This window comes from Brassica napus, chromosome C2, assembly GCF_020379485.1.
Source record: "Brassica napus cultivar Da-Ae chromosome C2, Da-Ae, whole genome shotgun sequence".
Lineage (NCBI taxonomy): Eukaryota > Viridiplantae > Streptophyta > Magnoliopsida > Brassicales > Brassicaceae > Brassica > Brassica napus.
In genome coordinates, this window is record NC_063445.1 from 47,485,237 (window position 1) to 47,546,184 (window position 60,948).

General features: G+C 40.1%; 5 protein-coding genes across 7 annotated transcripts; 3 read left to right on the forward strand and 2 right to left on the reverse strand.

Annotated features, from left to right (window-relative positions):
- Window positions 1-30,690: 30,690 nt before the first annotated feature.
- Window positions 30,691-32,054, reverse strand: LOC106413507. Its single transcript, XM_013854272.1, has 3 exons — window positions 31,870-32,054; window positions 31,659-31,767; window positions 30,691-31,551 (listed from the first exon to the last, which is right to left on the reverse strand). Exons 1-3 carry the CDS (start codon window positions 32,052-32,054, stop codon window positions 30,691-30,693), a joined length of 1,155 nt encoding a protein of 384 aa, XP_013709726.1.
- Window positions 32,055-33,284: 1,230 nt separating this feature from the next.
- On the reverse strand, window positions 33,285-36,018 carry LOC111212508 (glutamate decarboxylase 4). Its single transcript, XM_022714064.2, has 6 exons — window positions 35,811-36,018; window positions 35,020-35,425; window positions 34,574-34,788; window positions 34,233-34,486; window positions 34,044-34,096; window positions 33,285-33,940 (listed from the first exon to the last, which is right to left on the reverse strand). Exons 1-6 carry the CDS (start codon window positions 35,894-35,896, stop codon window positions 33,473-33,475), a joined length of 1,482 nt encoding a protein of 493 aa, XP_022569785.1. The 5' UTR covers window positions 35,897-36,018; the 3' UTR covers window positions 33,285-33,472.
- Window positions 36,019-37,098: 1,080 nt separating this feature from the next.
- On the forward strand, window positions 37,099-40,105 carry LOC111212507. Its single transcript, XM_022714063.2, has 4 exons — window positions 37,099-37,349; window positions 37,710-39,403; window positions 39,833-40,032; window positions 40,100-40,105. Exons 1-4 carry the CDS (start codon window positions 37,099-37,101, stop codon window positions 40,103-40,105), a joined length of 2,151 nt encoding a protein of 716 aa, XP_022569784.2.
- Window positions 40,106-53,140: 13,035 nt separating this feature from the next.
- LOC106399299 lies at window positions 53,141-54,521 on the forward strand. 3 transcript variants are annotated; one of them, XM_048747950.1, is made up of 4 exons: window positions 53,141-53,316; window positions 53,508-53,575; window positions 53,656-53,853; window positions 54,002-54,521. In XM_048747950.1, the coding sequence occupies exon 4, from the start codon at window positions 54,019-54,021 to the stop codon at window positions 54,328-54,330; it is 312 nt and encodes a 103-aa protein (XP_048603907.1). In that variant the 5' UTR covers window positions 53,141-53,316; window positions 53,508-53,575; window positions 53,656-53,853; window positions 54,002-54,018; the 3' UTR covers window positions 54,331-54,521. The 3 variants fall into 3 exon arrangements, with proteins under 3 accessions (XP_048603907.1, XP_048603906.1, XP_013695224.1); XM_048747949.1 differs by having other exon boundaries at window positions 53,180-53,356; window positions 53,656-54,521; XM_013839770.3 differs by having other exon boundaries at window positions 53,195-53,438; window positions 53,656-54,521.
- A 649-nt stretch (window positions 54,522-55,170) lies between these two features.
- Window positions 55,171-57,724, forward strand: LOC106397613 (protein NRT1/ PTR FAMILY 8.4-like). The gene is made up of 4 exons (XM_013838232.3): window positions 55,171-55,320; window positions 55,406-55,508; window positions 55,589-55,806; window positions 56,281-57,724. The coding sequence occupies exons 1-4, from the start codon at window positions 55,264-55,266 to the stop codon at window positions 57,574-57,576; spliced, it is 1,674 nt and encodes a 557-aa protein (XP_013693686.2). The 5' UTR covers window positions 55,171-55,263; the 3' UTR covers window positions 57,577-57,724.
- The last annotated feature ends 3,224 nt before the right edge of the window (window positions 57,725-60,948 follow it).

Sequence of the window (60,948 nt, forward strand, 5' to 3'; positions counted from 1 at the left end):
GAACTACTTCAGGCCACGAGCCCTCTTAAACCTGGTGTTGGGGTCAAAAACAGTTACGACGAAGTTAACGTTCAAAACGTCCGAAGAAGAAAAAGAAAAACATTCTTCGACAAATACTTTTTCGAAATAGATTCTTTCTTACGAAAAGCTTTGCGGAGGAAACACGAGACATCGGACAAGAGCTCGAAAAGGGTCGCTACGCAGCGACCGAACGCGTGTTCCGCTCGATCGCTACGTAGCGACCGAGCTCGAGCCAAAGCTCGGTCGCTACGTAGCGACCGAGCTCGAGCCGAAGCTCGGTCGCTACATAGTGACCGAGCGTTCGTTCCGCTCGGTCGCTAAGCTCGGTCGCTACGTAGCGACCGAGCTCGCGCCGAAGCTCGGTCGCTACGTAGCGACCGAACGTTTGTTCCGCTCGGTCGCTACGAAGCGACCGAGCTCTTCTGAAAATTCAATACAACATTAGTCCATGCATTCTCGTCTACCCTTCGATGCTATCTCCCGAAGACCGTAGCGAACCCATATCACGTTTCTCGCCATTCTAAGTCATCGATCAAACTTTACCGTAAAAACCACGGAAAGTTCTTCTTTATCGAAAGAAGCCGTAATAAACGCTTCGAGTCAGAAGACGGCCCATAGGGACCTAAGACATGAGTCGAGGCCCAACTTACGATTTCTTAACCAACAGCCCGTAAGCCACATGACGGTTTACGCTTGGTTCGCAAGGAAAGATAAATGTCAAATTTCCGCGGATAAATACGAAATTTTGAAGATAATTACTAAGATCGGAAAAATGGAATATCTCCATTTTTACGCTATGACGGTTTAAGGACAGAAGAGAAAAAGCGCAAACCGACCTAGGAGCCAGTATATAAGGAGTCCTAGGCGAGAAGCATGAAAAAGACTTTTCTCAGAGCAAACTTAGCACTTAGAGCAATTAGACATATTTCCGTTTTTGTTATTCGAGCTGCGACTCAACTAGGTTATTGCCATCTTAGGGTTTTAGAACTAGGAATCTCGCCGACAGCTCTCGTAGCCCAGGCTCTTACCTTGTTGTAACGCCCAAACGCGAATTCGGAATAAGATCTACTTTGCTCTCTTTTCGATTTCTTATACTTTATCGTTGTTATTCTTGTGTTCTGATTGCTTGGCGTGTGGTATTAGCAGATATCCGGGACCTCTAGGAAATGAGGGCTTTCCTAGTTTCCTTATTTAAACGGAAATCAACAGTGCCAATTTCGTTTCCCACAGTTTGGCGCTAGAAGGAGGGGGATCTACGCAAAAGCCACTCAACGATCATGAGCGATATGCAAGATTCGACGTGCGCGAACGTCATCTCGTTCAAGGGGGGAGCAACGGTCGATCGAGCCAAACCTCGAAATGATCTCCTTGTTATCGAACTGACGATCCGAGATGTCGACGTCGCTAGGGTACTAATCGACACCAGAAGTTCGGCCGATATCATCTTCAAAGATACTCTCGAGAAAATGGGGATCGATCAATCCAAAATCGTGAAATACCCTAGCACACTACTGGGACTTTTGGGAGAAACGACCCTGGCCTACGGGTCGATTAATCTCGCAGTCAAAGCCGGAACCGTGACAAGAGTCACAGAGTTTCTAGTCGTTGACCGTCCCGCATCTTACAACGTTATCATGGGAACGCCATGGTTGAACACCATGCGTGCCATCCCATCAACGTACCATCTTTGCCTCAAGTTTCCAACCCCTAACGGAGTCGAGGTAATATGGGGAAACCCAAGAGTATCACAGGTGTGTTACACCGCAGAACAAAAATGAAAAAGACCAGACCACTCGTAGAAAAATGGAGAAAAAGATCTCCAACAAGGATTCGCGAAGTCAAGATTTGGCGGAACTCTTCTGGCAGTCTCGTAACATTACGGCCCTAGAAGAAAAACGCGAACCAACTTGCAAACCTGTGGTCACAGTCTGTCTCGACGAAGCATCTCCGGAACGATGCATCGAGATCGGAGCCAATCTCCGCGAGCCTTTGAGGACAGAGCTCATAACCTGTCTAAAAAAGAACCTCAGTACTTTCACATGGGCTGCGAAAGATATGCCAGGGATAGACATTAACGTAACGTGTCACGAATTAAATATCGATCCGACCTTCAAACCCGTCAAACAAAAAAGGCGGAAGCTAGGACCTGAACGGGCTTCCGCGGTAAACGACGAGGTCGAAAAATTGCTTAAAGTCGGGCCAATAACGGAAGTGAGGAAGTCAAAAAGAAAAACGGAAAATAGCGAGTTTGCGTGGATTTTACCGACCTAAACAAGGCCTGTCCAAAGGATAGTTTCCTTCTGCCACATATCGATCGATTAGTAGAAGCAACGGCGGGTAACGAACTTCTGTCTTTCATGGACGCCTTCTCAGGTTACAATCAAATTATGATGAACCTTGACGATCGCGAGAAGACTGCGTTCATTACCGATCGCGGAACCTATTGCTACAAGGTAATGCCCTTCGGCCTCAAAAACGCTTGCGCAACTTTCCAACGACTCGTGAACCGTATGTTCTTCAAACAACTCGGTAAAACGATGGAGGTTTATGTCGACTACATGCTCGTCAAATCCCTCTAAGCAAAGGATCACGTTTCACATCTCGAGGAATGTTTCGCGCAGCTAAATTCCCATGCTCAACCCGACAAAATGCAGGTTTACCGTTGCATCAGGGGAATTCCTCGGCTACCTAGTCACATTCCACGGCATCGAAGCTAATCCAAAACAGATCAATGCACTGATCGAGATGGCTTCACCGAAGAATAAGCGGAAAGTCCAAAGGCTGACCGGTAGAGTCGCGGCACTTAACCGGTTTATTTCACGATCAACGGACAAATGCCTGCCCTTCTACGATGTCTTACGCGGAGATAAAAAATTCGAATGGTCGGAAGAATGCGAAAACGCTTTCCAACAGCTTAAGCGGTATTTAGCTTCCCCTCCAGTCCTCGTAAAACCCGTGGAGGGGGAACCTTTGTTCTTGTACATCGCTGTATCGGCAACAGCTGTGAGCGGCGTGCTGATCAGGGAAGAACGCGGCGAACAGAAACCTATTTTCTATATAAGCAAAACCTTGCTGGATGCCGAATCTAGATACCCGCTAATGAAAAAATTAGCATGCGCAGTCGTAACATCAGCCCGAAAACTAAGACCATATTTCCAATCCCACACGATCGTCGTACTCACGACTTTTCCCCTACAGACGATTCTGCATAGCCCGAGTCAATCGGGCCGGTTGGCCAAATGGGTGGTCGAATTGAGCGAGTACGATATCGAGTACCGACCGAGAACAAGCGCAAAATCACAAGTTCCACTTGCCTCCTGCACGTCGACGGATCCTCGTCCAAGCAGGGATCAGGCATCGGAATTCGCCTCACATCTCCGACGAGCAAGATCTTGGAGCAATCATTCAGGCTGGAATTCCACGCCTCAAATAACGAGGTCGAATACGAAACACTCATCGCAGGGCAGCGTTCGGATCATGGCTTGAAGATACGAAACATCCACGCTTACTGCGACTCCCAGTTAGTGGCAAGTCAGTTCAGCGGAGAGTATGAAACCAGGGACGAACGGATGGACGCGTACCTCAAACTGGTCCAAAAACTAGCTCAAAAGTTTGACTGTTTTGCCGTCACACGAATTCCCCGTTCCGAAAACGTCCAGGCAGGTGCTCTCGCGGCCTAAGCATCAAGTTCTGACCCAGGACTTAAAAGGGTAATTCCGGTCAAGTTCATCGAACATACGAGCATCGGACCACCAATCGTCGCCAACCACATAGAAGGTCAAGATGACGAAGAAGAAAAAGTTACGATACAACTGCAATCGGAGCAATCTGATTACGGCTGCGATACCCCATGGCTGCAGACAATTCGAGACTACATTATCAACGGACACCTGCCAACCGAGAAATGGGCATCCCGCAAAGTCCGAACACAGGCAGCGAGCTACGTAACAGTGGACGGTGAAATTTACAAATGAAGATTCTCCGGACCACTCATGATGTGCCTGGAAGGGGAAAAAGCAAGAAAAGTGATGGAAGAAGTACATTCTGGGTCCTGTGGCAACCATTCCAGCGGAAGATCGTTGGCAGTGAAGATCAAACGCCATGGATACTAATGGCCAACGATGATCGGAGATTGCGGGAAGTTCGCACGAAAATGCGAAAAATACCAAAGGCATGCTCCAACCATCCGACAACCAGCCGAAGTTCTCTCCTCCATCACATAGCCGTATCCTTTTATGCGCTGGGCCATGGACATCGTCGGTCCTATTCATAATTCAAAGCAAAAGTGTTTCCTTTTAGTCCTCCCGATTTCTTTTCAAAATGGGTAGAGGCAGATTCGTACGCGAGTATAAAATATGTCGAAAGTTTCGTATGGAGAAACATCATCTGTAGGCATGGAGTTCCTTACAAAATCGTAACGGATAACGGTTCTCAGTTTATCTCCACCCGGTTCGAGGCGTTCTGCAAAAAATGGAAGATACGACTTAACAAGTCGACGCCCAGGTATCTGCAGTGTAACGGACAAGCTGAAACGATTAATAAAACCATTTTCGACGGACTGAAGAAACGCTTAGAGGCCAAAAAAGGCAGGTGGGCCGACGAACTCGAGGGAGTCCTCTGGTCCTACCATACCACCCCGAGGCGAGCAACCGGAGAAACCCCTTTCGCTAAGGTGTACGGAACGGAATGCATGATTCCTGCAGAATTAGAGTTCCCCGGTGTTCGAAGAAGATTACTTCCCGAACGAGAGGAGCTCAACAACGCATTGCTCCTCGATGATCTCGATCTCATTAACGAGCGCCGAGATCGAGCACTCATCCGAATCCAAAATTACCAACATGCAGCCGCAAAGTACTACAATTCCAACGTACGGAATCGCAGATTTAATCAAGGAGATCTGGTCCTTCGCAAAGTCTTCCAAAACACCGCTGAACGAAACGCGGGAAAACTCGGAGATAAACTGGGAAGGACCCTATAAAATCGAAAAAGTCGTCCGACCGGGCTCCTACAAAATAACCAACATGCAAGGCGTAAAAATTCCAAGGACCTGGAACGCGATGCATCTCAAAAAATACTATCATTAAACAAACCAACTCACAATGACCGAACTACGAGATGGCTTGATCTCCATAAGGAGTACGTAGGCAGTTTGTCGAAAGACAAATTCAGCCGTCCCCCCTCATTAAAAAGGGGGGGGGGGAGTGGATACGTATACTCGTATACTCTCAAACTCGAAAACATCCGACCACGCCTTCGATGTTTCTGACATATCTTAACCAAGCAAATTATTTTTTATCCGCAAAACATTTTCGATATTCGAAAATAAATTAGCCATTAGGGAGAAGCAGCCTTTGGCATCGCGAGACATCGCGAGAGATGCCTCGAGGGTTACTTCTTCCGAACGACGAAAACGGACACTCCGTCAAAAAAATGATGAACATTTTAATACATATCTTGCGTAAAAATTCTAAACGACCGCATTTGCCGCCAAGTCCGGTGCTGATCACATCGAACTCTTGAACGTCCTAAACACACATAGCCATCTCACAAAGATGACTCTCGTACATCCGACACAAGGATAATAGCGCTATAAAAGAAACCCGAAATTTTGGTCCAGCACTTCCGGTTGGCTTAAAAATTGTCTCCAGAGAGATGCTCGATTCATATCTAACAAGTCATATAAGCCAAGAACCTATCGCGGACTTTAAATCGGTACGAATCAGGTTAAAATCGTGACAGATAAATCGATAGCCGGCTAGTCACCGCATAAAATCTTAAAACCGAAAGTAAACCTAGGTCTTGCCTTAAACCCAGCGCATGGTCTCTAACATCTCAAGGCATGATATCCAAAAGATACGAGATCCCAAAACCATGTCTCTATGTTTATATCCGACATCTTCAGATATCCCGCGAAGTCGATATCTCGCGGAAAAACTCTCGAAACAGATCTCGAACAAAACATTTCATATCGAAGAAGGATATGAGACGACAACTCATCACCCTTCTTCCACGCCATACGTAAGCTTATGAAAAATGCAACTCAACCATCTTGTCATAAAAAGAAAGCCGCAGAGCGGCAGGGATTGAAGCCACATACGGCCAGTCCCGAAACACGAAATGAGGCCCTTTAAGGCCGAAACATCAAATATTAAAAAAAAAAAAATCTCCCGCAAGAGATCTAACCAAAGTCATCCTCAGAGCTCACGCTCCCTCTTCACCCGTCGCTTCGTCCAAGCCTGGAGCCGCATCACCTCTGCCTTCTCCGAGCACCGGATCTTTCCCCTCTAGGCCTTCTGAACACGTCGGAAGAAAGCACGCGGATTTCAGGTCAGCTAGGATGAGATCGAAATCTCCATCCACGACTGCCAAATCTCCCTTGCAGCCTGACAGTCGGGCCTCTTCGGCCTCTAAGGTCGGAGGAGTCTCACTCTGGAATGACTGAACCATGGCCATCCCGCCCTCAATCATCGCAGAGGCTAAATCCCTGTTCCGGATGCTGAAGACGACGCACCTCCGAAGATTTGGCCTTCCTGGCTTTCTTCTCCTTAAGCAATGAACTCGCCGTCTTCCCGAGGTCCCTCTCGAGCTCCCCTATCGTGACCTCAAGTTTCGACACTTTCACGGAGTGAGAATCCTTGACAGCCGTCAGCATGGCCTCGGTTTCAGACCATCTACCCTGAAGCTCCAACAACTCCCCGACGAGACGACTGGTCTCAGAACCGCACTCGCTGATCATCCCATCGATCAACGACATGAACTGTAAAACGAGAAGAAAGTTAGGGATTCTTTGTCTTTCAGAGAAATATGTAACAATCAAGAAAGTAAGTGAGCAACAAACCTTTCCGCGAAGCCCCGACGCTATGCTTGAGTCTCCTTGCTGCGAAGATTCCCCGTCACCGCCCTTGGTAAACTTCCTCTTCCGGCCCTTAGGCTGAGCAACCGGAACAACACTAGGAGCGCGCAGCGCTAGAACGATCTCTTTCCTGGCCGGAGGAGGAGGCATAGAGTCAGCAGCCCTCTCCTTATCCTCGACGAGAATCGGAGTCGTGGACGATCCAGCAGGTAAAGCCGAAGCATCCGGAATGACCGAGCCTGCGAGAGTTCCCGTATCTCGCGGAGTTACGACCTCGGTCCCATGACCCGGAGCAATGGCCAGTGCAGAAGAGGACGGGAACTCGGCGCCGGCTCGAACCTGTTCCTTCTCGGCTTGATGACGAACTAGTTTCTCTCGAAAGGAGAGATGGTCGGCAATGCAAGCCGGCGCTTCGACAGGAGAAGTCAGAATCGGAGCCGGAGAGGTGGCCTCGCCCATCTCAACATCGGAACTTCTCTTGTCACCATGGGAAGAAGACATGTTAAAGGCAAAAGATTTGGAGCTAGAGAGGTTTTGGAGGTTTGAAGAAGGGAAGGTGTGAAGCAAATGAATGACAAGAGCTCACTATTTATAGAAGTATGGGCTCGGAATTTTATATTTATTTTAATATACACTTTCTCGAGAATTCTCTTCCGCGGAGTTTGAAGTAAACTTTGTTCAATAAGCCTAACTTTTCCAAAATCGTCAAACCGCGCGCTAGAGTCTCGACTCTAACGAGCTGGGGGGCTAACTGTTGGGGTCAAAAACGGTTACGACGAAGTTAACGTTCAAAACGTCCGAAGAAGAAAACGAAAAACCTTCTTCGACAAATACTTTTTCGAAATAGATTCTTCCTTACGAAAAACTTTGTGGAGGAAACATGAGACATCGGACAAGAGCTCGAAAAGGGTCGCTACACAGCGACCGAACGCGTGTTCCGATCGATCGCTACGTAACGACCGAGCTCGAGCCAAAGCTCGGTCGCTACGTAGCGACCGAGCGTCCGTTCCTCTCGGTCGCTACATAGCGACCGAGCTCGAACCAAGCTCGGTCGCTACGTGGTGACCGAGCGTTAGCTCGAGCCGAAGCTCGGTCGCTACGTGGTGACCGAGCGTTAGCTCGAGCCGAAGCTCGCTCGCTACGTAGCGACCGATCGTCTGTTCCGCTCGATCGCTACGCAGCGACCGAGCTCTTCCGAAACATCGATACAACATTAGTCCATGCATTCTCGTCTACCCTTCGATGCTATCTCCCGAAGACCGTAGCGAACCCATTTCACGTTTCCCGCCATTCTAAGTCATCGATGAAACTTTACCGTAAAAACCGCGGAAAGTTCGTTCTTTATCGAAAAAAGCCGTAATAAACGCTTCGAGTCAGAAGACGGCCCAAAGGGACCTAGGACATGACTCGAGGTCCAACATATGATTTCTTAACCAACAGCCCGTAAGCCACATGACGGTTTACGCTTGGTTCACAAGGAAAGATAAATGTCAAGTTTCCGCGGATAAATACGAAATTTTGAAGATAATTACGAAGATCGGAAAAAAATAGAATATCTCCATTTTTACTCTATGAAGGCTTAAGGGCAGAAGAGGAAAAGCGCAAACTGACCTAGGAGCCAGTATATAAGGAGTCCTAGGCGAGAAGCATGAAAAAGACTTTTCTCAGAGCAAACTTAGCACTTAGAGCAATTAGGCGTATTTCCGTTTTTGTTATTCGAGCTGCGACTCAACTAGGTTATTGCCGTCTTAGGGTTTTAGAACTAGGAATCTCGCCGACAGCTCTCGTAGCTCAGGTTCTTACCTTGTTGTAACGCCCAAACGCGAATTCGCAATAAGATCTACTTTGCTCTCTTTTCGATTTCTTATACTTTATCGTTGTTATTCTTGTGTTCTGATTGCTTGGCGTGTGGTATTAGCAGATATCCGGGACCTCTGGGAAATTAGAGTTTTCCTAGTTTCCTTATTTAAACAGAAATCGGCAGTGCGAATTTCGGTTCCCACACCCGGAAACATCTACTAGACCCCGGTCTGTCCCGGGGAAATTTATTCTCCTCCAGGTTCGAACACGGTACAGACGTAAGAAGAACCTGGGAAAGAAGAATTACTGGAGTGATGTCCTGTCCAGGGGAAGCCTGCTGAGAATGAGCAACTCCGGTTTACTTGAGTGCACAGGTTATTCCCCGAGTTCGAGGACGAAATCGAGAAATAAGGGGAAAACTGGTTGGGAAAAATCATCCAGGCCTCGGGCAGGACACCGGCCTCCAGGTTTCTGTGGAGAGAAGCTCCGGCTCCGGCCCCTGCATCCATCCCTGCCTCCAGATCAATAAAATGGATTACTAGATTCTATGATCTTGCGCATAAGTGGAAACCCACACATATGACGCATGGAAAATATTTGACAATCATAGGAATGGGCTAACACAAGCCATAGTATGCGGTCAAATATAGTACTCCTGCTCAAGAGCCTACTCCCATGAGGGATACAGAGTACGTATAATGCAAAGGTACTGCCTGAGAAGCTTACACGCTCACTCTCAGGCAGAGAGCATATTACATATAATGCAAGGTACTGCTTGAGGAGCTTACACGCTTACTCTTAGGCAGGGACCATATTAAATACAAACGCAAAAGTACTGTATTCAAACTCAGAGTTTGTACATGGAGCAATAATGGGTATGATACATAAAACAGGAATGAGTCTGCGCAAGCCTGAGTATATTGTCAAAACTACCTAAAACCCCTGTGCAGCTTAAGGCGCATCGGGGTCCCTAGAGTACCAATGTGAAAAGTACCTGTATTAAAATGCTACGAACTACACAATACAAGGAACACATGGTATATATTCATTGCAAAAGTACTGTGAAATACAGGGAGCAATCTAAATCCTGCTTCTCCAGACGTGGAAAGCAGCGTAAGCCTGGAACTTGGGTCATAACACCCACACCAGCACCCTCTAAGCCTGTCAGTGACTTCCTGCAGAAGTAGAACACAGCATAGGAACTCGATAGTGGCCAGCTTCCGAGCGGCAGAATGCGAAATCCAAACAGGTACCGGGAGTAGTCTTACCTAGGAAGGCAGAGTACGGTCCCTACAAAACCAAATATTCTGGGTTCTTACGAACCCCGGGTCTAAAGATAACCTCAGGGTTATTAGATAAGAACCCCCGGGGTATTTAGAACCTTCGGGTCCCCATGCAGTCTCCGGGTCCTGAAAAGATCTCAGGGCCTGGAAAAGGTAAACCTCCAGGTTCTTATATAACCACGGGTTCAAAACGACCTCTGGGTCCAGAAGGAACCTCCGGGTTCCCAAACGACCTCCGGGTCCAGAGCAACCTCCGGGTTCAAAATGACCTACGGGTCCAAAAGAAACCTCCGGGTTAAAAACGACCTCCGGGTCTAGAGCAACCTCCGGGTTCGAAACGACCTCCGGGTCCAAAAGAAACCTCCGGGTTCAAAACGACCTCCGGGTCTAGAGGAACCTCCGGGTCCAGAGCAACCTCCGGGTTCAAAACGACCTCCGGGTCTAAAGCAACCTCCGGGTTCGAAACGACCTCCGGGTCTAAAAGAAACCTCCGGGTTCAAAACAATCTCCGGGTCCTAAATACGACCTCAGGGTCTGAAGGAACCTCCGGGTTCCAAAACGACCTCCGGGTCCTTACTCAACCTCTGGGTTCCAAATAAGATCTCTGGATCTAAAGGAGAACCTCCGGGTTTCCACATGACCTCCGGGTCCAGATACGATCTCAGAATCGAAAGGAGAACCTCCGGGTTCCCACATGACCTCCGGGTCCTAAATACGACCTCAGGGTCCTAAATACGACCTCAGGGTCTGAAGGAACCTCCGAATTCCCAAATGACCTCTGGGTCCTTATTCGACCTCTGGGTCCTAAATACGACCTCAGGGTCTGAAGGAACCTCTGGGTTCCCAAACGGCCTCCGGACCAGGAACGAAGGTCCATGGATCCTTCTTAGGGGAATTAATATCGATAGAAACCTACCTAAGGGAGGTGGAATACGATACCCGTCTGAAAGTTTACGAACTTATAAACAGATGTTGATAGTGGCCTACTTACGAGTGGCAGAATGCAACATCTAAAAAAGCGACATTGATAGTGGCCTACTTACGGAGGCAGAGTGCAATGTCGCACACGATTAAGAGCAGCTTACTCTTAGGGGCATAGCTCGATATAACACCTTAGGACCTCCGGGTCCAAAAGGGCTAAATCCTAAAACCTCCGGGTTTGAAGAAGGGATTCACCTACAGCCTCCGGGTTCCAGGACGAGAGTCCATCCAGCCTTCGGGTTCCAGGACGAAAGTCCATCCAGTCTCCAGGTTCCTGGACGAAAGTCCATACAACCTCCGATTTATGAAGAATCGCACCCACGAGCCATGAGTTTTAGAAGGATTTATCTCTAAATCTTCAGATTCTGGGAAAACATGCCCAGGATCCTCCAAGAAAGCACGACGCAAGGCCATCATAGCATTGCTTGTAGCCTACCTCTGGGGGAAGATTGCAATATTACATAGTTGAGAGTGACCAAGAATCAATGGAAGAGTTCAACTAGTGGTTCCAATTTCTCCATTCGGCATGGACACTACCGCTCACCGCAAACAACATGTCCAAGAATTCTACTCTGGTACCAAGAGTCAACTAGGTTATCTCCGAGTACCAAGACGAACATGTTGAACGTCCCCCCTCCCAAAAGTCAAGGTACAATCCCGAGACGAGGCAAGAAGCTACAACTACAACATCAAAACCTCAAGCAGCATCAAGTATGCTAAACGTAATAAGGAGACTGGCACGAAGACCTGAATGAAAGTCCATTACAGCTTTTACAAGCTCAAGAGGCGCAAGCAAGGCTAGTAGAATCCAGCATGAGGATCCTCAGTTTCGGCCTCCGGGTCTTATTAAACCTCCTCATCCCCCTAATCCTTAGCCTCGCCAAAATTCTCCCTCTTATAATTCTTGGGTCCTGACCCATACACTCCTCCACACGATTCATGGAACCAGAGAGCCTCCATAAATGCAAACTGAATTCATGCCTGAACTAAGGCCGAGTATAGCTACAGGAGCAGCATAAGCATCTGGGGTATGAGCAGGAGGATCACCCTTTATGCAGACGCTCCCGGCTTCTCCATCAAACCTTCGGCCAACTCCGACCAATCCCCACCATGGGGGCAACATCTCATCCTTATAAAGGAGAAGAAGAAAGTGTTACAGGGTCAACTTGATCCTACGCGACAGTGATGTCCGCCTTTAGAGCATTTACTAGGTCCTACATGGTGGTTCTTTCTGATTATCCACTTCCAGGTCATCGGAATCAAGGGTACAACTAGAGACTAAACACATGCCCATTGAAGCATGTCTACCACGTCTCTGCATGGGATCAAGGATTATTGCCCATTCTCTAGGCGATATATCTCCAATAAGGCTGTGAATCCTTTTAGACCAACCGCAAGTACATCCGAGCACTATCGACAAGGGAGTTTGATGGCCCATGCTACGAGCCGACGTCCTACTCCAAATTAAACAAGGAGCTTGATACCATGGTGATACTCACGAAGTCCTATGAAGAAAATCATGTTATTTCCTGCCTTCAAACATGAAACCAGAAAATAAGGGGAAACTGTTGGGGAAAAATATTACATAAAGAGATTACTCCAGCTTTCGGGTTCCTGCCTCCAGGTTCCGGGTTCCTACCCCTAGGTTCCGGGTTCCTACCCCCGGGTCTGGGTCCCTGCCTCCGGGTCTGGATCCTGCCTCCGGCTTCCAAGCCGAATGATTTATCCTGCCTTAGGATAAATGGAAATCTTCCTTTAATAAGGTACCAGCTTGGACAAGAAGGAGTCTCCCTAGATCCGAGAAAAAGAGGAAGTATTCCAATACATATGACCTCCCTTAAGAAAAAGGGAAATATTCTATTATCTAAGGATATAATGAATATTTCCAAATCCTAAGAGGGAGGCACGACCTCCACCATAAATATAGGTTTTTAAACCTAAAGAGAGGGGTCCACGACGTCCATGACCAGAGCTCATCAACTCTACAGCCGCCAAGGCAAGGTTTGGCACCTAGAGGACCATCTTCATCAACAAGCTCACAACCGATGAATCCCTGCGATTAGTATCAACTAGATGAAGATATATGCTCCCTACAGCACATCTACAACTCTACTTGCTGGCTCAGGCCACAATCTCTAGCTCATCAGCGGGGTCCCACCATGCTCACTGAAGCACATCGACACATCTTGCTCACTGCAGAATGTCGGCAGGTCTACCATCTGTTCCGGCCATGTGCCCTCTAGAACAGATGAATCCTATCACCTGCAGAGCTACGTGCTCCCAGAGCCCCGTGCTCCCAAGGCTACATGCCCATTAGGCCATGTGCCCACTAGAGCCCCGTGCTCCCAAGGCTACTTGCCCATTAGGCCATATGCCCACTAGAGCTCCGTGCTCCCAAGGCTACGTACCCATTAGGCCATGTGCCCACTAGAGCCCCGTGCTCCCTAGGGTACGTGCCTCCATTAGGCTACGCGCCTCCATCAGGCTATGTGCCTCCATCAGGCTCCGCGCCCATCTAGGCTTCGTGCCTCCATATTCATGAACTACGAATGACTTGATCCCCCACCGAAGGGTACGTAGGCAATCCCCACTCAAAGAACGAGCGGCTTGATCCCCCCCTGAAGGGTACGTAAGCAGTCCCCACTGAAGGATGCAACTATAAATCCAAACACCTTCCATGGTCCCGTGCATAGATACCCAAAGACCGACCTTGGGAGCCAGGATCATCAAGTACGGATCAGGAGGCCCCCAAGGACCGACCTTGGTAGCCGGAACCATCAATTATAGATCAAGAACACCCTGCGATCTTCTCTTTGATAGGCGGTCCATGCCTAACGACCAATCTCCCTGCTGCTGCTAAGGCATCGACGACATATACTGTCCCATACCCATATGGCAGTATCCTAAGAGCATGATCTCCTGGTTTATCAACTACCGAAGCAAGAGAGTACACTCAACGACATGTCTCCTTCCTCATATCATTCCGTAGAGCTGAGCACGGATCGCTTGTACACAAAAATACCCTAACAGGTGGTTGAGCAGAATCGAGCGACACACAAGTGTTGTTGTCGGTCGATGAGAAGTGCGCTTCCTTGCGGATCGAACGTTCCAAACTAGCAGGATCTGATGAGAATAGCCGTTGAGTTTCCTTGTTTCTTATGGTACTGCTGGGTATGTACTTGAAAATCCAAGAAAAATTTTATGTCAGAAACTTAACAAAAATTAGATAAATAGGCGATCAAAGTTCCCCGGTAACGGCGCCAAATTTGATACCACTCAAATTACCCTAAGGAGTGATTTATACTCTCTCAAATAAGAGGTCGAGTTGTAATACTTAGGGATCGAATTCACAGAGATCTAGGAACCTAAGAAATCTAATATGATTTGTTAAGTAAGATGGTTTTAGAGTTTTTAAATATAAATTGCAGTTTTATATTGAACAAGTATTTGTTCAATAGCTGGTTTGAGGTTTTGGTGCTTAAAAAGGAAATAGTTAGACTTAGGGTTTTTATTCAGGAAACTTGGGATTATAATCCTACAGATGCCTAATGAGTTGCATGCATGATAATGTAAAGCTCAACTACTTGATCAACAAGTCAATCAGCTCTCGCATATATTGACTTGTCTATTAACTAGATATATTGATCTCAACAGTCGTATTTTGATCAATAGAAAGTGTCGATCGACAATCCTATAGGGATATCGATCAATACACCTTTTGTTCCGTCAATCGATTATTCAAGTGTGATATCGATCGACGCGCTCTAGTCAAGCTTTATGCGCGGGTTGAATAATAGCTTACTAAGCTCACTAGATCAGCTCTCGCCTTGCTCATAGCAAGAAACATAGTTCTATTAGAATGTTTTCATGATGAGAATAAAGCTCTCGCTTTTATCAATTAATCCAAGGGCAGGTTCTAGGTAGTTAATCTAGACACATACATTAATGAACAATCCTAAAGATGATTATCACAACTCAGCATTCTATAGTTGGGGATAATCCCTCCTAACCTATGTAAACCCTAAAATCTAACAATAGAACTATTCAGACATAGCTAAGCAATTCACAACAGCAATTAAGTATGAAAACTTCATTAGAATAGTAAATAGATATTAATGGAGTTCCAATCACAAATTATAACTTTGGATCTTCTCTCCAATCTATCAAAATCCTAAAAACCTTGCTGTGAAAATAATAAAACAAGAAAAGCACAATCTACTTCTAACATGGCGGCAAAGCTTATATAATTAGGGTAAAACTCGTCAGGGGTAATCTTGTAAAATGGTGAAGACTTGGGCTTCTAGTAGGCTGTGACCAAACGGGCTTTCTGCGCGCTTCGCTGTCGATCGATACACAGATGTGAGTATCGATCGATTATTCATCTCCAATATCGACCGATGGTCGAGCTCGATGGTCATCTAGAGTGCTTACTCCAAATATCTCCAAAATGCTTCAAAATGCTTCAAAATCATCACTTATCTCCAAAACACTTCTGATCTTATAAATATAATAAATAGACTCTATAATATAATAATTATTAGTAAAAACACCTATAAACTATGGATGAAAATGGGTCAAATCCATAGTCTATCACAGGGGTGAGGCATTCCTGTAATACCGACATTTAAAAACTCAAGAAAATAAAGTATTTGTCTTTTCTATCAGACGCCATAACTGTTTACCAAGCATCGTTGTATTAAAATCAGTGCTTACCTCTTGTACTTCCCCTTGGACTCCACCAGAATTGTGCTACCGCGCTCATCAGTTTTTTTGCGATTGCCTTAGGTAAACGATAGCAAGACATCACATAATATGGTAATGCCGTAACCACCGATTTAATGATCACTTCCTTTCCTCTTTTTGTGAAAAACTTAAAATTTCACCCGTTAACTCTATTATTTAGCTGATCCACCACAAAGCTAAAAACTTGTATTTTGGAACCCCCCAAGATTTTCTGGTAAATCTAGGTAAGATCCCATTCCTCCAAAATTCTGGATTCCCAAAATGTCTCGTAACTCCTTTCTGGCTGATTCCTCAACCTTGTGCCCAAATTTAATCGAAGACTAATCAAAATTAATGAGTTGACCTGATACTACCTCATATTCTTTTAAAATCCTGAGAATATTTTGACATTCTTCTTTTTGAGCTTTACAAAAGAAGAGACTATCGTCCGCAAAAAGCAAATGAGATATTGGTGGACATGCTCTGGCTACCTTCATTCCCGTAAGTTGTTTCCCTCTCTCCACCTTCTTAATATTTGCAATTAAAGCCTCAGTACACAGAATAAATAAATAAGGGGATAAAGGATCCCCTTGACGTAAACCCCTATGTGGAACAATGAGATCACGTGGTTGACCATTTAATAAAACTCGATATTGAACCGATGATATGCACTCTATCATCAGTTTAACCCAATGCAGATCAAAGCCCATCTTCTGTAGTAACGCCTTGATAAAATCCCACTCCACCCTGTCATACGCTTTACTCATATCCGTTTTAATTGCCATATACTTTCCTTGACATGCCTTGTTAGTCTGTAATCCATGAAACATTTCATGGGCTATAAGAATATTATCAGAAATCAATTTTCCTTGCACAAATGCCGATTGAGTTTCTGATATGAGGGAAGGGAGACATAATTTCAATTGCTGACACAAAACCTTCGATATACATTACATAGACTGATTGGCCTCAGCTCCGTCATCCTTGTAGGCCTCTCCGTCTTTGGAATCATGCAGATATTAGTAACATTTAACCTTGAATCCATTTCTCCAGAAACCAAAAAATTATTCACCATTTCTACTAAGTCCTTATTAATAATATGCCTAGAATGTTGAAAAAAAGAGTTGTCATGCCATCCGATCCTGGTGCCATCTCTAGATGCATCATAAATAAAGCCTCTCGAACCTCGTCCTCAGTCACTAATCTTAACAAACGTTGATTCATCTGAGGAGTGATATCCGATGTTACCTCTGTGAGGAAACTATCAAATTCTGATGGTGAAGTGGTACTAAATAAATCTTCAAAATAGTCTACTGCCACTTTTTCCACAGCATTATCCTCTGTAATCCAATTTCCCGCAGCATCATGTAGCCCGACTATCCTATTGTGAACCCGTCGTTGCTTAGTTAAAGCATGATAGAATTTTGTGTTAAGGTCCCCGGATGAATACCACATATTCATACTTTTCTGATGCCAATAATCCTCTTCATCCTTAAATGCATCTTGTAACTTCCTAGATACCTCCAATATATCCTCGTGAGACCTAGTGTTATCTGTTTGTACCTCTTCGAGAGCTTTATGTAAATCATTTATTTTCTTCTTTCCATAAGGTAGAATATTTTTCCGCCATTTAGCAATGTCGTGGTGACAATTACTGATTTTTGTCACTATACCATCTTCTCTTCCTTCACTAGAATCTTACCAACCCATTGTAATTGATTCCATAAGATCCTCTCGTCCAATCCATCTCTTATCAAACCGAAATTGTCCTTTCCTCCTGAGAACTTTATCCTCTAGGTAAGCTACCACTGGACGATGATCTGATGCCACCATCCCTAAATACTTTGTATAAGAACATGGAAATAAAGTGTGTCACTCCTCATTTGCTAAGGCGCGATCCAAACGACATCTGATCAGCACTGCCCCTTTTCCTTTTCCTCTTTTCCCTGCCATGACATTTTGTTTCCCCGGGCTGGAAACTCCAACAATCCAATATTCCTTATCATGTTGTTAAAAGGAAAAAAAAATCCGCACTTCTGAAGGATCCTCCATCTTTTTCATGATTTCCAGTGATCTCATTTAAATCGCCAATAATAAACTAGGGTTCGGATCATGAGAGCCCATATCTAGTTAATCGCTCTCACACTTGTTCTCTCGGTCTTTGGACTGGGTCACCATATACAAAAGTTACATAAACCATTTTCCTAAAAGCCACCGCTTCAACATCTATCATTCGGTTGCTGGAGTATAAAATCTTAACTTGATACTCATTATTTTAAAAAATGGCTAGTCCACCACTCCTCCCAATAGGGTCTACTGTAACCAGGTTATCATATCTAAAATGTGATTGAAAATCTTGAACAAACTCAAAATATTGCTTTGTTTCCGAAAAAAATAAAAAGTTTGGTTTGTGTTTATGTCATATCTCTCGTAGATAATTTATAGTCCATTTACTTCCTACTCCTCGGCAATTCCAACTTAGGACTCTCATTTAAAAGAAATATGTAAATGCTCCCTAGAGTTGAAGAAATATGTAAATGCTCCCTAGAGTTGTCGATTTTCGATTTAAAGATATCATGATACTCCTTATTATAATACATAGCTAGTTCTCCACTTGTGCCAAAATGATCTACCATTATTTGATTATCAAGACCAAAATTAACCGGGAATCCTTTGTAACACCCGTATTTTCCAAAATAACTTAAATAAATAAAAAGTCTGAAATCACCATTTATTATTTCTCAAAAGTCAACTCCAAAGTCGTAAATCTAATAAATAACCATAAATCCAAATAACATAATAAATCCTGAAAATATCGATAAAAGCATAAAATCCGCAAGTCTGAAAAAGACAGAAATAAAACTCCCAAAGCACCAGCCCGATAGCAATCACTCATGCTCGTCAGTCTCATCTGAAAGGGGAAGGAAAGGAGGGGTGAGTAACAGGGGAGTTACTCCGTGAGGTATGGGATGCTAAACACGCAAACCACTGACTTGAGTAAATAGAACTCCCACTATGGAAGTTTAGTTCTAACATGAACAAACAAGACGCCTAAAGCATCACAAAAACACAACACAAACAATGCGATGATAGCATATAGCTAGTCCATACACCCCGCATCTCCTCATATGGATATATAATACGTAGCGTCGCTAGTACAGTATGTCTCTGTACCCCCGCCCTCTCAAGTAGCATCCATGGTACAAACGTCTCTGCACCACACGCCCGCACAAGTAGCATCGCAAGTCCAGACGTCTCTGAACCCATGCCCGCACAATCAAGTAGCGTCGCTAGCCCAGACATCTCTGAGCCCCCGCCCGCGCACATAGTCCCTACTCATAGCTATGTATACATACATATATATATCGCATCTCTTAACATCACACAATCAAATCAACGGTTGAATCCTCTAGACCCCTAGTTCTAGTTTACAATGAACGAACTGGCTAGCAATCAAGACTCAAGCAGACTCAATTCATACAGACGGATCATGATTCGAAATCTAAACTACGATAGAGAGAATTCTACACTGGTACGGGATTTACGGAATAGACCCTCACCTTAGTCACTGGCTGGAATGATCGACGGGAGATGGTCAACTGCATCACGAAATCAACGACTTAGGCTTAGAGTCTCAGGAAATAAAGTTTCCAAAAATGGAAACTTTCCTAAAATAGAAATTTTCCTAAAATAGAAACTTCCCTAATATACTTATTTCCTAAATTAGAAACTTTCCTAAAATAGTAACTTCCCTAAAATAGATTCCTAAAACTAGAAATATGGAAGCGACAAACTTACTAGAAAAACCAGCCGGAAGCTAGTCCAGAAATCCCGCCGGAAGCTCGCCTAGAAATCTCGTCGGAAGCTCACCTGGAAATCCCACCGGAAAAATTCACTAGTGACTGGTCGTCGGATAATTCAACAACAACTCGTCACATGCAAAGAAATACTTTGACTTGATGAGAATAAAGAGAAGGGTTGAGTTTCTTATATAGAGGGAGGAAAATGAGGTAGGTTTTCTAAACTTCCAATGTGGGACAAAATAAAAAGAGAGAATTGGGCTTTAGTTTTAATAAAACCAAAAAGGCTCCACCAAAACAAGATCAGGGTCGTTACAATTCTTCCCCACTTACGAGGAATTCGTCCTCGAATTCAAATCCTGAGTCGGCTGTCCAATACCGTCCTAAAAAAAAAAATCTTCGGATAGTCAATCCTCATCTGAATTTGATCTCACTTGGATCACGTCATAGAAGTTTGATACACTGTTGATAAAATAACTGCAATCAACTGCTCCAATTCGCTCCACCGGAGGATACAGTCCATTGTACCTCGGTCTTAAGTCCTCCCTGAAATGTCATTATTTTCAGGTACACTAGATCACTCATATGTAACTCCAAATCCTTACGGCGCTTCGCTGCATAAATCATATGCCGTCATGGGCTTCCCAAAGCCAATCCTTAAGCATGTCCATTTGCTATACCATCTCTTGAACCATTAATAGTTCAACTCATGTCACTCCCTCACTTTGGTCCAACAAAGTGGTATACGACAAGACCTACCATAAATAGCCTCATACGGTGTCATCTCAATGCTCGAACGATAGTTGTCGATGTAGGCAAACTCTGCTAGATGTAATGCTTTCCGATCTTCCATCCCACTGTAAGACGCAATCCCTGAGCATGTCCTCTAAGTCTGAATAGTCCTCTTTGACTAACCATCTGTATGATGATAATAAGTTGTATTCCTGTGGATCTTTGTCCCAAGTTCCTTCTGAATGACTCCAAAAATGTAGACGTGAACTTCGAATCCCAATCCGATACAATGTTGACATCCATGAAACCTCCCAAACTCAATAATGTTGGTCTGCTCCAACTGATTAGCTCTGACTATCTTCTTAATTACTTAGGAAATGGGCTGACTTGGTAAGTCTATCCATGACTACCCATGTGGCATCCTTTCCACATATGGTGATTTAAAATCCCATAACAATGTCCATAATCACCATGCCTCATTTCCACTCCGGCAAAAGCAAGCTCAAAAATAACATGATAGATAACTGATCCTCTGACATAGCCATCTGACATGTCTGACACTGTGACGCAATGAAGCTACAACTCTCTTCATTCTGGACCAATTATAGTTAACACTTCATATCTTTGTACCCCTTGGTGTTCCCGATGGGTAGAGAAACACAAATGATGTATTTGCTGTAAGATCCCTTTTCTTAACAGCTTATCATCCAACACACAACTCGGTTTCGGTACAGGTACATCCCACTCAAAACTATCCCGCTCAACACTTATGATATCCAATACTCCCCATCTCGATCGTCTTACAAAGCCATAACGCTAACATGCGCTTGGCGTATCCGTCATAGCAAGACTGCCTGCTCCAAAGTCCCAAGGCCATCTGTCTCTCCATCGACAGTAATGGCACACAATCTAAGACTAGCAAATGTCTCAGTAAACTCATGAACCTCTTTGGTTCCTGATACGTCGCTCATGTGCCTACCCAAGGCATTTGTCACCTGGTTGTCTTTACCAGATGGTATGCAATATCCAAACTGTAGCCTGCTACCAACTCAATCCAACTGCACTGTCCAAGTACAAGTTTTAATGAATGAAGATAGATTTCAGACTCCAATGATCCCAGAGAATCTGAACTTCCTTCCTGTACAATTACAATCTCCAAAACTATAATGCAAATACCACTGCTGCCACTACGAATCATGAATAGGGTAGTGGGTCTTGTGAGGTCTCAACTGATGCAATGTATATGAAATGACCTAATCCTTATGCATCAATACACAATCCGCAAACGCTTATCATGCTCCCTCTACTCCAAGAATAACTCAATGGGGTCGTCAATGAGTACAATCGCGCACTTGTCCAAGTGTTTGCGAAAAACATCATTCATAATCTTCTCAAATGCTATCGGTGCATTCGTCGATCCAAAATGATATCACCAAAACTCATAATATCCATAACGTATACGGAAATCCACATTCCGTACATACTCCTCAACTATAGCAATCTGATGATGTCTTGATGCCAAGATAACCTTCGAGAACCACAAACCTCCATGCAGCTAATTCAACAACTCATCAATATGATGGTTACCATGTTCAAGTCTATGTAGTCGATACAAAGCCTGAAACTCCCATCATTTTTTTTTCTTTACAAACAACACTGGTACTCCCCACAGTGAATTTCTCGGCCTGATAAATCTTCCATATGTTCTTTCAGCTCAGCCATCTCTGCTGGCGCTAATCGGTATAGAACTCGTGAAACCGGTGCTGTCCCTGACTCCAACTCGATCGTAAGAACATCTCCTCTGGCTGGTGACAGCCCTTCCAAAGGCCTTAAATACATCTCCATACTCTGAGATAACTAGAAGATCCTGCAACTCATGTTGACCATCCAAATGATCACCAAAATCCATTTACTCCCCATATCGAATAACTCCTCTGCATGTAGCAGGTATGCAAATAAAATCTGCTCAACTCCAGAAATGTGAACTCTTGCCCTCAGGCAATCCAACAGTACTCGATGTCGTGATAACAAGTCCATCCCAAGAATGATATCGCAAAACACAACTCCATCTCTGACGAGTCTCTGGATAACTTGACTCCCCCATGCATAACTGGTACGCCACAATGAATATGAATATCTCCCAATGCCCTATGTCAAATGTCTGAACTGACACATCTCTGCAGCGATCAACACTGCCAGAAACTGGCAAACATACCAAGCGTAACTCCAATATCACACAACGCAAGCTGTCGCACCCCAATCCAAAAGCGATCCCCACGAGTTTACAAACTAACTATGCCTCCAAGGCAGTCAATACACTCATACACATGAATAACACATGCCAACTCATGGCTCACATCTCATACAACATAATCTCCAGTAACAAAAAAAAAAACTCGTGGAGTGATAGCTTGAAGTTAGGGTGGTAGCAAAAATGTCACATATCCACATGCAGACAATCTCCAAACACGGCTGGCGAAACTGATACACAACTGCGCAATCTGTCGAGCTGTGACATCGTCCATTTGTCGAACCTCTGGCTGAAACCCTGCTTGCTAGAGAACGGATGACGATGATAAACTCATCGTCAATAAAAAGACAATTGGGTTAGAAGTTACTGAACGGAAAGGTGCTGTATTTTTCTTTCTTTAAAACTCCCAAATCCTCGGATTCAAAAATATTTTAAAATCGATTAAACCGAATTAAAACCGAGTCAAAATCGAGTCGAAACCACGTCCCAACAAATCGCCATCCAGGGTCAGAGTCGGGACGGAACCCCGCTCTGATACCAAATTGTAACACCCGTATTTTCCAAAATAACTTAAATAAATAAAAAGTTTGAAATCTCCATTTATTACTTCTCAAAAGTCAACTCCAAAGTCGTAAATCCAATAAATGACCATAAATCCAAATAAGATAATAAATCCTGAAAATATCGATAAAAGCATAAAATCCGCAAGTCTGAAAAAGACAGAAATAAAACTCCCAAAGCACCAGCCCGATAGCAATCACTCCTGCTCGTCAGTCTCATCTAAAAGGGGAAGGAAATGAGGGGTGAGTAACAGGGGAGTTACTCCGTGAGGTATGGGATGCTAAACACGCAAACCACTGACTTGAGTAAATAGAACTCCCACTATGGAAGTTTAGCTCTAACATGAACAAACAAGACGCCTAAAGCATCACACAAACACAACACAAACAATGCGATGATAGCATATAGCTAGTCCATACACCCCGCATCTCCTCATATGGATATATAATACGTAGCGTCGCTAGTACAGTATGTCTCTGTACCCCCGCCCTCTCAAGTAGCATCCATGGTACAAACGTCTCTGCACCACACGCCCGCACAAGTAGCATCGCAAGTCCAGACGTCTCTGAACCCCTGCCCGCACAATCAAGTAGCGTCGCTAGCCCAGACATCTCTGAGCCCCCGCCCGCGCACATAGTCCCTACTCATAGCTATGTATACATACATATATATATCGCATCTCTTAACATCACACAATCAAATCAACGGTTGAATCCTCTAGACCCCTAGTTCCAGTTTACAATGAACGAACTGGCTAACAATCAAGACTCAAACAGACTCAATTCATACAGACGGATCATGATTCGAAATCTAAACTACGATAGAGAGAATTCTACACTGGTACGGGATTTACGGAATAGACCCTCACCTTAGTCACTGGCTGGAATGATCGACGGGAGATGGTCAACTGCATCACGAAATCAACGACTTAGGCTCAGAGTCTCAGGAAATAAAGTTTCCAAAAATGGAAACTTTCCTAAAATAAAAATTTTCCTAAAATAGAAACTTCCCTAATATACTTATTTCCTAAATTAGAAACTTTCTTAAAATAGTAACTTCCCTAAAATAGATTCCTAAAACTAGAAATATGGAAGCGACAAACTTACTAGAAAAACCAGCCGGAAGCTCGTCCAGAAATCCCGCCGGAAGCTCGCCTAGAAATCTCGCCGGAAGCTCACCTGGAAATCCCACCGGAAAAATTCACTAGTGACTGGTCGTCGGATAATTCAACAACAACTCGTCACATGCAAAGAAATACTTTGACTTGATGAGAATAAAGAGAATGGTTGAGTTTCTTATATAGAGGGAGGAAAATTAGGTAGGTTTTCTAAACTTCCAATGTGGGACAAAATAAAAAGAGAGAATTGGGCTTTAGTTTTAATAAAACCAAAAAGGCTCCACCAAAACAAGATCAGGGTCGTTACATCCTTGTACAAAAGTTGTATCTTGTTTTGTATCCAATAAAAATAAAAAATCTCGTTTATATTTCGATCTCCCTAAGATAAATTATCCTCCATTTACAGCCCATACTTCTATAATTCCAGCAGAGAAGTCGCCTCAAATTTGTACTGATTAGCTCTGTTGAGCAATACAGCTGGATATAAAGAAACCATAAGTGTCCAAACCATTTATAATTCATCTTTAGTTTTGACGTGAGACGGACGTTAGTCTGATTATGCACCCCATATCCTCGACATTCTCTGTCTCTCCTTTGATAATTAAATGTGACCAATAGCATCACATACCAATAAAAAAGGAGAAACGAGAACCAAGGCTATAATGACCATCTTAAACGTATTACTCCAAATAAAATCTGCTGATGTTTAACTCTCTTCCGACACATATATGAACTCCAGTCAAAGACCAAAGAAAAAGTAAATTTATTTCAAGGATAAAGTTCCTTTGCACCAGATGTGTAAAAACCCAACTCTCCTCCATACGCTTTCCTTGATTATGTAAAAAAGAAGAAGCCAAAAACCATATTTGATTCAAACACAGAGTAATATCGTTACACACATGAACCTTAAAATGAAAACCACTCCTCCACCCATATCTTTGCATCACCGTGCACCATATTTGTTAAACCAAACACATGACCAATTCCATGACCAAACCAAACAAACATCCATTAACACATCCTGAGCTTGGAAAGAGTATGCAAACCAAACCAGAAGTGCACCATACGTACCAAACATGATACCATAAAACCAAAATACCAATCTTATTCCCATTCCAGATCTTATAAATCGATCTATCAAAACTCAAACAAGGAACCAGATTCAAATAAAAACCAAAAACACTAATAAAAGAAATGCTCAAAGAGCTTATTAATGCATATAAAAGAAAAAAAAACACGAGACTCCAAATGCTCATAAAACTTCTCTTCCATGGCTTGTAAATCCATATAACTCTAAGGTTTGGTCGAAAGAGGTTTGGGGTTTGAGGGACCCTTCTCATCCTGCTGCTTTGATCCTTCTCCATGCCGGTTCGCAGGTTTAGTGGACGTGCGCTTACGGTTGGAGATGTAAGCTTGAACCATTCTTGCCTTTGTTGATCCTCCTGCAACCTATTAGTAAGCAAAGCTCAGTTTCAGCTCAAGTTCAAAGCAAAGAAGAAACTCCCACCAAAGCAAGACTTTCGCGTGAAGAAAAGGGAAAAGCAAAGGTGGTAGACGACAAACCTTGTGCCAGCTCAGCCTCCAGCTCTCGTGTTCAGGATCAACGGTCACAAAGAGACATCCTTTCCCAAAGCAAATGTCACGACAAAACACAGAGCAAACTAGTACGGTTGGAGTGTTCAATGTAAAGCTGTCCAATGCATTCTCAGCCCTTGATGGAGCTGATGAATCCTGATGTCGCCATCTGTCTTAGCTAGGGCTTTCACTCTCTTGTATAAAGACAGAAGCTTTGTAATGAAACTGGGCAGAGGAGAAATGAAATAAAGATTGAAACTTTATCTTCTTCTTGTGTGTTTTTGAGGTTGCTTATATGGTATCAGAGCCATGGAAGCTCAAAACCTTGAAGTTTATCACCCACCAGCTCTCCGCATCACCAATAGCGTCACAGTTACCTTGACTGAGAAGAACTACATCCTCTGGAAGTCTCAGTTTGAAGCTTTCCTGAACGGACAAGGTCTTCTTGGTTATGTCACCAGTCAAACTCTACAACCTGCCGCTTCGCTCACGGTCACCGGTCTCGACGGCTCCGCAACTCAGACTCCAAACCCTGAATCTACCAAATGGTTTCAAACGGACCAAGTGGTAAAGTCATGGCTTTTGGGTTCTTTTTCTGAAGATATTCTCAGTCTCGTTGTGGATTGTCAAACCTCCAACGAGGTCTGGCTTTCTCTTGCTCGTTACTACAACCGTTCCACGTCTTCTCGGCTGTTTGAACTTCAGAGAAAGCTTCAGACGATCACCAAATCTGCTAAACCGATGGCTGAGTATCTTCAGGAGATTAAGTCTGTGTGCTCTCAGCTCTCTTCTATTGGTAGTCCGGTTCCCGAACGTATGAAAGTCTTCGCTGCTCTCAACGGGCTTGGTCGAGACTACGAGCCTATCAAGACTACCATAGAAAGTTCCATGGACTCGATTCCCACACCCACGTTTGAAGATGTTATTCCCCGTCTGACCAGCTTCAATGATCGACTGCAGAGCTACAATAGTCAGTCTGAGATCTCACCTCATCTTGCGTTCTATACTCAGCGTGGGCGTGGCCAGTACTCTCGTTTCAGAGAAAGGAGACAAGGTAGAGGCTCCTACTCAACACGTGGTAGAGGCTTCCATCAGCACGTTAGCTCTCCCTCTGGTTCCTCTGCATCTTCTGAGTCAGACAATAGACCCATCTGTCAGATCTGTGGCAAGCCTGGACACAACGCCCTGCGCTGCTGGCATCGCTTTGACAATAGCTACCAGTTAGATGATCTTCCGACTGCTCTGACTGCTCTTCGTATCACAGATGTTACTCACAGTGGTCATGAGTGGTTCCCGGATTCTGGTGCGTCTTCCCATGTGACGAACTCTACTAATCATCTACAACATTCTCAGGTCTACTCAGGGTCAGACTCGGTCATGGTGGGAAATAGAGAGTTTCTACCCATTACGCACACTGGCTCCACTACCTTGGCTTCCACGTCAGGTAATATTCCTGTTTCTGATGTTTTGGTGTGTCCCAAAATTGCAAAGTCGCTTCTTTCTGTCTCTAAGATTACCTCAGATTATCCTTGCTCTATTGATTTTGACTGTGATAATGTGCGAATATATGATAAGGCAACAAAGAGGCTTCTTCTTCAGGGTCCTCACACTAATGGTCTCTACTCATTGCAATCATCACCTGCTCGGGTCTTCTTCTCCAACAGGCAGATCAGTGCGAGTGATGAAGTGTGGCACATGAGACTTGGCCATCCCAATCCTACGGTTCTGCAACAACTGTCTGCGAACAAAGCTATCTTCATCAATAAAAGCTCCAAGTCTGTCTGTGAAGCTTGTCAGCTTGGAAAGAGTTCTAGATTACCGTTTTTTGATTCATGTTTTGTAGCAACCAGACCTTTGGAAAGGGTTCATTGTGATCTTTGGGGCCCTTCTCCAATTGCTTCTGTTCAGGGCTTTCGTTTTTATGTAGTTTTCATTGATCACTACACCAGATTCTGTTGGTTTTATCCTTTAAGAAACAAGTCAGACTTCTATGAAATTTTCTTAAAGTTTCAAGCCCTTGCTCAAAACGTGTGTCAAGCAAAAATAACTACCTTTCAGTGTGATGGTGGTGGTGAATTCATTAGCCATAAGTTTCTGAAACATCTTGAACTTCATGGCATACAACAACAAATCTCCTGTCCTCACACTCCGGAACAGAACGGATTGGCTGAGAGAAAGCATCGTCAGATAACAGAACTTGCGCTTGCACTTACGTTTCATGCCAAGGTTCCTCAAAGGTATTGGGTGGAGGCTTTCTTTACTGCAAATTATCTCAGTAACTTGTTGCCTCACAAAGCCTTGGCTGACTCCAAAAGTCCCTTTGAGGTTTTGCATCATCGCCGCCCTGATTACAGATCTCTTCGCATTTTTGGCTGTGCTTGCTTTCCCATGCTGAGAGAATACGCTTCCAACAAGCTGGATCCAAGATCACTCAAGTGTATTTTCTTGGGGTATAATGAAAAATTCAAAGGATATAGATGTCTTCTACCTACTACAGGCAGAATCTACATCACACGCCATGTAATCTTTGATGAAGCATCTTTTCCCTTCGCTACAACTTTTTCTCATCTTCATCAAGTCACCAAGTCTTCCTTATTGAAAGCTTGGCAAGATAGCTTTGTTATACGACCTCCGAAGCCACCTGAAGTGCCTCCAACAGTGCGCTCAACTCTTGAACCGGTGAGTTTAGTAAACGTTTCTAGAACACCAGTTGCTTCAGTTGGGTCCAGCTCTAGCATCTTTACTCCTGAGGATTTCCCTGCTTTACCAGCTCCTGTTGTTACTCCTACTCGACAGTCCTCAGGCGATACTACGACTTGTGAAGGGCATAGTACTGGGTGTACGTCAGGCTTAGATCATGTTTCTATAGGCAACAGCGTTGCTCCTTCACAAGCTCGGACAGTATCATCTCCAGTTCAGACTGTCATCTCTTCTCCTCAGCCGCTACATCACATGATCACACGTTCAAAAGCCGGCATTGTCAAGCCGAATCCTTGTTACGCTCTGCTTACTCAGAAATCTGCTTTTCCCACTCCCAAGACCGTCACTGAGGCACTCAAACATCCAGGTTGGAACAACGCAATGTCAGAAGAAATAGGCAATTGCAACGCTACCAAAACCTGGTCTCTCGTGCCTCGAACACCAGACATGAATGTTCTTGGTTGTCTTTGGGTATTTCGGAACAAGCTCAATGCCGATGGTACTTTCAAGAAGCATCGCGCTAGAGTTGTTGCAAGTGGGAATGAACAATCTGAAGGCGTCGACTATCTTGAGACCTATAGTCCTGTAGTTTGGTCCGCCACAGTTCGTACAGTTCTTCACATTGCCACTGTTATGCACTAGGATATTAAGCAAATGGACGTAAAAAACGCATTTCTTCACGGAGATCTTGCTGAGACCGTTTACATGCGACAACCAGCCGGTTTTGTTGACAGAAACAAGCCTGATCACGTTTGCTTGCTTCACAAATCTTTGTACGGTCTTAAGCAATCCCCTCGTGCGTGGTTCGACAAATTCAGTTCTTATCTGCTTCAGTTTGGTTTCGTGTGTAGCATCAAAGACCCCTCGCTCTTCATCTACTCTAAAGGAAAGGACGTGATCATGCTTCTCCTTTATGTGGATGACATGCTTATCACCGGTAATAGCTCCTCAGTGCTCTCATGACTTCTAACTGAGCTTGATACTCAATTTAGAATGACGGATCTGGGTCCTATGCATTACTTCCTTGGTATTCAAGTCAACCACCACTCAGACAGTTTGTTTATGAGTCAGCAGAGTTATGCAGAGGACATCTTAGCTGTTGCCTCTATGGCTGAGTGTAAACCAGTTGCTACACCTCTGCCACTTCAGCTCAATCTTTCGATTGGGAATGACATTCCGTTCACTAATCTGAAGTTCTTCAGAACACTTGCAGGCAAGTTGCAGTACTTGACCCTAACTAGACCCGACATTCAGTTCGCGGTCAACTATGTGTGCCAGAAGATGCACTCTCCTATGGTCTCTGACTTCAACTTGCTCAAGCGGATACTGCGTTATGTCAAAGGCACTACGTCAATGGGCATTAACATCACCAAAGACACGGATTTTATGCTTCGTGCCTACAGTGATAGTGATTGGGGAGGTTGCTCTTCTACTAAACGTTCCACTGGTGGTTACTGCACTTTCCTCGGTAGCAATCTAATCTCCTGGTCGTCTCAGAAACAACCCACTGTCTCTCGCAGTTCTACAGAAGCTGAGTATCGATCGCTCTCTGAAACTGCTTGTAAGATTACTTGGATCTGCATTCTTCTGCGTGAACTCGGTGTTCCTCTTCCTGAGACACCTGAACTCTATGGAGACAATCTCTCCTCTGTTCACCTCACTGCCAATCCGGCTTACCACAAGCGGTCCAAACACTTTGAGCTTGACTATCATTTTGTTCGAGAAAGGGTTGCGCTCAAAGCGTTGGTGGTCAAGCACATCCATGCTCATCAACAAATAGCTGACATCTTTACTAAGTCTCTTCCTACAGCCGCATTTCAGTCTCTTCGGTTCAAACTGGGTGTTGATGTTCCACCTACACCAAGTTTGAGGGGGGATATTAGTAAGCAAAGCTCAGTTTCAGCTCAAGTTCAAAGCAAAGAAGAAACTCCCGCCAAAGCAAGACATTCGCGTGAAGAAAAGGGAAAAGCAAAGGTGGTAGACGACAAACCTTGTGCCAGCTCAGCCTCCAGCTCTCGTGTTCAGGATCAACGGTCACAAAGAGACATCCTTTCCCAAAGCAAATGTCACGACAAAACACAGAGCAAGACTAGTACGGTTGGAGTGTTCAATGTAAAGCTGTCCAATGCATTCTCAGCCCTTGATGGAGCTGATGAATCCTGATGTCGCCATCTGTCTTAGCTAGGGCTTTCACTCTCTTGTATAAAGACAGAAGCTTTGTAATGAAACTGGGCAGAGGAGAAATGAAATAAAGATTGAAACTTTATCTTCTTCTTGTGTGTTTTTGAGGTTGCTTATACAACCAAGCTCGGCTTACGGAGACCTCTGTGCGCCCCCTTCTTCTTGTCCTCCTCGCCAACAGCTGTATCCTTTTCGTCCATTCCACCAACTTTAATGTCGTCCTCCTTGATATCTCCCAGTACTTCGTCAACCTGATCATTGCTCTCCTCAACTTCTCCATCCGTGAGATTCTGAAAGTTTTCCTCACCACTAGCATTCTCCACGTCCTCTCCACCTAGATTAACTTGTTCATCCCCTAACTCCATCATATCTTCTTCCCCATTATTATTCTCAGAATCTAAAAATTCATTGACCACGTCTAACCCGTTCTCCTCACTTTCCAGAACCGAATTTACCTTAGGATCTTCTATCTGAGTGCTTGTGGAATGAGCCTCATTCCCCTGCAACGGTAGTGAAGGCGGAAGCTCTTCATCAATTCGCTGAGCTGTTCTGTGATTCTGATGGCGAATATCTCCCTCTTCCCATGCATCCTCTGCTCCTCCAGCTCGTGGACAAGTACCGCGTCGCACTCCCCGAGCAGAACTGAAGTTCTCCATCGTACTGAATCTTCTGGTTCGGTCACCCCGATCGCCCCTGTGTCTAGAACCTCCATCATCTCCTCTTTGGTTGTTGCGGTAAGCATAATTCCTAAAGCTTCCTCTCTCCGGTGCCTTTACCCATTTGGACTCCTGCTTCTCATACATCTTCCCTTTTCCCTTCCCATAGTAATCTCTATGATCCTTTCCTTTTGCCTGATGTTCTACCTCTCCATTTATAACCAAACCTTTGTAGCTCCTAGGTCTATCTTCTTGTCTGGCTAGAGGCAACTCCCTAACCTCCTTCTTCTTTGGTGGACTCTTTGTGATGAGTGGACACTGCTCCAGATCATGAGACAGGCAAAAGCACGTCCCGCAATACCCAACAACTTCTCATACTTAAGCGATATGAAAGTCTCATCTCCTCCATGGAACTCCCCGCCAACAAAGTCCACCGTCGTGTCAAAACACAGCTCCTTACGACTATCGACAACCACGTTAATCTTTCCATAGTCAAGATCCACCTCCACCGTTTCTCCTAGCACGTCCCCAATACTTTGAAAAGTTGCAGCGTCCCAAAATTCCAGAGGGACACCCAAGACCTTGATCCAAAATGGTATCTCCGAGGGGAAATCCCGTGGCATCTTTGGCTGCTACCGAGCAAGCGCGATCATTAAGTGGAAGGGCTGCATCTTCAGTACTGCCTCAATATCTTCCTCCTCCACAAAATCAAACTGGAACCGTCCAAACCCCAGGTCAGTACCAGCGACACGATCCTCCACCTTCCAAATCTTAGGCAATATCACTATAAGTGCATTTATATACTGCCCAGCAGGATTCATGCACCTACCAATGAGTTTTGTCGTACTGCTTGATGAGGCTAGTGTTATCAAAATGGGGCACCGAAATCTTCAATCTCTTACGAGTTCCCTCAACACTCTTCATCTCTCCGGATTTTCCAATGAGTTGGCTCTGCGCCATCAAAACCAAAAGACCAATAACACCAATGAGTTTGAGTTTTTTGAGAGAGGGAGAGAAAACAGGAATAATTTGCAATTCCTTTGCACCTTCCCTATTTTTGTTATTTTGAATTTTTTGTATGAGTTTGATGTAAAACATGATGACTTATTTATTTTCGTATGATTAAATAGAATGGCTATTTGTTTATTTGTATTCTAAGATATACTAAACATAATAAAAATGAATGTAAATATTAATCAGTTATATATATAGACGTTTCTAAAACGTTTCTAAAGCAAAAAAAAAATCAAAAATCATGTTTCTACGTTTCGAAACGTTTCGTTTCCGTTTCCCTGCAACCTAGATACAAACTGTTTAACTACAAGAATTTTCGTCGAAATTATGCCCTCTCTATTATTTGACGCCTAAAGCTGGGGTTTAATGAAATTTAGTCTAGGGACGTTCTTGTTTTTCGTTCATGTAGATCGCAATGACAGCTTAGGGAGGATTGTGAAAAAAAAACACAAAATAATGTTTTCATTTTTGGACTGGGGTATACTTTTGCCTAAATCTAGGAGAAGACACGGGTCGCCGGAGTTGCTGTGAATTTCATCTGATCGGAGAAGTTCACATAATGACATCAATATCATGATGCTAAATAGCTTCCTCCTAGTATCCACCTATATCACCAATAGGCAAGTGCAAAAATGAGACAGATTTGGATCATCAATAAGGAACGATGGAGCTAATGGTTGCAGAGGAGATTTCATGACACTGACGCATGAATTTCTCAATTTTTTGGATATTTTCTAATTTAATATTAATACAATTTAAGAAAATTTTGGTAATAATGATCTTATTTATATATTGGTTTAGTTAATAGAATAAAATACATGAGATGTGTTATGAAGCTGATGCTCGGCAATTTTTGGATTTGTATCCTTCATTAGACCTAGCCGATGATGTAAAAACAATGAAGAGTAGATAACATATGATCTTGGTTTCTTTTCTTTAAAGAGTTTTCATTTTTTTATTTTCACTGGTTTATATTTCAAAGAATTTGATAGCTTAAAATTTATTTAATGTAATTTTAAAATTATAACGTTTTTATATAGTCATAAAATATAAGTTATTATTTATCTTATTTTATTCAAATACATGAAAATTATAAATCATCAACATCAAATCATGAAAAAGGAAAATTTGAAACCAAAAATTATCCGAGCAGCCATGGGAGAAAGGGCTTCAAAGGGAGCATTATTAGGGATAAAACAACAGAACATTAATTCATTAAATTTCATTAGCAAATCCTGTTCTTGTTACTCTTCTTTGTCTCCACAAACTTCTTCCAATACGCAGTAACTTCCCTCGTGGTTTCCTCCTCAGTCTTCTTAACACCGTTAGCTTTTCCGTTGGCCATCTTAGCGTGAACCCTTGCCGGAAGCGTATCAAGCTCGTGAAGCACCTTCTCGAAGTCTGCGACCAACCTCTCGGCTAAGGTTCGAGAGAAATCTTCTCGAATCACCACTCGGAGGACGGTGACATGTTGAGCATCCGCGGGCATCGTGTAGGCCGGAACAATCCACCCAAAGCGACGGAGAGTCTCAGCCACTTCGAACTCGTCGTGGCAACTACTGTCTTTTAACGAGAACGCCACTAATGGAACACCGTTTTCCTTGGAGACTATGTTGAAACGTCCTGTCTTCTCTAATCCTTGTCTTAGGACAATCATGTTTTCACGACAATTATCCATCACGTTGCGATATCCCTAAACCCAAAAAAAAACCTTTTAATTATCGAATAATAGTATCATAATATATACGAAGTTACACATTTTAACATTTGGTCTAATAATATTCAATACTACTTACCTCGAATCCAAGACGAATCAGCTGGTAGTACTGAGCAATCACTTGACTTGAACCTGGTTTATAAACACAAGCACTAATTTATAAAACATTTCCATATGCGTATATACAATACAATATATGCTTTTTATAAACATATAGAAATGGTAATGTAATATGTTTTTTTTTTATATATATAATGTAATATGTTACCTTTGGAGAAGTTGAGAGTGAAGGTCGGTTGGTCAGCGCCAAGATAATTGATATGGAAGATAAGTTCATCAGGCAAATCGGATTTGGTTCTCCATACAACCCAACCGATTCCAGCGTAAACCAAACCGTATTTGTGACCACTCACATTTATGCTCTTAACCAATGGTAACCGGAAATCCCACTCCAGCTCTGGATACAAGAAAGGAGCAATAAACCCACCACTCGCTGCATCCACATGGATCCCCGTATCCCATCTGCCAATTGCGGCTCCAAAATATGTTAAACCGGACCCGAACCGGTTAATTTGATTGATTATTAGGTTTTCTGTATATTTTACTTACCCCGTTTGCTTGTTTTTCTCGACTAGGAGGTCGTTAAGGAGCTTAACGTCTTCGAATTCTCCGGTTAACGTTGAACCGAGAATGGCTGCAACACAGATTGTGTTCTCGTCTACCATTTCGACCGCCTTCTCAGGGTCCATCACGTAGTATCCTTCTCTTAGCTTCACTTCTTTAAGCTCCACCTCGAAATACCTTGCGAACTTCTCCCAGCAAACCTGTATTAAATCGTAATTTCAGTAAAACATGGGCTTAAATCGGTGAAACTATATTTTAATTAATAATTTCAATTGTGGTCTAACGTTTCAATTTTTTGGTTGACCATTGAGAAAACATAAAACTAAGCTCAACTTGTATATAATTTTTGGCCTAGTTTAAAATTTTCCGTTTAGAGAAATAAAGAGCCAAACCGGTTTAGTATTTCATTTTTGTTTGTTATGTTGGTTTACCTGAACATTAGCTCCGGTTACGATATTGGGCTTATCGTAAGGAAGCCCTTGAGCCTTCCGCTTATTCTGCCACTGTCTCTTAAAGGCCAAACCAGCCAACATAATCGCCTCCGATGATCCCACGGTGCCGACGCCAACCGCAGCCTCACCGTCACCGAGCGGTGCGTTGAAGAGACGCGCGATCATGTTGACGCATCGGTTCTGAAGCTCGGTGGTGACAGGGTACTCGTCCATGTCGACGTAGTTCTTGTTGATGGATTCCATCATGAGCTTGTCACACTCTGGCTCCATCCACGTGGTCACGAATGAGGCTAGGTTAAGCCTAGGGTTACCGTCGAGCATTAGCTCGTCGTTGATGATTTGGTACGCTGCTTCCTTTGGGATCGAGTTCTCAGGCATCTCAAATCTTATCATGAAAATATTACGTTAATACTACGCAAAATAAACCTACAAAATCAAATTAACGCGTATAATAAAAAATGCTTTAGCCAGGACCTTCAAAATCCTAGAGCTAAGAAAAAAGTCGAAAGTCTTAAAACATGTTAGCTTTCAAAAAAAAGTCTTAAAATTTGCAAGAAAAAACGTAAAAGCCCTCGTATAAAAACAATGTAGTATATGCTAACAATGCAAACGAGATGTGAGACAGAATAGTAAATAATTGAAGGTGAAATGTTCGAGCATCAGACAAACAAGTCATGAGGTGAAATGTTGGTGCTAGTTTTTATTCAATCTTCAATAAAGTAAAACATCAGACAGAAAAGAATTGTGTTTAAATGATAATGGTTTGTTACCGTGGCAGAGAGGTACGGACGTAACGAGAAGCAAAAGTTGAATGGATTGAAACATCAGATTCCGAAGCTGTCTTAGACAAAACCATCTTCTTTCAATTCACTTGAATTCTCCAACCTTTGTGTTTCTCTGGTTTGGAATGAACAAAAGAAGAGTAGAGGGGAATTATATGTAATGTTTATTGTTTGTTGTTGAAGAATTTGTGGAGTTAGAAGATGATGAGCAAATGGTTTATATAGTGAAGAGACAGGCTCTCTTGGTTTCGTTTTGTAACGTGGAAGGAAGCATCGCTGGTCTTCGTTTATGGGCTCCTTTCAACTTTTCTCCAACCAATGACTTTTCATTAGTATAATATCAAGACTAACGAATGATCAATGATTACACCAGAAATTATTAAATTTAATAACTCATTAACTTGACGATTAAAATTAAAAACAAACTCCAATCTACCATCATCCTTTGATTGGTAAATCCTGAACATCTTAGATGGTAGAATAATTCTCTTAATGTCTTCCTTTTTTTTCTTGGAAAAACTGTTTTTTAGAACAAAAAAATAGTAATTATGTCCCTTTAGACTAATCTATATTTTGTGTCATATTTTCCTATAATACCTTTTAATATTTATGAAAATAATTTTAATAAATAATTTTACAAACAAAAAAAATTTGGAAAAATAGTAACATTTGTTAAAATATCTATATGAACTTAATGGTATATTTTCCAGTTATAAAAAGTTAAAATTATAAATTTCAGATTATGTTCTAAAAAAAGTAGAAATGACATTCTACGAAGTAGAAAACGAAATCTACTTTTTTCATTGAATCTACAATGTTTAGAATACGTGATCTACGTAAATAGGAGTACTCTACAAATATGTAGAATACACATTCCGCGCTTAACCTACCATTCTAAAATTCTTAGAAATCAAAATCTACACATTAATCTAATTCTAAAACATGTAGAAACCGACTTCTACAGATTTACTATAAATCTAAAACATGTAGAAATCAAATTCAAAACATTACTATAATGCTAAAAAACTGTAGAAACTGATTTCTACATATTAGTTGTATTCTACGGATAAGAAATCAGTTCCTAAAAATATGGAAACAAAATATTTGAGAATATTCACTTTTATATTTTTTTTTAAAAATCGATTTTTTTAAAAAAAAAAAACAAAAAAGGAACAAAAAAAAGCGACAAAAAAAACCTTGGCAACCTTCTTCGCCCTCTTCTATATTCCATTGATTGTTCACAAAATTTTCACAAAATTTTCACATTATTTCTACCATGATTCATGTCTATGCTTCATGTGGTGTTTGGGAATTGGTTGTATCTTCAGGTTGGAGTTTTAATGTTGATAAAAAGAAAGAGGGAAGGTTACTTGCTTTGGAATTGAAGTCTTCTCTGGAAGAGTTACAGAAAAACGTTATAGAGGATTTTGGTTTTGAAGAAACAGATGCTGATTTGGAGTTGAGTTACCTTCCTATTGGATTGATCAATTCATCAAAATGTCCACCAGTGATCATTGGAAACTCAAGGCAAGTTCAAAATTTTCTAGGGTTTTGTAAGAAGCATCAGTCAACTCAATTGTGTGTCAGCTATAAAGCAAAGCAAGAAAATCCAAATAAGATCGACATTGATCTTAATAAGATGCCAACTGATGCAAGTACTAGTGAAGAGAACGAGCGAAATCCTTGTGACATTGGGACCGCTTCAAATATTGTTAAGGGGGGCTAAGCATAACGAGAAGAGGAAAGGGAAGATGAAGCAAAGTGAAGTTGATGGAGATGATTATGATGCTGACAAGCATAACGAGAAGAAGAAAAGAAAGATGAAGCAAGACGAGGTTGAAGGAGATGATTATGATGCTGACAAGATCAATTCTGAAAAAAAAACAGAGAAAAATTGGCAAAGAGTCAGGTGGTGGAATTGGTTAAGACGGGAGATCTTTTCCTCAACAAAACAGTTTTGAAAGCGAGGTTTGAGTTATGTGCAATGAAGCATAACTTTCACTACACAGTTACCAACTCCAATAAATCAGTTTGGTGTATTAGATGCGCTGATAAGGTGAGCTTTTGGGGTGCTCGAGCTGAGTGTTTGAAGGGCTCCACATATTTTATTATTAAGAAGTATGTCGGTGTACATTCTTGCGCACCTTCAAACAAAACCAGTGCCGGAAAGACAGCTTCAGCGAAAACGATAGGCAGTCTGCTAATGCATAAATATGAAGGTATCAAGGAAGGGCCTAAAGCGAAAGATATTGTTCAGATTATGCGTAATGATTATGGATGTGAGATCTCTAATTCTTTAGCATGGGATTCCCGTGAATATGCAGTCAACGCTGTTAGAGGTATTCCAGAGGAAAGTTATGGGAAAATACCAAAATACTTGCACATGCTGCGAGAGGCCAATCCGGGTACACATTCCTCTTACAAGACTGACGTCGATGGTAGATTTCGATATCTGTTTATAGCGTTTGGTCAATCGATCAGAGGCTTTAACACAATCATGAGGCGTGTCATTGTTGTCGATGGAACATTCTTGAAGAGTAAATTCAAAGGGGTGCTACTGGTTGCAACTGCTATAGATGGAAATTCAAATTTATATCCTATTGTATTTGGGATAGTAGACTCTGAGAATGAACAGTCTTGGGAATGGTTTATGAGACAATTAAAAGTTGTTGTTGCTGATGATAATGGTTTGGCTTTTATTTCGGATAGACAAGTGTCAATAGCGAAGGCACTGGAGAGAGTGTATCCGCTAGCGAGACATGGTATTTGTATTCATCATTTGTTGAATAATGTGATATCATATTTCAAGGGGAAGGGATTAGCTGGGTTGATTTCTAAGGCTTCAAAGGCTTATAGAGTGGTTGATTTCAAGAAGAGGTTTGCTCATGTTTGCAATATCAGTCCAGCAATTGGAAATTATCTTATGGAAGCAGATGTCAAAAAGTGGGCTAGATGTCAATTTCATGGATACAGGTATGACATTTGGACAAACAATCCTGCAGAGTCGATAAATTCTGCGTTGCGTTCGCCGAGAGAGTTTCCCGTAATTCCTTTGTTGGACAGTATTAGAGAAATGCTGACACGCTGGTTTTTTAAGCGTAAGAAGTTGATTTCAAAGCACACCCACCGTTTGACCATAGATGTGGAGGAAAAGATTGATAGGAGAATTGGAAAGGGGAAAACTTTCAGAGTTTACCCTGTAACCGATAGCCAGCTGCTTGTTAAAGGCGATACAATTGATTGCTTTGTTGATTTTGACAAACGGACTTGTTCTTGTGGGAAGTACGACCTCTTGAAAATCCCTTGTAGACACGCAATAAAAGCTGGTTTCTTTGTTGGTATAGAACCATATACATTGACTGATTTTTTGTATACCACGGGAGCTTGGAGAGAAGCTTATCAAGAAAGTATAAATCCCATTTCAGTTCCTAAAGATGGTTTGTCTGTCCCACAAGTTGTGGAAAATTCTGAAGTGCTACCGCCTGAGACAAAAAGATCTCTTGGAAGAAATAGAAAACGCAGATATGAAACTGTTGAAGACAAAATCCGATCATCACAAGGATCACAGGGGGGTCAGTCTCGTAAGTGCAGTAGATGTGGTCTTGGTGGTCATAATAGAGCAACTTGCAAGATGCCAATATAGTGGATTTGTTTGATGTGTTCTTCACAATTTAGTGAAAGTTTTCCAAACTTCATTTGCTTGATTTCTAGTAACTTTGTTTCTGTTTGTGACAGAAACTGTATAACCAAGTCTGGATATAGGGGTTGTGGATTGTAGCCAAGAGTCCCAAGTCCCATGTTTTTCCACATCTTTTTGACATCCCGCACAATTCCCAACTCCTTTGTAGTGTAATCGCAGATGAACTTTGTTGGTTTCAATCTCATCCGCTGCAAACCATTGTAGAAAATGCAGTGGTAATCACTCCAACCAGCATAGTAATCGCGGTGTGTGTAGGATGCAAGTTCTCTCAGCTCCTTCTTACTTGAGATATGTTGGTTATGAATTGTAGGGAGTTTAGAGAATGGAGTCAATGGGTCACGAGGCCAAGGGGCTGCTTCCCGAGGCTCATCACTTTCGGGCTGCGCTAAGGTCGAAGCAGCTGTTGTGTCACGTGTCTGTGTTGCCGCCGGTGCTGTTTCCTTGGTCTTTTTCGGTCCTCCTTTTTTCACCATTTTCTGCACACAACCCTTAACAAATGAGTTCTCAAAGGTAAAACTGAGTAAATTGACATGGAAAATGATTCAACACCTATGCAACTCAACAACTAACATTACAGATTTAATTCCAAATTTTCGGAATTTTTTTTTTTAAGAAGTAACCCTAATTTCTTAAATCAAACTTAAAACTACGAATTAAGGCAAGAGCTATATGGAAAATCGTCACTAATCATCACCCTAACACACGATTAATGCCAAAACGACTTAAAAACACTAAAATTTCACTTTTTGCTATTAAAATTTCGAACTATAAAAGTGGAGATAGAGTTTCATACCCTTACATATCGACCGAAAGAGTGGTAGATTCGGAATTAGCTCACAAAATCGTCTGGGTTAGGCTCAAGAATCGTCCAAATCGGAGTTAAATCGAGAGAGAAAGGGTTTATGAAGGTGGGTTTGATCCCATTCTCTCAAAAAAAATTGGGGAAGGAGATAAAAGTGAGGGTTTGATCTAAGTCTCACGATTTTACTCATAAAATCGTGTTATTCCGGTTCAAATTAAGTGGGTATTAAACCGGATTTAACCGATGAGAACCATAAAATCGATTTGAGAAACTTATCTGGGTGCGGGATCGATCGATCCGAAAGACAGATCGATCGATCTGGAGGCGATCGAGCTTTGCCGAACGAGCGTACTGGAACAGGTCGATCAAAATATGCTGCGCGTTTTTTGTTTGTTCTGTATAATGCTCAGGATCGACTTCCTGGATCGATCTGGTCCTACACAGAACGATCGATCTATATAGATCGAGCTTTCCGGATCGAGCAGCTTGTGTCGATCGATCGATCTATTTAGGCTGACCGGATTTGCAATTGTTTTTTGAGTTTAGTGAACTTTATGGTTTCTCAATTTATAATGTTATCTTTCATTTTGTAAACTCAAGTACTGTATATAGAAAAAAATATCATTATAACAGAAACTCCTAAAATTGTTACAAAATAAGTTTAAAAAAGCATAACCAACAATAAATCATAAATCATCAATCTCAACATACTCGGCAGGCTTACTACACTTAATAGGTTCATACTTTGACATTCTCTCAATCAGTTCTAGATCATTAGCTGCTTCCCATAGATCCCACATAATCTTTATCCGAGCTCCCCATATGTTCTCATCACTCACCATAGACATGTCCAACCCAAGCACGTGGCATTCGATGTGTTTTATAGTGTTCACACCACAATGACATTGAAGTCGGTTAAGACCACTCATAGGTACATAGGAAACATTGTATGGAGTGATGTGGAGATGCTTCTGTATTGTTAATGACTGCACGGCCTTGACAATCCGAGGAATAAGCTGCGCGAAAGCTTCCACTTCCTTGATTTTTTTTTACCCCCGCAATCAAACACCTGGATATTCCTAGTCACAAAACTGATGCATAAAGCAATCCAATGGTTGCAATTGACCCAGACAGGAACGTACATCCGATCCATCAGATACCCCTCTTTCTGCTCTAATTTATGCCTTGTTTTATCAATTTGCTTCAGAAGGAAATCAAACGAATACAGACCCCATGGGTAATTCCGAACCTTCTCCAAATCCATCGCCAACTTCATGTACAGATGCGGGATATTCACCTTCTCATCCTTCCCCATCACCACACCTATAATAACGCAAAGATATATCAGTTTCACCCTATCAACCCAAGTCCAGGTATTGCTCTCTTCCAAATGCTTCTTTTTAATGATCTGCAAATTTATTTTTCCATTTGTCTTTATCTGCTTGCTCCAAAAACCATCATCATATTTCCATGTCACTAACCCACTGTTATTCTCTCGCTTCACTTTCAGACCAGTGACAGCATGATACTCTTGCAATCCAAAACGCAGAGGTCTCCTAGCGAAAGTGAACCACTTCTCATGTCTCTTGCTTGTCATCAACTCCTTACACAAGAAAGAGTGTACCAACCTCGCATAAAACTTCAGATCATTCTTCTGGATAACCATAATCTGTGAAAAAATGGGATCTTTCATAACTTCATCGAATTCTGGCTCCATTTTTTCTTTCAGCAACTCGAGAAGTTTTAGTCGGCAGCTGTTATTAATCTTCTTAACCTGAGGTTCCAATCCCTCACCGTATAAACGACTAGGCAACTCCAACTCTATACCTGAAAATTGAAAACAATACAACATATATCTATTAATAACAAATATCACAGCTCAGTTAAATAATGTCTCTTAATACTTTATCAATAACCAATGTCAAAGAATTAGCATTCTCACTGTATTAATTTCAATTTTATGGTGTTTTAATTTTTTTTTTTTAAACAAAACCTAAAATTCCTAAATCTATCCCAAAAATATGATTTAAGCCATGATTGTGTACAAAATCTTCTCTAATCATCACCTTAACACATGATTGAAGCCTAAACATCCTAACTAACTCAAAAAATTTACCTTTTAACTTTCTATTTTCAAACTCTAAAAAGAAGTGGAGATAGAGTTTCATACCTTTGCAGAACGAACTAAAGAGTGATAGATTCGTAAAAAGCTCACGAAATCGTATGGGTTAGGCCAAATAATCGTCCAAATCAGAGTGAAATTGAGTGAGTTATGGTTAATGAACTTGGGTGAGAATTTAATTTTGTCTCCCTTTATTCGTGAATGGGAAATTATGGGTTTCATCCCAGAGAAATCGAGTTTAAAGAGTTGAAATCATGCTTGGTCGGTTCAAATCAAGTGGGAATCAATCCGGATATAATCATACAAAACCAAAAAAATCGATTTGAGATTCTTTTCTCGGCACGGGATCGATCGATCTATTCTTACAGATCGGTCGATCTGTGTAAATCGACCTTCGCCGATCGAGTGAAATGGACCAGGTCGATCAGTATATATTTCGCGTTTTTTTTGTTCTGAATAATGATCGGGATCGATCGATCCACTATAACTTGTAAAGTGGGATCGATCGACCCCCCTTGTCGAACTCAATATATATTTTTTAAAAAAAATTACAATTTTAAGGGCATTACTGCCATTTTGGAAAAAATTAATCTAACAGGACATAAAGTAATATAAATTAGTCTAAACGGACATAGTTACCATTTTTTTGCTCTAAAAAAACAGATTTCCATTTTTTCTTCCGATAAAAATTCTCTTATTGTCTCGCCAAGTAGTCCGTATCCCATGTTTTCAACTTTAGTTTTTACGGTTTATAATCGATGATAACGTTAAAGATCGAATAAAATTATTTATTTTATCGACACCAGTGAATAGTAGAAATTTCAGGAATATTATATTGTTTATGTCTCGAATAAACAAACATATGCTTATATGCGTATTTTAATATTGTCAATTTGAACTATTCGAACTTAAAAAATATGGCTTCCTGTATTTTTCACATGCAACAAATAAGAGGAAGGAAAATTAATTAACAAAAATATGGTTGGAGAAAAATAATAAAATTATAATTTTAAGTTGCATATTAAACACCAAATATTTTTTTTATCGGATCAAGTCGGTTTATCCGAATTAAAATTGTCATTCGTCACTTCAGTGTGAAAAAGATTATATACCTTGTTTATACACGCAAAAACAAAAATCAATTCATACGATCAATACTTGGTTTTGATTTAATTCCAAAACAAAATTACTTGGTTTTGATTTGACTATCGTTTGACGAAGACCTAAACTGAGAAAAGAACCTAATTGCCAATTGGAATCAGAGGTCTTGGAAAACTGTCGTTTCCTTTGTTTAAAAGTCAACACCATGCTGAAAAATAATTATTTGGAATTTTTTTTTATTTTCATTGGTTTTTTTTTTCAACACGATTGAATAGTTTTTTCGTGGTGTTTTCATTGTTGTCAAACAAAGTTAAAGTTCATAAAACAAACAGAGTTGGGCGATTAATCAAGCCTCCCACAGGTTTAGACTACCTAGAGGCGTGCTTACCATGGTTTTGATAAGGCTTATGCCTTAGGTCCCCGCAAAATGTGCAATTTTTAGGGCCCCTAATTTCATAAAATTATCCTGTAGAGCTAAATGTATAGTTTTAGGTTTTTCACATGATTCTGAATTTAATTTTTGGTTTCGGTGAATGCTTTTATTCTAATAAATTTTAAGATGTGTTATAACTAAAATGCAAAGAATTAATTAAAGAACTGACATGGTATAACTCATAGTTCTGATTTTCGTTTTGCTTTTGTTACTTATTATAATCCAATTTTTTCATTTTTCCTTACCAAAAGTTAGCTATTTGTATTTTCATTTGTACATTATGATAGTTTGATAAAATAGTTTATAGAAAAAATAAATAATACGTTTTAACATACATATTTTCTATTTATCATCATTTTTTTAAACGACAAAATGTTCTATACTTTATCTACCATTTTTTTATTTAATATTTTTTATTATTACTTTTATTTTTATTATTTTATCATTGTATTTAAATGATTATTTTTATCTTTCTAAATACCAAATCATTATTTTAATTTTCTCTAAAAATACCAATTTTCTACTTATCATTTTAACCCTTACTTTTAAATTACAAATTAAAAAAATTATATTTTTTATTACATATTGCAAAAATTTATTTTTAAAATTCGCCTTGAGCCCCCAAAAATCCTCGCACGGCACTGAGACTACCCTGAGTTTAGTTTAATTAACTCTATATTGAAAAGTAAAAACTAATTCTCACTCTGTTTCTAAATGTTGTAAGTTTATATGTTTTTATATACCTTAAGAAAATATTATAAATCTTGATTTAGGAATAATTCAATAAAAATACTCCAAGTAAATTCCGTTTAGCTTTTTAATATCCAATTTTTTTCGCTACCCAAGTTAATATCTTAACTAATCATTTTTTTCAATTTAATACACAAATTTCTAAAACTGTACCCATTTTAATGTCTAAACTTTTTTTTATTTTAATCGAAAATATTAATAAATTTTAAAAAAAAAATTTAAATTCCAAAATAAAAAAAAAATTAAATTTTTTTCTAATTTTAATTTAAGTTAAAGGAAAGAAAGTAACTAAATTATGTAATATTTTTTTTTAGAAAGCCTTAATTTTGATGGAAAGTAAATAAATTTGTTTTCTATTCCAAAAACAAAGTAGATTTGATATTTAAAACTTTAAACTTATATTACACAATAGAAGATTATAACAATTTAGTTATTTTTATTTCCAAAGACTTAAAATTAGAACTTTTAAGATTGTTTTGTGAATTTTAGAGATTTTTAAAATTTTTATTAATATTTTTGATTAAAATAAACATAGTTTGAGTATTAAAATCAGCTCCATTTTAAAATTTTGTGTATTAAAATAAGTACAATAATTAGTTGAAGTATTAAAGTGGGTAGCGAAACAGTTTGGGTATTAAAAAGCTTAACGAACTTTAGTTGGGATATTTTTATGAAATTTTCCCATTATTTTTTGTGTTTACAAATTTTTAATAATTTTAGATCAATAGGATTTAAGAAGTATATTTTTTTAAAAAAGTTTGTATCATTAACTAATAAAACATACCTAAAAAGTAAAAACGTAAAACATGTATTTTTGAAATAATTTTACAAACATTTAAGTTTAAGGAACAAGGGAGTACTATATAATTCAACGTTGTTTTCTAAACGTCTTGGACATTAAGATCTTTAAAACCTTTTGGTTTTGAATACATAACAACGGTGGCTTCATTTTTTCTTACCCTTATATTAATCAAAACCATATTTCCAACAAATATGTACAACTTTTAACACTTTGTTTATCAAGCGAAATTGTCAAATTTATTTTTTCATTAAATTTTATGAAATAAAATCTAATATATGATAGACAAATCCTTTAAATAAAAACCAATATCCTAAAAAAATAGAAAGACCAATATAAGATTTAGAACTATCCAATGATGGTATCCTAGGAGTATCTGAAACAAATTTATCATATCACATTTGTAATGGTTTAACAAAAAAAATCTATAATGACTTTATCACGAAATTCTGGTAATTTAATGGTTTTATTTGATCAAGATTTGATTATCCTAATTTTTTCAAAAAAAAATGAAAATAAGTAAAAAAATTTGATTATATGAAAATAACAAGAAAATTTTGATATAAACAAAATACGCAATAGAAATTACAAGATCATGGCTATCAATTTATAGATTTAGTTAAGATTTATAGATTAACTGGTTATATCTTAATTATTGTATTTGCTATCGATATTTTAGTCAATAAAGATATTACTCCATGTTTATTTTCAAAAAAAATTTGGTAACAATTCACTGCCAGTTATTTCCCCAGAACATGTACATTTCGTGAAAACATATATTTTGTTTTTTTTTGTGTTTGAAGGAACAAAATGATTATTTTGTTTAACTCGTACAATTGTGTTTTTATCAAAGTTGTTTAAGAATGGTACATATACGTAATAACGGGGCGGTACAAAGGGTACAACTGGCAGACGAAAATAATTAAGAAAAAGTCGAGCCAGCAAGTAACTCTCAACGGCGTTAGTCAATGGGAATCTGCAAAAGGAGACGCCAATAGACGAATAAGCCTTATACCGGCAGTTACGGTTTACCAGTTTACCTTTTCCAAGTTCTGACTTTGCTTTAATCAATGGCATTTAAGTTCTGACTTTGCTTTAATCAATGGCATGCAATGCAAGTGTAACACGATACTCTAAAAAAGGCATTCCGTTTGTTTTTCTAAGAACTCGTCCAATTAATACACTATCCTCCAGAAATAAAATTGAAGTATGCTACTTAATGATGATCGGACGTTATAAAAATGTATGTTTGTTTTGACTTTACATGCCTTACATCTTTACGTGATGTATATGTGTTATATAAGTTGGACTTTTGAAGTTTCTTCTTACAATGGGCCAGTAAAGATAATTAAGAAACCCATTAATATTAAAGCCCAAAAGATGCAACCATACTGGTTCAACAAAATCAGATCTAATCATATCTGCTTATACTTTTAAAACGTGGTTTATTTGGTTTATATTCTCTTAGAGCATCATTATCCCAAGGTTGTAGTGGGTTTCTTAGGTTATTTTTGATTTAAAACAAAATCAAAAATGTTATAAATCATTTAGTGATCGACCCATTTATCGGCCTGTGTAGTAAGACGGGCCAAACCCATCCGCAGGATCATACTGGCGTCTATCTACTTTTGTGTTTATCCACATTATAGTTAGTGTTTATCTTACGTATTGCTAGTCATTATCTAGTTAAGGATAAGTACGATCTCATGTCGATTCAGTACTTAGACCGTCATTACCATATGTATATAAAGACCAGTTGGTCGACCTAATAATAAACACAAGTTCCCTTCTTCATTCACAACACGTTATCAGCACGATAGACTCCAAAACCCTGAGATAAAACCTAACCTAAAATCCATCACACATAAACCCTAATCCAGGCGTAACTTAAAATCAATCTATCTCTCAAACCCCGAGGAACCAGACGACGAGCCACATATCAAATTGAAGCTCTGGACAAGACGAATCTATCAGCGAAAACCGTTCGTCAATCCGATCTCAGACGCGCCCACACTCGCAGAAACAATAGACGGCGCCGCCTTGGTCTTTTGGAACCCTAATCCCGAAGAACTCTAATTCGTTCTTGATTCCGTTCCAGCAAGCATTACCGTCTCAGCTTCATCCCGATCTCAGCTCAGACGAACCCTTGAACTCAATCCCGTCTCGCGTTCCCGTCACTACCTCAGCTCGATCCGACGATCAGCCTCAACCCGTTCGCGAGAGACAACCAAGGCGATCGCGACCTAACAAACCTAACCCGATCGCATCCTCTCAGCTCGCGATCCCGAAGCAGCCAGCTCGCGTCCGTTCGAGGTTCATCTTGGTGGTCCGGTTTCTACAATCTGCAAAACAAAGGTAATCCTAATTCCGAGAACATGAATTGAACATGGTTGTTTTGTAAAGATTGAAACCCTAAAATCAGAACTCTAAAGATGAAAGCCATAGGGAAAATAAATCAAACCCTAAAGAGTAAATCGGAGCTCGAATAAGTCTGATCCCCTAAACCATAATTCGAGATTGATCCATTGATCAATTAAAATCAAAGTCTTAATGATTTTGAATCTCAAATCAAATCCTCTTGATCAAAGATCAAAGTTTTTCGAAATCTCCTAAAAACCCTAATTTTGGAAAATCGGTTTTAAATTGTTTGATTTAAACTTTGATTGTTTGATCACCTAGAGCTATTGATAAGATTGTTTAAATTCGAATCTAAATCACTCAAACTGAAACCCTAAAAGTTTAAATCGGTTTTAAAATGTCTTTGTTTGATGATTGATGATCTGAGATGTTAGGATTGATAAATTGATTAATAGATCTAATCTCAAGATTCGAAATCCTTAAGGCCTTGAAACCCTTAATCTTGATTGATATTCCTAAAGGCCTTGAAACCTTAAATCTCTCATTACTTAAAACCTGAAAGATTGATTTAAAGAATTTACATATTGAATGAGAGTTAGGTTGCTAGATTATTTGATTGATATGGATCGTGTGGCATTGTGTTTTTGTTATCAATCATACTGAATGGCCGTGAGGCATAATGCATTGGTTCATACATGCGGCCTTGTGCCCTTGATTGAGATTAAAGCCGTAAGGCCTAAGCATCACAAAACATGAGCCGTGTAGCCTAAAGTATTATAGATAGACTTATGAAATCATATGCACTAATTATTTGAATTGGTTGCAAGAATTTTAAATCATGAATTTATTAATGATTTCAGATGTCGAGATTTGAGCCTTCGGATTATGCTGCCCTAGATATCTCTGGAGATAATTATCCAGAATGGGAAATGAACACTTCAATTGCCCTGAAGTCTAGAGGACTCGGGAAATGTATCATTGAAAGAAATGATGAAGTTGAAAGTGAAAAGCATAGAGCCATAACAATTATGCGCTATCATCTCACTGAGGAACTGAGAAATAAGTACGAAAGTATTGAGGATCCTTATGATCTTTGGATAAAACTAAAATCCATATACTCAATGGAATTATGGCGAAAGGCCATGAATGATTGGAAGATACTCAGGTTCCAGGATTTTAAATCCGTGGAAGAATACGATTCTGCTCTAATATAAATCGCCCATAGTCCTGAACTATGTGATGAAGTGGTTACAGATAATGATCTACTGTATAAAACATATTCCACATTCAATCCAAAGGATCGGTTGCTATCATATACAGCTAAAGGTTTCACAACCTATAATGACCTATTGTCATACCTATTGGCAACTGAGCAAAGAAAGCAGAAAATTAAAGATACCATTGACAGATTTGAGAAACTTCAGAAAAGATGCATTGAGGAACAAAACAGTGAGATGAGATATCCTGAGGCATTGGATCAGGATGAATCCAAGAAAACCGTGTGGAGTAATATAGATTGTGAGGCCGGCTTATACATTGACTAAAAGAAAGATCTCGACATGATAATTTTATTTTAAGTCTATGATTTTGTGATTTGCTTTTGACCTACTTGATGATTCACGATTTTGTTTTTATATATTATCTTGCTTGGTCTTGCTTGATGATTCTTGATTAAATAACAAATAAAACCTTAATAAAAGGATAATCAGTCCACTGATAGTTGATTTCATGCATGGTTTAACTTTACCTTGATTGTATAGGTTTAACTTTACCTTCCTGCAATCACATAAAATCAATTGTTGGGTGTAGACTAATGAGTCAGTTCACTGATAGATTGATTTCTCGCATAGATTTAACTTCATCTTGATTGTATAGGTTCAACTTTACCTTCCTACAATCACTTGAAATCAATTAATTGGTACTGACAATGGCAAAAGACACGACATTATTCAGACCCATTGAGTTATAAAGAAATCAATTAATGCCTATACCCATATTTTCTACTGATTTATTCTATGCTAAGGATCAGTATGAAAGAGGCATAAAGCCATGGTAACCAGTATGGTTCACCACGAAATAAACACTTATGGCATGACCAGATTAGCCATCTTGATCCAAAACATGATGAAAAATTAATTAAGGCACAAAAGTGATCCCATAAAATCTCACAATGTGTTATAAGTACACAAAAAGGAAAATCACTAAAATAATTAAGGCTCCACTGTCCTAAGCACTACGAAATTATGAGTATGTTCATGAGGGGGAGAGAGGACTAAAACCCACAGTCCATGATCATATCATAAATTCGGATTCCATGGTTTACAACCATAATATACACGGCTGGAAAGCTTTAAAGCTCTCACTAATGGTACATCACCCACGTCCAGCCTAAAGCTTAAGGACATTATGTATATAAATATTGATTTACATCAGGCCATACATGTAAGCATAGACATTCCCACCTCTGAATGATTAAGGGTCATAAACCAGACATATACACAAACCATCTTAAGAAAATACGAATATTCCACCACATATATGTGTGCCATTTAAGATGGAACCTCAGATGAGGATTGAGAATATATATTAGATAAATAAGACTTCCTCCACGAAACTATAATGTATCTTGTGCCAAACATGGATGATTTAATCAAGTGGCCAAGAACACAGATTACAAAAGATAGTAATCTGATTATCCAACTTTGAAAGGAGAAAGTTATCAGGCTGATAAAGAGTAAAGAGTAAAAGAGAAATATAATGGTATCAACCATAGTTGTCTTGGCAAGATCCTCAGACCAAAGATTATGATCTAGACGTTCTAAAAGAATATGATCAAAAGATATAAAAGCTAGCAGAAATATATGCCAGACACACTGACCCGAAAAGAAAAAAATGACTATGTCATACCAGCTTAAGCACCACGAATTTGATGTCTAAGAGACACAATCAAGTTGCTACAATGTCTATTAGAGATAGACAAATAAGTTCCAAATAATAAGGAACCTCGGAAAGTAATGAAAGGTGCTCAGAATCGTACAAATCCGAGTTCATAAGAGAAACCAGTTCAGACAGAGAAATAAGGTTGCGCAACCACACATCTAAGGTACCAGACCATGTAGTTTGGGACGCCAAATTGCAAGGTATAAAGGTCTTGGATAATAAGATCTCAAAATCTAATTAGATCATGTCTGGAACAGTATGAAACTGAAGATAAAGAGTGTTAACACCAAAGAGTATTTACATACACAAGAGCTCATAAAAGATTGTAGTACTTGGGATTTGAAGGATATAACCTGAGGATCATGAACCCACGTAGAGTACTCATAAAACCTATATAGGGACGTGGGGTGTTCAAAGAATTCAAAGTAATTATAAGACAGATGGGCGTAGTAACCATGTACATACAGAAAAACTATCTAAGAAAAAAACCAGTGAATGGATCTTGTGAGATAAGAAATTCCGTGAGATTAAAGGACATGACCACATGGTATAGTGTGTCCATGTTCCTTCTAAATAACGTTCAAGTATAGCTTGATTACACAAGGATACTCACAAGGACCAAAGAACAATTTATAAAGAGATATGCTCCTATATGGTGGATGCTACTACAGAAAATCAAGTTTGATTTTGTCTGGATATTTACTAAAGAAATAATGGTGTAGTAAGCAGCAAATGGATCATTGGATAAAGGTATCAACGTACCAAAGAAATATGAGAAAAAAATTCTCATAGAACAAGCTTTGTTCCTAAGTTGTTTATGGATTGTAATATACAGCAGCTGTAAGTAATATGAAAGACTAAGTATTTAGTGCAGTCAGTCCATACAGAAAATATTATAATTCTTTGTGATCATAATAAATACCAACTGGGAGAAAAATGTTTAATGGTTCAAAGGTTCAATGATAGAAGTTATCGATTGATTAAACAGACTATGTTTTACATATGGAAAGTCTGTAGAAAAATCATAGCCGTGTGTGTGTATATGATTAAGTCAGCACGCCTAAGTGAGAACCATAAACCAGGATAGTGACCAGAAGGATGTCTGGTCGTGGCTTAATGATTATAAGCATTGCTAAAGCAAGAAAATATCGATAACCATGTACAAAGGACATGAGTGTATGACTGCGAATTCATTGTGTGATGAGTTTCATTGCAGCAAATAATTATTGATGGTATGACCTTAGACACTCATGATTATGAACGAATATAGACAAGGTCTATAGCTCAACATGGATCGACAAAAGAAAATAAAGAATGATTGGTTACAATGGATAAAGCCATTGGCACATACAAAGAGATATAAGTCCGAATGAACGAAAGATATGAAGTAAAGTTGTTCGTATGTGTTCTGGGTCTATGACTCAATATATATTGAATGTCCACATTTTGGGAAAGCCATATAACCAAAGAGAATCCGTGGGACATGAAAAAGGACCTGCAAGTAAAGTTTTATTGCAGATTATAAAGTCCATCCGAGCACTGTTTGAAGCACCATCAGTTCAACCAAGACATGGAGTGATCAGCAGCAAAGATGTACATCCTGACCACATCTTAATGGAGTTCCAAAAGACATACCAACGTCCAAGACTTACAAGTTCATTCAAGGAGAATCCAGCTGATCATCTTCACCAAGTCATAGGCAACTTCAACGTTCAAGAAGACTCGGATACCAGATGGGAATGCGTCTACTACAGTGATGCATTCATCAGAGGGAGTTCATGTGTTGTACTTTTTTTCCTGTCTTGTTTTCCCTTTTTACTACATTGGGTTTTGGGTTTGTCAAGAGAGGTTTTAATGAGGCAACATCCAAAGCATGAATGAACCTTGACCGGATGTGTCGATCAAGGGGGAGTGTTATAAACCATTTAGTGATCGACCCAATTATCTAAGCTCATCCGCAGGATCATACTGGCGCTTATCTACTCTTGTGTTTATCCACATTATAGTTGGTGTTTATCTTACGTATTGCTAGTTATTATCTAGTTAAGGATAAGTACGATCTCATGTCGATCCAGTACTTAGACCGTCATTACCATATGTATATAAAGACTAGTTGGTCGACCTAATAATAAACACAAGTTTTCCTTTTTTTTTTTTTTTTTTTTTGGACAAACAAATTAATATTTCGCACTGGTGGCGCCTCGAATTCAGGTTGCTCTGCGGTACATCTTATCTGGACCACTTGGAAACAATGAATTTCTTCATTCACAACAAAAAATACATAATAACACAAGGGACGTATCTTAATTAGGGGAAGTAAAACGCGGTTCTTAAAGACACGTGTAACCAAATTAGAGGAGAGAGAGGAGAAGTGTCTTCGTTCGTGTCTGGATCGCAAACTTTGCTTCGAATTAAACCCATCTCTCACCTTCCCTTGCAATCAAATCTCCAACGAAATCAATCTCTCTGCGGAATTCTCACTCTTCTGGGTTTATCTCTCTCCCTCGTCTCCTTATCTCAGATTCTAGGGTTGGAAGTTTCTATCTTCTTGTTTCGGTTTAGTGTTGGTGTCGATTCATTCTCTGTAGCTAAATTTGAGTAGTCTACTATGGTATGTGTTGGCTTGTTACATGAAGATTTCAATTGAATTATCTAAAGCTCTGTTTTTTTTTTTGAACAGATTGGTGGAGGTCAGCTTTGCGTGTGGCCTGGTGGTTTGAGACATCCGTGCCTCGGGAAACGATAGAGGTAGCATACACATCTCTGGTGTACTTAACATTTCACAATCAGTGACTTGAAACATATATGTATTTTGAGTGGAACTATAGGTGAAGCAGGACCAGATGGGAACTTGCCGTGCGGGAGAGAGGACGATGGTGAAAGCGAAGTGTTTGTTAAGTATAATCGAATGCTGCATGGGAAGAAGAAGAAAAGAGGCCAAACAAATGAGAAAACTCTGACGATTAAGTTCCTAAAGAAGTACATTCAATATGCCAAGCATCGAATTCAGCCAGCTCACTGATGAAGTAAGACACTGAACTTAAACATGCAGCTTTACATATTTTATATCTATTAAATCCGACGCAGAGGCTGCATCTGTTATTGATTCATTGAGAAAGAAAAAATTGGAATTTGACTTACATATTGAATACTCATCATCACTGATATAACAAGACTAGCAAAAAGATCAAATGGTCGCCACCGTGATCACGGCTATATTCCAAGGCTCCGTCTCCGTCCTCATCTTCACCAACACGGCTAACTTCCTAGGGAGTCTCAAGTCGTATGTGAGGGAGGAAGATGCGGCTGTGATCTTGAAGCTTGGTGGTGGGCTCTGTGTTGTGATCTTTTGTTTTGATTGGGTTGTGCTTGTGTTGGCTTTCTTCTTGAAGTATTACGCTTATGTTGAGGGTGGTGGTGATAGAAGCGTTGCGGTGAAGAGGAGTGGTAAGGTGCAGAGTGATGAGAATCCTAAGGATTGGCCATGGCCTTTCCAAGTTTGAAGTTTAGTGTCTTCTTGTGTTGTTGAGAGCTATATCAGTATCAAATGTTGTCTTTTGATCTGTTTCTTTTGATTTGTTCATTTGTTGTTTGTTGTATCTGTCATTGTTGGCAATGATTGGCTACATATATATTATATGTGTTTCCTATGGATTGTTCTTTACTCATTGTTATATATTATATGTGTTTCCTATGGATTGTTTTTTACTCATTGTTATTTAAGTTGCTCTACGTGTAGTTGTTGTATCTTGTGTCACGGAATTATTTGAGTCTTTGCGTCTTGTATTTGTGTCTATATAAAGAAATCTTGTATGCTTCAGTTTGTATCTTGTATTTTCTCACCTTCTCTATATAATTTTTGCTTTGCGTGCAGCTTCAGTTTGTCTTTTGTATCTTGTATTTGCTTCACATTTTATTCACAAAGTCATAATCTCAACTTCTTACAAAACAACTTCCATTCTCAACAAACAATTTATTCACCAAACAAGTTCCATTCTCACCTTTTATCATTCTCATCAAACCTTTTATTCACCAAAGTCAAAATCCATTCTCATCAAATTTTTTAATAATTTTTTTTAAAAACCTTTAGTTAAGAGACTTGCATTGCAGCACATAAATGTTCGGGTCTCTTAACAGAATCTCTTAACACACATTTATTATTTAAAAATATTAAAAAATAACTAAGAGATCCTAAATGGGTATTTGGGATAATGATGCTCTTAGAACATGTTTAATGGAGGGTTCTTAAAGTAGGATTCTTATCGGAATATAAGAAACCTTTCATTAAACATGCTCTTAGAATAAAGAATATGGTTCTGTGGTGACTAGTGAGTGACCACTCACACAACAACTTGTTCAGTGCGAGAATATTTTTTAGTGGAGAAGCTTAAGTTAGCTTTGAATGAAGTTTGTTATGTTGAGTAGAAAGTAAAGAGATGGGTTCCATTGATGAAGAAACGTCACTCCTTGAAGCTGAACAATCTCTTTTACAGGTTTAGCCTCATGGGTCTATGTAATATTTGTGACCGTTTCATAAGTCTCTGAAGAAGATCCATGTCTGATTTCTTTATTTTCCAGGAAGAAGTGAAACTGTATGCTGAAGATGGGTCAGTAGACATTAATGGAAACCCACCATTGAAGCAGAAAACAGGAAACTGGAAAGCTTGCCCATTCATTTTTGGTATAAATCAATTCTAGTACTTATGATCCTCCTCATGTCCTGTCTGTAACTTTCAAGAACCGGTATGCTTTGATGTGCAGCCAATGAATGCTGTGAACGGTTGGCTTATTATGGCATTGCCAAGAATCTAATCACTTACTTCACAAATGAATTGCACGAGACCAATGTTTCTGCAGCTAGACACGTCATGACATGGCAAGGAACATGTTATATCACTCCTCTACTTGGAGCTCTAATAGCTGATGCTTATTGGGGAAGATATAGGACAATTGCTTGTTTCTCTGCCATTTATTTCAGCGTAAGCATTTTTTAGCGAAAAACATTGCTTTTAGACAAAGGATTTGCAAGACCTGAGCTGAATTTTCTGATAAGCCAAGACACATAGGTTTACTTGAAGAGGTTCATCTACTCAAGTCTTAGGTACCATAGGATTTATTGTAGAGATGATAGTTGTTTACGTATGGTTAAAAGGTAGGTTACTGAGGGCTGGATGGATATTTGGCCAAGAGTTGATAGATAGCCAAAGCCGGTCCTAAGCATGTTCAGTTAAAACATTGTACTATGATACCCAAACTTTTAAGAATTAGTATAAATAAACATATAGCTTTATTGAAATTCTTATTAATTTTTCTGTGTTCTCCAATATCTTAGAATCGGTAGCTAATATAGTTTCTCTCTATGGTTTGGTGAATTTTGGAACAATGAAGAACAGTCTCACAGCTTCTGTTCTGGTTAATTATGTTCATTTGTTCTGTACTTTTATCTGTTTCAGGGAATGGTTGCACTGACACTCTCAGCTTCAGTTCCGGGTTTGAAGCCAGGGGAATGTGTAGGTTCCATCTGTCCACCCGCAACAATGCCTCAGCAAGCAGTTTTATTTTCGGGGCTTTACCTCATCGCCCTCGGGACAGGAGGAATCAAACCATGTGTCTCATCCTTTGGTGCTGATCAGTTTGACCAGACTGATCCAAGTGAACGTGTCAGAAAAGCTTCTTTCTTTAACTGGTACTACTTCTCAATCAACGTTGGTGCGTTTGTCTCATCTACTCTTCTAGTATGGGTTCAAGAGAATTGTGGGTGGGAGCTAGGGTTCATGATACCAACCGTGTTCATGGGACTCGCTACAGCTAGTTTCTTCTTTGGCACTCCTCTTTATAGGTTTCAGAAACCTAGAGGCAGTCCCATTACTAGAGCTTGCCAAGTTCTTGTAGCTGCATACCGTAACATGAACCTCAAGCTCCCTGAAGAAAACCACACACCTCTGTCCGAAGTAACGGACGGTTACAAGTTTCTTGACAAAGCCGCAATGATCTCAGAAGAAGACACCATTCACGACCCGTGGAAGCTATGTACTGTGACTCAAGTCGAAGAAGTTAAGATTATATTACGTTTGTTCCCTATTTGGTCCTCAGGGATCATCTTCTCAGTCCTCCACTCACAGATCTACACTCTTTATGTCCAACAAGGACGGTCCATGCAACGAACCATAGGCTCATTTGAGATCCCTCCAGCTACTCTCGGCATGTTCGACACTGCAAGTGTTCTCATAACCGTTCCAATCTACGATAGACTCATCGTTCCCTTTGTGAGAAGGTTCACAGGCTTAGCTAAAGGCTTCACTGACCTACAACGCATGGGGATTGGACTGTTCGTCTCTGTCTTGAGCTTAGCAGTTGCAGCTATAGTTGAGACGGTTCGGTTACGTTTATCCCGAGAAATTGGAGACATGACAATCTTCTGGCAAGTCCCTCAGTACTTTCTTATGGGGACTGCTGGTGTTTTTTTCTTCGTTGGTCGGATTCAGTTTTTCTATGAGCAGTCTCCAGATACAATGAGAAGTTTGTGTAATGCTTGGGCACTTCTTACTACTACGCTTGGAAACTACTTGAGTTCGATGATTGTTACGGCTGTGGCGTGTTTGAGCGGGAAAGATGATGGTTGGATTCCTTCAGACAACCTTAACAACGGACATCTTGATTACTTCTTTTGGCTTTTGGTCTGTCTTGGGTCTGTGAACATTCCAGTTTTTGTCTTCTTCTCTGTTAGATACACGCAGAAGAAGGTTTAGTGTGGTTTTATTTTATTATTCTTCTTGGTTCCACACCTGATGTAAAACTTATTTCGTCATTTGTTAATGCCATGGAGGATCTTGTTTGTACTATCAAGAAAACTTGTTAAAGAAGAAACACTGATGTTTCTTAGATATATTTTAGATAGAATGATGTGCATTATATAAATCGTCATAGTTTATCTTCTTGGCGTTTGGTTTTCGATTCGGTTCTGGTTCAAGTTCAAGTTTTTCAGTTTTTCTGGTTCTAGACATATAGAAATTCTTTGGTTATTTATGAAATTCGGTTTGGTTTAGATAAATTTGGCTGACTTGTAGTCTAAATAATTTCACAGCCGTGTCTAAGAAGTCTAAAGGCAATAGATATCGTAATAGAAATAAATAGAGTTTATTCTGTTAAGCTCAATTCTGTAGAGATTTATTTGATTGGAATGCATATCATGAAACATTATTTCCAAGGGAAGAAATATTATAGTAAATGTGGTTGTATTTTCTTTTTTTATTATGGTTTTTATTCCAGTGAGTTTTTCCATGTCAAGGTTTTAACGAGACAACAAAGAACACACAAAAGATAGACACCTAAAGAGAATGTTACAATTTGAGAGATGAAAGTCTATCACTGTTCTAAAGTTTTTGAGATAAAGAAGAAAATTATCAATTCAAGACTCAAGCACTATCGAAGAATAGCGATGTCAATGTTCTATTCAAGTGACAGTTTAGCTGATTTATTCACGGAGGCGTTACCCACTGCTATCTTAAAATTGATCTTTCTTTGATGCAACTACCTTAAAATTTGCTTTTACAATTCTTATCTGTTGAGGATTTCTTTAAAAAAAAATTACAATAAAATAATTTTTATTAAATAAATATATACTTATGATCAATATTTTTAACACATGTAGTATTTATTGTCCTGTGTCACAATCGTGTTTATTAGCAATTTTGAAGAACCAACATTTATATAATAAGATATTTACCTAGATTTTAGGAAACATATTATTTTCTTTCTAACAAAAAAAGGATATTTCAAAAAATTAATGATATATTTAAATTTATTAACAAAATATATGTTACCATATTAAGGATGCTATCCGAGATTTTCACATATTTGCATTGTTATTAATAATGTATTATTCTAATGCAAATCCTATTATTTTGGTAACATATCATTCAACATTAATATTTAATTTAATATTTTTTGACTTGGTGGTCAAGATTTTCACAAAATTTGTATAAATACCCTCATCACATCTAACAAAATAAATCACAAACCAAAAATCATACCACATAAAATCAAATTTTTTTTTTGATGAAATTTTGAATTTATTGATCATCATTGAGAGATATTTATAAACAATGCTATTCTAAAAGAATGAGGTTCTATATATCTAGAAAGTATAATGGAAAAATGACTGAAACTCCTTTCCTATCCAAAGACCTCAAAACACCTTCTCATGAGTCCTTCAAGTCTATGATGACCCTTATAACCAACGAGGATATCCGATTCTTGACTACCTGGCTTACAATACAGATCAACTGATCTGTTCCCTTAATCCCCTGTTGGTGCCTTCGGAGATTTCTCTCCCACCAAACATGATAAAAACCACTTGAAACAGAAGTCGAATGAGAATCTGGTCCATTAATGAATATGCTCCTCCACACACTAACTTGAGCATGTCTGACCAATCTGGATTGATTCTTCTTCCTATAAGCATGCTTGCAACTCTGTCCCAAATTCTATAAGAATAAGGACATGCGAAGAATAAGTGGACACGAGTTTCATCCCTCTCTCCACAGAAAACACATCCTTGCGTGATCCCCCATTGCCTCATTCGGTCTCCAGTTGAGAGTATGTTCTGTATTGCAAGCCAAACAATAAAAGTGCATCTAGGAATTCCTTGTTTAAACCACACCCTGTTACTCCAGTTTACTGCTTCTTTCTTGCATCGTATTTGTTCCCAAGTTCGAGCAGAAGAGAAGTAGTCCTTATAATCATCACTATCATGCTTCCAAAGATACTTATCATCTTCCATCTGTGGGTCAGGGACTGGTTCAGCTCGGATTCTGGCATGAAGCTCCTGGAAATGGCGACTTCTATGGCCCCTTATACTCCACTGATTTTGGCTAGCAGTATCACACACCCTTGCACTGCGAACAATCCCCAAATAACGAGTGCCAGTTGCTCCTGTTACATCAATAAGTCTGCCAATTTTCAGCCAATCATCATGCCAAAAGAAAGCTCTGGCACCATTACCAACTTCCACCCTGATAAACTGATACGCCAAAGTGCACATCTTAAGAAGCTTCCTCCATATCCATGAACCCGCTGACTCGTCACGCACATCCCAGAATGAACTATGTCGCATGAGATAATGCCGAGTCCATGAAACCCACAAAGAGTCTATCATATTAAACATGTGCCAGATCAAGCTGAGAGCAAATACCCTAACTGAATCTCTGAGTCTCCTGATCCCTAGTCCCCCCTCTGACTTGGGAAAACACAAATCCTCCCAACGAACTTTAGCCTTGTGAGTCTGATTAGGATCACCCGACAATAAAAAAGCACTACAGAGGCTCTCAATTGTATCTAGACAAGTCATTGGCAAGATAAACGCTTGGCTCCAGAAGTTAACGATGCTAGAAATAACTGAGTTGCAGACGTCCCGCATAAGACAAGCTTTTATTGGTCCAGGAGGGCATCCTTGTTCGAATTTTGTCAATCAACGGCTCATAGTCCTTCTTTGAGAGAGCTTTAGTGGTCAGCGGCAGCCCCAAATATCTGAGTAATTAAATATGAGTAATTCAGCTCTCATAGTCTTTATCATTTTGATGACTATTGTTTCTCCAATTTTTCATGCTAAAATTGTGGGTAGTATCACTTGTGGAATGGTAAAAGACACAATGAAACCTTGTTTACAAGGGGTCCCCGGGAACGTGCCAACTAATGACTGTTGTGCTGCTATAGTTAGTATAGACCGCCAAGCAATAGGGATTGTGGCTAAACAATATCTCTGTGAGTGTTACAAAAGATGCCATGAAATCATATCCATATATCAAAATTATCAACTTCAACTTCCCTGAACAATGTCATACTCCTCTAGCTGTTCCTATTTCAGGAACTGTAGATTGTAAAAAGTATATATAATTTCCATCTATATTTCATAGTCATGTTATTTATTCATTTATTTATTTTACATAATTTATACTTTAATTTTTCTAAATTTTTTTTAATATAATTTTTTTTTCAGAATTCATTGAAAAAGAAGAAGATCTACGGGAAAGAAGATAATATATATGACAATCAATGTACTACAATATTTATTTTCAAAATAATTAAATAATATTATAAATTTTATCAATCATTCATGATCA

What these genes read in the sequence shown, in the direction of transcription:
- LOC111212507 (XM_022714063.2), top strand. Translation starts at nt 37,099, where the DNA reads ATGATTCATGTCTATGCTTCATGTGGTGTTTGGGAATTGGTTGTATCT. An exon ending in GTGATCATTGGAAACTCAAG is followed by an intron (nt 37,350 to 37,709) that starts GCAAGTTCAAAA and finishes AAAAAAAAACAG; the next exon opens with AGAAAAATTGGCAAAGAGTC. An exon ending in ATCACAGGGGGGTCAGTCTC is followed by an intron (nt 39,404 to 39,832) that starts GTAAGTGCAGTA and finishes TATGAATTGTAG; the next exon opens with GGAGTTTAGAGAATGGAGTC.
- LOC106399299 (XM_048747950.1), top strand. Translation starts at nt 54,019, where the DNA reads ATGGTCGCCACCGTGATCACGGCTATATTCCAAGGCTCCGTCTCCGTC.
- LOC106397613 (XM_013838232.3), top strand. Translation starts at nt 55,264, where the DNA reads ATGGGTTCCATTGATGAAGAAACGTCACTCCTTGAAGCTGAACAATCT. An exon ending in CTGAACAATCTCTTTTACAG is followed by an intron (nt 55,321 to 55,405) that starts GTTTAGCCTCAT and finishes TTTATTTTCCAG; the next exon opens with GAAGAAGTGAAACTGTATGC. An exon ending in TCTCTGCCATTTATTTCAGC is followed by an intron (nt 55,807 to 56,280) that starts GTAAGCATTTTT and finishes TATCTGTTTCAG; the next exon opens with GGAATGGTTGCACTGACACT.
- LOC106413507 (XM_013854272.1), bottom strand. Translation starts at nt 32,054, where the DNA reads ATGAATCCTGCTGGGCAGTATATAAATGCACTTATAGTGATATTGCCT. An exon ending in TTAATGATCGCGCTTGCTCG is followed by an intron (nt 31,768 to 31,869) that starts GTAGCAGCCAAA and finishes AACTTTTCAAAG; the next exon opens with TATTGGGGACGTGCTAGGAG. An exon ending in TTGACACGACGGTGGACTTT is followed by an intron (nt 31,552 to 31,658) that starts GTTGGCGGGGAG and finishes GATCTGGAGCAG; the next exon opens with TGTCCACTCATCACAAAGAG.
- LOC111212508 (XM_022714064.2), bottom strand. Translation starts at nt 35,896, where the DNA reads ATGGTTTTGTCTAAGACAGCTTCGGAATCTGATGTTTCAATCCATTCA. An exon ending in GTCCGTACCTCTCTGCCACG is followed by an intron (nt 35,426 to 35,810) that starts GTAACAAACCAT and finishes TTTCATGATAAG; the next exon opens with ATTTGAGATGCCTGAGAACT. An exon ending in TGATTCGTCTTGGATTCGAG is followed by an intron (nt 33,941 to 34,043) that starts GTAAGTAGTATT and finishes TTTTGGGTTTAG; the next exon opens with GGATATCGCAACGTGATGGA.